The following is a 71744-nucleotide window of genomic DNA, read 5'->3' as shown; positions in this document are numbered from 1 at the left end:
AAGAAAGGAGTCACTGGATATGTAGGTTCCACAAAGCTAGTGTAGTCAACAGCCTAGATTTAATTAATTTATGAGTAGAGTGATGACGAGAATGAAAGGTGAAGGTTTGGGAATATGCCGTTTGTTTTGCTCTGGCCAAAGAATATAGTCCTCCTGTGCGAGGATAAATGAGTTGTTCGGCACCCAACCCAACTCCCCATTACTTAAATATTATCCGAGAGAGGGAGCTAAATCCCAAAAAGAGATTTGAGACTGCATGAGTGTGCACGAGTGAGTGGCGAAGATTAAGTTCGCAAGTTGCAACCCAATCAGCTATTTGACAAAGCTATATCGTGAGTAATCGAGAATCATATCTTCACAGTCGAAGGGAGAATATTATCTGCAAGATTATGCTTTTGTAATTGGGGGATTAATGCACTTCGATGAGTGAGTGGCGTTTCCAAGTTGGTAACGGAGAGAGAAGCACAAACGCAGGCTCTAGGCTCTAGGCTCTAGCTGTCTGTACATCTGTCTTGTTTCTCTTTTTTTTTTTTTTTTTTTTTTTTTTTTTTTTTTTTTTTTTTTTCTTGGAAATATGGATACGTTCGGGGAGATATATATATATATATATCATGTTCACGTACAAACTGTGCTTGATATCCCGACCAAACTTGAAGTGCAGCTGCAAAGCCACGAGCCAACCGACCCGTCATACCAGTGGACGCGCGCTCAAGGAGACAGGTTGCATATTGAAGAACCACTTGGGATTTGACCTAGCGATCCGGATTTGGCAGACCTCTCCACTAGAAACGGTTGCTTTCCATATTAGCTGTTAAAACAACGAGATATTCCCACGTAATCTGTGGGCAAAGCTAAAAGATGGCGGATAGACACTCCACTAGCTATAATCAATCAAATGTATACAATGAGATCGATCGCCGAATCGAAAGATATGCTCGTGTACCCTCTGCGCTATTACATTAATACAGCTACTTACTTTGTTAAATGCTATAATGTGACAAAACAAAAGGGCCATTTATTCAGTCAAAAGCAGCGAAGAGAGAGAGAAGTGGCACAGGGAGGGAGCTACAAGAAGTGTCCGAAGAAAAGGAGCTTTTGTGAGAGGACCACGGAATGGAAGGAGAGAGGAGGACATATTCTTGCTTCCTCCAATTCAAAGATTCAAACTTTGAAAAAGTTGAAGAATCGAGCACTCTCTGCCCCCACACACCACCAAACCAAAATGTACACCAGTTAGAATTGGGATCTTTCAGCTGCGAATCCAATCATCGCTCGGGTTGTTTAAGCAAGTGGTAGGTTAGCAGCCCCCACCATTACCATATGGATTGGGGCCTCGACCGTATGCACCAACGTGTCTACGTCCGTCTCTTCTACCTTCTTCCTTGAGATCCTCATTATTATATTCACAGGGTTGATCTGTTTCATAGCATCCTCATCAGCTGGTTATATACACCAGATCAGACAAAAGGCCCCCACATAGTTTGCGTAAAGGTGGCATTCGACGCAGATGTTGCCAGCAGATTTAGGGGGCATTGTTTTTTAGATCGATATTTTCAAGGCGACAAACACGTGTCTTGTGACTGACGGTCTTCAATTGGAGGAAGCAACATGATTGATGATGGTGATGATGGTGATGATGGTGAATGAGTTGCCTATTAAGATTTCCCATTGCAACGACCGACCAACTCCTGGGTTGAGGTCGCTCCATATTCGAGGGGCATTTTGTATATAGTTAATCATCACTTGGTCATTATGTGTATATAGCTTTCGTCAGACATTTAAAATTGCAAGTCTTGGTCTATTAATATATTAATAGGATTGTTGTCTCGCACCCAGCTGGCTTGAGGCAGGTTTTATTTTTCCCCGAAAATCCAGCTTCCAAACTCGCTGGGCGGAAAAGGAAATGAGCTTTTAGTGTCTAACTAGCCCCGGTTGAGCATTTTGAAAGCTCGTTTCTTGTGCATGACGTCCACTTTTCGCAGAGTTCTTTCAAAGTAGATTACAGATCCAGAGAAGCTTTAGTACCTTGAGTCAAGAAGGCTGGCGTACGAGAATGGGGTACTAGAAGTGATGGCGTGCCCTTCTCAATGGGGGTTTGCAGAAAACACTTGTTTTAAGTTCTATTTGAAGTGCGATACACGTTCTTCATATATCGATCTGGTTGGGTAATTTAGTATATGGCATTGTTAATGAATGCCGACTTTTCATTCTCACACAGGAATCTTCCCCGAGGTTATCTACGCCTACTCCGAAACTGAAAGGGAGAAGGAACAGCTAAACAACAAAGGCAGAGTAAATATTCCAAAGCATCTGCTGCTCCCTTCAACTGTACTCATATAAAAAAAATGGGGCCAGTTGCAGACATCCTATTGCCTCCTTGATTTTACTAATGTACGTGCTGGAGATATGCCTCTTCAAACCACCAAATGGTTATAATGTGCATCGCGGTTTGGGTGCTTTTGTGTTTTTCTGGTAGAGAGGACGTGCGAAACCTGTGACTTGACTCGCAAGAAACTTCCCCTCTGCAGAAACAACCTAAAGAAACGCCAACCAGTAGAATAATAAACTAGCGGGCATCCGTAGCTCACACGGTATGGGCATCAAACGTGAACTCGTGAAACGGGCCATTAAAAGTGAGTGTTGGAAGAAGTCATTGGGCAGCTCTCCATCCGGGAAAATGTGGCGGACTTTCCCAGGGCTTGGAGAGGCATTTGGGAGTGAAATTGCAGAGGCAATCCCAACCCCAAACTTAAAGGTCTCTCTATAGGGGGGAATAGAATCAAACATAGAATCCATCAAGTTGCGTTGAATAAACAAGTGCGACTCTCCTCCAAATTCATTAAAGAAAGGGCAACTTGTTTTGCGGAGGACTTATTTAAATGAGTCTCCCGCTCCCAGTTAAAACGCAAGGGTTTTAAAATAAGGAAGAAACGTGGAAAGGAAATATGACCCCATCTTGACCGCATATGATATGATTCCAAGTCATGGATGGCCCATCAGAAATGGCAAGGTCTCTTGACCGTAAGTCATCTTGCCATCTGCATCCCTCCAAGGCAACGGCCATCAGTGCCTAGATCTGATTACCCACGCTTTGGAATATATGGAGTGAGCCCGAACAGTCGAATATATGCTCCTGGTGCGGGTATCACGCACATAACCCGAAGAAAGACAATAATAGAGATACTCAAAACCGAGTTGCTGCTTGGAAACATATGGCGAGCTCCCGCTTAGGATTTGGTCATAGCTTAAACGATGATCAACAGACTGTCGAGTTGAATTAGAAAGAATTCAAGTTGGGCTTCTCCTCCCTCGACTTTTCCTGGAAAAAGAAGACTCTTGTAGGACTTTGCTTCCTCTGTTTCCACCAAGCTAAAAGCAAAACAGGGTCTGTATTATAAGGGTCATTAACCTTCCCCGACCATTCCTAGAAAATGGGGAAACTCTGGCTGCTTTTGTTGTGAAGCAATGAGTCAATAGACACAAGTGCAGGATCATTACCGAGAAATGTCCTGTACCCTTGGCGCTTAAAAAAAATCTCCCCTCTCTCGTGTTCGAAGGAGCTGGTGAAAAAACAATTTCGGGCGTCACTTTCGTCTCCCGTGGAAAGTTCTCGCGAATAATTAAAAGGAGTCATTGCTGATGTTTGAATGATTCATTGACTTTCTCTAACACGTCACTCTACTTTATTTTTCGTTTTTTTTTTTGTTTTTGTTTTTTTTGGGGCGGGGGAGAGGGGTTGGCGGCTGGGGGGCCGAGCTGCCAATGAATCGAAAGGACGAGTAGTTCCGCTGCACTAAATTAGAGCATACGTCTTTCATAACACCACTAAACCAGTAGCATTTTCTCTCCTCTCAACCAATAACGTTCTTAACCAGAAAATAGATAGGAACCAATTCCAGCACAAAAGATATCTCTGACTCTGAGATCCTGCTTAGCTGTTTTGAGGTTCTCATCGGTTCTCATCGGACTCGTCGTTTTTTCGTATACGCGTACACATATGACTCCCGGATTTAGTATCTAATTCTCACTGGTTTGGAAAATGTATAGATACGACCTATTATATCCAGCGGGTTTCCCTAGTGGCTAGATTTGAGGGAGACAAATGCCCCGACAATCAGCAGTGAAAATTTTTTGAGATAATAGTAGGATATAGAAATCCCCCCAGGTGATAGGAAGAAGATTTTTTCACACTAAACTCATGTCATGCCCTCGTGACGGCGCTGCTATCTCTATGTGGGCTTCTCCTTCTTCTTCTCTCTCTCTCTCTCTCTCCAGTGAATAAAAACGCGCAATGATTAGTCTTATACGAATGAGTGCTTACATACGTACACTCGCTCTTCTTTTTAACCTTCCTTTTCTTCCAACTTAAATTCCATTAATTTACGCAGGGGTCGTCCCGTGCTCTGCCCTATAAGTACCAGCCCCCAACCAACACATTCAATTACCTCAAAACCTCACTCCAAACCAAGCATGACCACGAGTTCAGAGTTCGAAAGCCTCTGGCTCTTCGCCATCGCCTCCAAATGCAGAGCCTTCACCCATGATAACATTGCCTGGTCCCTCCTCTTGCTGGGTTTAACTTGGCTTGCCATCACCCTCCTCCACTGGTCTTCCCCCGGTGGCCCTGCCTGGGGCAAATATTTCTGGCGCAAGGCACTCTTCCGCTCTCCGTCCTCCTCTTCTCTTTCTCCATCCCACACGATCCCCGGCCCCAGGGGATTGCCTCTTTTCGGAAGCATGAGCATCATGCTCCACTTGGCTCATCACCGGGTTGCCGCTGCTGCTGAAGCCTTCGGGGCTAAGCGCCTGATGGCCTTCAGCCTGGGCGATAGTCGGGTCATCGTGACATGTAACCCTGAAGTCGCCAGAGAAATCCTCAACAGCTCCGTGTTCGCTGATCGCCCTGTGAAAGAATCTGCTTACAGGCTCATGTTCAACAGGGCAATTGGCTTCTCTCGCCACGACGTCTACTGGCGAACCCTCCGGAGAATTGCCACTACTCACCTTTTTTGCCCCAACAAAATCAAGGCTTTCGAATCTCAGCGGCGCACTGTCGCTTCTCAGATGTCCGCGGCTCTGCTCGCTTCCCACGAGCAACCCTTCACGGTTCGCCAAGTGCTGAAGCGAGCCTCACTGAACCACATGATGAGCTGTGTGTTCGGACAATCCTACGACTTGAGCTGCACGAGCCCTGAAGTGGAAGAGCTGACGGGGCTGGTGGACGAAGGGTACGAGTTATTAGGCACGCTGAATTGGTCCGATCATCTCCCTGGATGGCAGAGCTGGACCCTCAGAAGATCAAATTCAGGTGCTCTAGGCTGGTGCCCAAAGTCAACCGCTTTGTTAGCCGAATCATCGCAGAGCATCGAGCTCAACCGGCCGCCGACCACCAGGACTTTGTGGACGTTCTGCTCTCGCTTCAGGGTTCTGATAAACTGCCCGACTCCGATATCATCGCCGTTCTGTGGGTAAGCACCGAGTTTTTAACAACTTCCTTTGTAGAGTATACTTTTAAAACTTGCAGAGTTTTCAATCATGGGCACTTGTCTACAATTGACGTTTTTCATGAGGAGGTTGGTACCAAAATTTGGGAGTAACATATGAATGGAAAAAAAATCGCAGGAGATGATATTTCGAGGGACGGACACGGTGGCGGTGCTGATGGAGTGGATCCTAGCGAGGATGGTGGTCCATCCGGAAGTTCAAGGGAGGGTCCAGGAGGAGATGGACCGGGTGGTGGGAAGGTCAAGGGAGGTCAACGAATCGGACATAGGGGACCTGCCTTATCTCCAGGCCGTAGTGAAGGAAGTGCTGAGGCTCCACCCGCCGGGCCCACTGCTGTCCTGGGCAAGATTGGCCATCACTGACACGACCGTGGACGGCCATCACGTGCCAGCAGGAACCACGGCTATGGTCAACATGTGGGCCATCTGCAGGGACCCCAGTGTCTGGCCCGACCCACTCCGGTTCAGGCCCGACAGGTTCCTGGGCGAAGAAGGGGCGGAGTTCTCGGTGCTCGGCTCGGACCTCCGCCTGGCGCCGTTCGGGTCGGGGAGGAGGGCCTGCCCCGGGAAGATGCTGGGGCTGACGACTGTCACGTATTGGGTGGCAGCGATGCTGGAGGAGTATGATTGGAGGGCGGCGGTGAGTGAGGACAAAGTTGACTTGTCGGAGTATCTCAGGCTTTCTTGCGAGATGGCCAACCCTCTCGCCGTCAGACTCCGGCCCAGGCGCGTGCCTTCGCAGACGTCAGCTGAGATGGAAACCCAATCATCTTAAAAAAGCATTATTAACTAAAAGAAAACACAAGTATCTGTCGAATAAAGCTTTTCTTTTCAAAGGGAAAAGATAAAGTCAACGGCCAGGACAAGAGTAGGGCTTAGATTATGGACCGTGGGTCTGGCTTTAAAGCCCCTCTCGTTTTCAGCTTTTCTTGGGGGTCTTTGTCTTGGAGTTGCAAGGGGTTTTCTTCTTTTCTATTTGATAGCTCGACCTTGTCGGAGATGTATATTATCGTGTTGTTTTCCAACGTTTTAGCCGGTGTACATACTGCTCAAACTAATACAAGCTTCTTCGCGTATGATCGCTTACCTAGTTTGAACGACCCAATTCAATTAACTAAGCCATATATACTTTAATAAGATAGATTGGCACCCCATATCATTGATTCGAGACATAATGAATGTGTGATTGAATTTGAGTTCTTGAGCGAGTGCAACCCACCATGTCTTCGACCCAACCTAAGCGCATGGAAGAGAATTAAGCACTCTTTGATCATGAGCAGGACATTTCACCACAATTCTAGTCACTAACGAGGCCCAAAAACCTACTACGAGGAATTTATTCATAAGCACCGTAAATGCTAGATCCATCGCCACTGTACCCTAGTTTTTTTGATGTAATTTCCCTGCCAAAGTCTGATGTCCAGCCAAAGATAAATATATAATAAAGTCAAGTTGATTCACTATGACGTTTCAATCCAATCGTCCGTGTGTAAATAGGAAATCCTTCATAGGCACCTTAAATGCTACAATCCATCGCCGCTATACCCTAGTTTTTTGACGTAATTTCCCTACCAAAGTCTAATGTTTAGCCAAGGATAAAATTAAAATAAAGTCAAGTTGATTCATTATGACGTTCCAATCCAATCGTCTGTGTGTAAATAAAAAATCCTTCATAGGCACCTTAAATGCTACAATCCATCGCCGCTATACCCTAGTTTTTTGACGTAATTTCCCTGCCAAAGTCTAATGTTTAGCCAAGGATAAAAATATAATAAAGTCAAGTTGATTCACTATGACATTCCAATCCAATCGTCTGTGTGTAAATAGGAAATCCTTCATAGGCACCTTAAATGCTACAATCCATCGCCGCTATACTCTAGTTTTTTGATGTAATTTCCCTACCAAAGTCTAATGTTTAGCCAAGGATAAAAATGTAATAAAATCAAGTGGATTCACTATGACGTTCCAATCGTTTGTGTGTGAATAGGAAATCTTTCATAGGCACCTTAAATGCTACAATCCATTGCCGCTATACCCAAGTTTTTTGACGTAGTTTCCCTACCAAAGTCTAATGCTCAGCCAAAGATAAATATATAATAAAATCAAGTGGATTCACTATGACGGTCCAATCGTTTGTGTGTGAATAGGAAATCCTTCATAGGTACCTTAAATGCTACAATCCATCACCACTATACCCTAATTTTTTGACGTAATTTCCTTGCCAAAGTCTATTGTTGAGCCAAAGATAAATATACTATAAATTCAAGTTGATTCACTATGACATTCCAATCGTTTGTGTGTGAATAGGAAATCCTTAATAGGCACTTTAAATGCTACAATCCATCACCGCTATACTCTAATTTTTTGATGTAATTTCCTCGCCAGAGTCTAATGTTCAGCCAAAGATAAACATATAATAAACTCAAGTAGATTCACTATGACATTCCAATTGTTTGTGTGTGAATAGGAAATCCTCGTGCTAGACATGAGAGAATATTTTTATCCAAAAAGTGTTGCTTTAAACACTTACCCTATCTTTAGACAAATCATTCATCACGATTACGTCGTACCTTCTTAATAATTATAAAAGCCATACGTCTATACGCATTAAGGGGAGAGGCGGTTAAGGTTTTAACCGAATTTCTTATAACGATGAAATTGTGGGCGAGGCTTGCTAAACTTTGACTTCTCCAAAGGATGATGGAGATGCAAAGTAAATACATGCAGGATCCAGTGCCTAGTAGGGAAACTCTAGGATATGATTATTGGTGGAACTAATGCGCAAGCAAAATCAAATTCAATCTATGAAGATTAGCAGACAGCTTGGATTTGTCGGGGTCATTTTCGTCCCCTCCAATGAAGGTTGGACATGTTGCGACGAGCCCGTGGTTTTGAAGGAACTGTCCAATTGACATATTGACAGATCAACTTGGGGTTAACAAGTCTGATTATAGTATTAATATTCGCATCACTGGTCAGAAACTCCTGGGCCCGGCCTAGTGGCCATGCGTCATTGATGACCGGTGGCTTGATTTGTACTGTGGTCCCTTCTTCCTAATTCATATTATTCCCAGTTTCATCTCTCCCTCTTTAATAACACACAAATACCGAAGGGCGTTGGGGCTAATACCTCTGCCCAGATCACCCCATGCCACTTGTGTCCTATGTACACATATAAACATACACGTGAGTCAGGCAGGTTGTAACGTCCGGTAAATGTCAGCAAATCTATTGACTTATAAAAAGGAAGCACGCCGATACAATAACGGCACGCGGTGAGTATCTACCTAGTTAAGTTGCGTCGTGTTTTCTTTGATTCACTAAGAATCTTTTCATGACCAAACATCGAGTTAACCTGAAATCATTCTGTACGACTTACCAATCAAAATCTCTGGTACCGCAAGAATCGCATGGTTCGTTACTGCAGCTTCTTGAGGCGTGATTGGGAGAATGTCATCGTCACCTAAAAAACCCATGGCAGATTATTTACGGCGAGTCAGTGCTCGTATACTTTCGCCCACCATATCAACTATATATATATATATATATATATGAATTAATTAGCTAAGCGGACGTTTTACCTTCCCATATTTTCCACGCAGGATCCTACATATCAAGCTTAGCCTCGTGGAAAAATAATAAAGAAGCAATCAACCCATTGGCCGACACACGAGGAACAGGACAATACCTATGTGCGCTCGCGCGGGCGGGTGGAGTGCAGACAATTAGACGAGGGGGTTCTAGAGGCGTACTGCTTTGTAATGATAGGAATGGAGTAGTATTCTTTGTAAGTTTTGGAAGCTGCACGGGTTAGACAAGAGGGAGAAAGCCAATCACAAAACGAAGAGCTCTACGTGTACCCAAAACTGTCCAGGAGTTATTGTCGCGCATTTGGCTCATGTAATGATCAAGACGGTTGACAGTAACATTATGTTGTTAAGGAGTCCACACTGATAATGATCTAAACTGAACAACATCGCTAAATTAATGTAAAATGTTGGGGAATGATGATAAGGACGCCCCAACGAATCAAGCTCGAAAAGATGAGGATTAAGCCCACACAGCAGGCTCCCCTTTTGATTCCTAGACGCGGACGACGGGAAAAGGGGCTCCACACAACACGACAATTCATATGCAAATAGAAAGATCAAGTCCCTTGGTCCACGTTGGGACAAATCATGGAGTTTTGTTTACTAATTTCAGTTTGATGATTGATCTGATCCCGGTAAGATCTGGAGGGTCGGATTGCATTAGCCTTTTGTCTTATCGCAAACAAGCATAAGCTTCTCAAGGGCAAATATCACATGCCCACTTGCTTACAACTCTCCGTATTCTTTTTAACTCCATATGTCATGGGACCACATTTCTTGACTAGTTATTAATATGGTCATCCGAATAAAGAAAAACTTACACCCTTTTATGTGGATGAGCTTCGGACATGCCCGTTCACCCTTTTATGTGCTGCTAAGGAAATGTAATCAACTTTGATAATATATATATATAGAATCCATGAACATTCTCAAGACGATTATTCACGGAAAAAAAAAAGGAACTTCTCTTATTAATATTAGTTTCTGGAATTGTCATATAGATTCTCCGTTTTGTAGTTTTGTACCGTTAAGATGTATTTTGGTATCATTTGAATATAGAGTCGGATGAACTTTATATCTATGTACCTGCTCTCCTTTCAATAGCTTGACTTTTGTATTGGATTTTCGAACACATGTATTCCACCCTCGACTGAATATCTCCGCAAGCCAAATCGATTCCCTAAAACCTAATCATAGGGCATCGTAGACGTCGATGTGCATCGCTTAATACATCTCGAGTTAATTGTATTAACACGGGAAAGAACTGCATATGATTGAACGTAAATCGTACGATAATGATGTGAGTTTGCAGAATAAGGCCAGGCAAGAGAAAAGATTTTAGAGTGGGTGGGGCAGCGCGATGACTAAGGAGGTGAGCAACGGAAGATTGTTGCAATTTTTGCACGGAAGGGGTCCAATGAATGCGCCGCATGAAGTGGTGCCCTTTTTAATCTGACTCCTTAGTTAATGACTCATCAGTCATCACCGTCAGATAAGGTTTAACCAAGGCGATCAATAATTGATGGAGCTCACGGGGGCTGATCCATTCAACACACTGTTATCGGCAGCCTACATATCCCGAGTATCTCTCCCACTTTATGTCCAGTAGCTGGCGTAGAAGCCAATCGTTTAACCCCTCTCTCGCAACGCTTGACGTTGCATAGCTCCTGCCCCTTAATTCTCTCCGGAGGGCAGGGATTAGACGGTTCGTCCCTTTTTGGCACTTTCAGGGTTGCGGACAAATTCAATTTGCGACAAAACGCCTCTTTGGAGGGTCGTGCAAGAAATCGTCTCGTGCCTCCAAAATATAAGGTAATTAGATAGAAGATGCGTTTGATGATTCCATAGAATATTCCTTCGGAGTCTTGAAAGTAATTCGACAGTTCAGATTTAATTGGGGTGAACGTTTGCTTAATCTCAAGTCTTTTTATGTATACAAACAAGAATCTACGTATATTTTCACGTCATCGGCTAACCTCCCAGGTGTCTTCGTCGCTGACTTTTTAGAATTTTGAATCGTCTACAGTCTGTCTATACTTATTAAGAACATACTACTTGTTGGGAGACTCGGTATACTTTAACGGCTATATTGTAAGTAGAGGCAGCAAATGGGTCAAGAGCCCATTATTTTAAGTTATATTTAATGGCATGATTCATGGATGTGTTTGCTTTAAATTTTAAAAATAAGTTTAGTGGGCCATAAATGGGTTACATCAAAACTTAATGGGTCTTAAACAGGTTTTAAATGGATTATAAATAGGTTATCTAATTAAGTCAATTACAAGCATGTCATTTTTATATTTATATTTATATTTTTTTAATTTTTTTCTTTAGTTCTCATTTTCTTTTTTTCTTTTTCTTCTTGCCAATGGCCAATCACGATGAGGAACGACCTCACCAGAGGCCAGTGAAGCTTGAGCTTGCCGATCTAGTTTTTGGCGACCCTCAAGCTCGCCAATCTCGAGCAAGCTCCAACTCACCAACCTCTAACACTAGCGAGACTCGAGCTCATTGATTTGGCGAGTTGTAGCCTCATGGATCTTTGTTGAGGCTCTAGCCTTGCCAATCTGGCGAGACTCGAGCTCCTCAACCTCAAGCAAGGTTGAGCTTGCCATGTTGATTTGGTGAGGTTAAAGCCTCGTGGGCCTCAGTGATGTTGGCGAGCTCACTTGTAGTTGATTGCTTATGCAGTTACGGCCAGCGACTAGGCAAAGAAGAAGGAAAAATAAAAATAAAAATAAAAATAAAAATATTTTAGAAATAGATTTTTTAAATAAAATAAAATATAATAAAAGATAGTAGTCACCTATGATCTCTTTGATTTTTTTTTCCTTTTTTTTGCATTTTTCGCTTTATTTACTTATATCATCATATTTGTTATTTTACTTTTAATATTCTAAAACTTTAACATGAAGAGCTTATGGGTTGGATGAGTTGCTATTTATTTTCATAGTTAGGGTTATAAATGGATGTGTTTTACTAAATGAGTCAAGTCGAGTATGGATTGGGTCGAGGTCAAGGTCAAGTCGGGTATGAGTAATCGAAATTGTATTGCATGAAAATAGGTCAATAAGGATTGGACAATTTTGGATGTAACCCACCCATTTGACACCCTTAATTGTAAGTGCAATGATAATTCATGATTTATTTACTTGTAATTGTTCGTGTAAGCATCCTAAAAGCAGTTCAGCTTCATTGATTCAACTTTTACACCAATTAGTCCCTAACATGTACATCTTAATCTAATAGTTGTTAGGGAAATCCCTTACGATGTTTTGAAGATGACAAAATAAATAAAAGACTACTAACGTGTTTAATGGTTGAGTAACAGACTATGCAGACGATAGAACGAATAAAGGATATTGTCAAAGTCTATACTTGACAGAACCAAAAGATAGATTCTATGCTGAAACTGAACTTATTAAGACTGTATCCAAATCTTAAGGCTAAATTTGTTCAAAAGCAGAATATGTTCAGACTTATGTCCAGATTGTAAAGTCTATTTCAGTCTGAAGACACTCGGACTCTACTTCAATCTAAAGATTCTCAGACTTTACATTCAGAACGAAACACAAGTCCAGAACGTAACAAGGTCCAGAACAAGATACAAGTTCAGAACGTAGCAAATTCAAAACGAAGCATATTCGGAAAGAAATAACTTAACAGAACGTAACACAAGTCCAAAACATATAACGACTAGTGATCTGGTTTGGATTCTACATCAAAATAAATTTGATTGACTCAATCTAATTGATTGAAAATTGGATATTGAAGACAAGAACTTTTTATATGAAGAAGCTCTACTTATAGAAACCAAAATTCTGTTTGTATGGGCGATTAGAATCAATTTGGGATTCTACTTCTATCACTCAATGGTTAAAAAATCTTTTAGATACAGATTTTTCCAATGGGTAGATTGGAAGACGATCCTTTAAATACCGTCCAACGGCTAGTTTGGAAGCGAATGAGTATTTAAGGAGATCAATGGTCGATGAGCAAGTAAGAGATGGAGCGTAGAATTTATAATTCCAAAGTCTGAGCGACCTTTGTTCATACACTTGTCTTTGGTGAGCTTAAACGTTTGTGATCGTGAGAAAAATAACAAAAGAGTGACTTAGTGAGATAGTGTGATCTACCACCGAGTGTTTGCACTCAAAGTTGTAATCTCTTGTTGATCGCATAGTGGAATTCAGTCAAAAGGCTATTAGCGTGGGAGAGTGGATGTAGGCTTGATCTAAGCCGAACCACTATAAATTATCTGTTCTTATTCTTTTTCTTGAACTCTTTTATTTTGTTCGTAGTTCTATTTAATTACTAAAGTCTGAACTCACTTAAAATCTGTTGTTCTTAGACTCAGTTTCAAAAGTATAATATTTCTACTCTTCTTTGCGGAAAATTTTCTTCCCCCTATTCACCCCCTCTCTAGATGCTCATACTAGCACTTTCAATAATGACCGCAACACATGCTTTCTCTTCCACCCTTTCATATCGAGTAACTCGCTTTAATAATTACTAGATAAAGAAAAATCTCAGCTCTTGTCTCATTGGAATTTGACTTTGTGCTGAAATTCCTTTGATTGAAAGTCGTTTTTCTATTTTATTAGAGGAGACAAGTCTTATGGCAATTCTGAACAAGAAATATCATAGGTACACAAGGAAATCGATAACTTCACTTTGAACGGAATCGAATGTACACAACATGAACCAAAATTTAATTGACAACAAAACTTGGGAATGTAAAGATATAACGCTAGAATTTAATCAATGACAAGGCACCTAAGAACCACAACGAAGATACACAATTCAATCGACAACGTGGATCTAGAAACTACAGCTAATAAACACGATGGAATTTAAGTAATGATGTGAATTGAGAAACTATAACCACAGTGTAGGAATTGAAAGATAACTAATTTGTTACTTTGTGCACAAGGTCTCTACAGTAGTTGAGTATTAGTATTTATAGTGATATTGCTAGTATGAGTACCTAGAGGGGGGTGAATAGGTATATAAAAGATTTTTCTTCAACAATCGCACAATACTAGACAGTTGATGGATTTTAGACAAACGATAATCAAAGTAAGGCGAGAGAGAGAAAATTGAACACGCGGTTTATAGTGGTTCGGCTTATATCAAGCCTACGTCTACTCTTCTTCACCGACAGCCTATTGGCTGGATTCCACTATGAACAAAGAGAAGTTACAGCACAGCTTTGCCTTGATTCCACAGTGTAGATGTTCTACCACACCTCCTCAAGATTTCTCACAAATATAGACTCTCTTTTGTATACAAGTATTCACTCAAAAGAATTGTCTAAACAAAAAGGAGCTTCAGACTTTGGAATTTTTCTATCGCGCACACCTTGAACAACTAAGACCGTCTTCCTTATATACTCCTTTATGCCATCATACCCGTTGGCACTTACCAAAGGAATTCCTCCAATCTACCCGTTGGACGGAATCAATTAGGAAGATTGTTCAAGTTATTAAAGGAACGTGTTGATAGCCCATCAATCCTGTTCGCCCATACAATCAGGATCTCGGTTTCCATAAGTAGAACCTTCCAATAATATTTAGACAATCACCGGATCTTCAATTTATCGAGTCAATCTTCGATCAATCAAAGGACTCCGTTATGTCTTCTCCAGCCATGAGATCTTCTCTAGTTGATAAGGTTAAATCCTTAACGAAACATCCAGTTACGGATAACCTTTCTTCAACGGATTAGAGGCTACATCAATGAGGATAGACTTTGAGTCTTGAGTCTCGGCTGTCCTGGAGGTCTTCGACTTTACATATCGAGTCGCAAGCCTTCAAACTAGACTGATAGAAACGATTTGTCAACTTCAAAACACTTCAAGAGGATTTCTCCAACATATAGTACCTAAGACATAACCACTAGAGAGCAGTTCTTTTGCAATTTTAGCCATGTTTTCATCTCTGAAAATCTTGAACCCAAATTTCCATTATGCCGTGATCTGATCTTCATATGGTTACTCCTTTAAAATTGAGCCTTGATCTTTTGTCCTTGCTGAGTAAACTTTATCTCTTCTCCACAATGTACTGGATTCCATTGCTCTTTCCACGAGTGATTACAAATTAGAGTATTATAAACGTTTCCTAGTGCCTCCTAGACATACATTCTTTGTTTGTCCCAATCAGTAACTTATTTTTTCATTGGTATTTTGCTGACTATCTTTGTTACGACAATTTTCAACCATATGCCATCGTATATCAATAACTAATTCATATTTTGATGTATATTAATATTGACAACTCTTTTGGTTGTTAACAATGGCTCACGTATCTAGTGTCAATATCTAGTCATGTTTCTACTCATGTTGACGACTTGGTTAAATTTTGGTGCAAATAGCTCTATATCATTCAAGTAACATCTTCATCTTATATTTTAACAGATCACATGTGGATGACAACAATATTTTTATTTGAAATACTAACTTTCTTAGACTGATTCATAATATTTCACATTAACACTTTCATTTTAGTTGAACAAAGTAAAGTGGCTATCGGACTAAAACTAGTTTTTTACCCTGTGCATTGCCCACATTAATTTAAAATTATTTCTTGAAAGCTATGTCGAATAAAATTAGTAATGCCAAATTATTTACAATATACTTTAAATTTTAACCAGAAAATCTACTAAGTTTTGTTTTGTATCAAGAACATCTACGTTGATGAAAAAAGATAGATGTAATGCAAAAGAACTGTTTGTGTTTGTGTACATATACATATATGTATATGTCTTCCGCAAATTCCATAAGTCTAATAGCAAACATTTTTGAGTGTACAAAAGAAAGAGTTTAAACTTTTGTAGTCCATGATTAAATATTATGGATTTTACATGTGAAATTAATATGTAACACTAATTTATTGCCCTTACATTTTCACTTATTCTATTTCCACATGTCTTAAAGGTGTAATTATAATTATAATCATTAATGTGAGTGATCTTGGGCATCTCTCACCCCAAAAGTTAGCTTAAAGGGTGAGGCATTCCCTCACACTCATAAATTGACTACTTACCCTTTCCACAACTAATATGATACACCTTCAATAATCTCCCCCTCACACATTGGGCTTGGGTCGAAGCAAGAACAACACATAACTCTCTCATGTGTCTATTGGGTCCAAACTTATTGACAATTCCAACGTTAGGTGGTCTTGGGCCTCTCTCACACCAAAAACTAGCTCAAAAGGTTAGTTATTCCCTCATACTCATAAACTGACCACCAGCCCCTTCCACAACTGATGTGGGACAACCTCAATAATCTCCCTCTCACACATCGGGCTTGGGTTGAAGCAAGAACAACTGTAATTCTCTCATATGGCTGTTGAGTCCAAACTTACTAGCAACCAGGCTCTAATACCAGCATTGAGTGATTTTGAGCCTCTCTAACCCCAAAAGCTAACTCAAAAGGGTGAGGCATTCTTTCTCTTATAAACTGCCCGAGAAAACCCTTGCACAACCGATGTAAGATAACCTCAACACCATCAATTATTGTGTGATATTGTAAATTTCTGGTAAACCTCAATTGTCGAATCTTTATTGAGATGTCAACATATATTTCACCAGGAAATAAGACATACCTCAACTATTCATAGCGTAAAAGGAAATCGTTACCCAAGGAAAGTATATGAAGCATCAAATAAAGTACTTGGATACATCATTGGCTACTACCCCACTCGAGTTGGTGCATGAAGGTTTATGATGCCTTACTTGCTTCCATAGAGTAGAATTTGTCACGATATTGATACTTCGTAAGCATATAAATTTTCACCAGTTTTTTGGACTGTATTCGTTCTCGAGCAAAATGACATTCTACTTTAATGGGTTCTTTCGTTCAGGGAATACCGGTATAGGTGCAATGTGCATCGCGGCTTCATTAATAAAAAAACGGGTGCATAGGTTGTGGATGCGAAACTTGCAGATCCAAGAAAAAAAAAAAGAGAGACTTAAGAGGCCATAACAATTCACTAGAAGTAGCAGACATTGCTCGATACTCAGCTTCTGCGGATGATCTATAGATAGTGGGCTGGTTCTTTGTTTTCCAAGATAAAGGAATGTTTGTGGAATGATGATTTGAGATAATGCAGAATTCGCATCGCTGCACCGCAGTGCCCTTCTCAAGGATCTTGCATAAATTTACCCAAAAAATGCACTGAGTAGCAAATATCTGGTCACGTAATGGTTAAGTAGATCAATCGTCCAACTAGCCGTCGATATTGTGAAGTGGCAGCTTTAAAAAGACCTGAATCATTGGAAAACTTGTGTATTTCTTAAGATATTGGGTGGAGATTTCCGCTGGCTAAAGACGTTTTCCTTTCGAGAACGAACTACGTCAATTCGCAGGAAATATTTGAGAACATCTAATTCTTTGATGTTGAAACACTTGCTCAAATGTTGCTTGATTGACATTAGGTGAGCAGGATCTGTCCAGCTAAATTAATGTCATCAATGAGAATGAATACAATAACACATCCCTTGAGGAGATGTAATCAAAGATAGTCTGCAGCAGAATGTTTGAATCCTATTGCTTGCAAGAAGCATGGTGAACTTCTCGAACCAATTATCTCAATGCTTGTGTATGTCCTTATAAACTTTCGTATGCGACAAACCCTTGTTTCTCCCTCGCGCGAGAAATCTTTTGGAATAGATATGCTTTCTCATCAAGATCTCCATGAAGGAAGCGGTTGTTCGCATCCAACGCGTGCAGTTCCCATCTCCAAATTGATGCCATGGCAAGAAGGCACCTCAGAGTAGTAAGCTTTGCCACCGGAGCGAATGTTTCACGGTAGCCAATTCCTTCTGTTTGCTTGTGACCCTCGGCAACTAGAACGTGTTTCTTTATCGCTTAATGCTACCATTAGGTTTATACTAAACCTTATAAACCCACTTCATTCCAATAGGGCATCTTCCAGGTGGCAATCTTCCAAAGTCTCAGTGTTGTTTTGCTCAATTCCAGCTATTTCTTTGGCCATTGCTTCGCATCACTTTGCATCTTTAACGGCTTGAGGGGAACTTTTTGGCTCATTAGTGAGCAAATTTATCAGATAAAACTTAACTAGAGACGGGATATCTAGTACCTGAGTTTGCTAAATGGAGAGGTGCACAATAGTGATCTAAAGATGGTTCAAATGCTCTGGAGCTTCTATCTCGAGAAGTTTGTGCTACTTGTTGCTGCATTTAGATTGTATCATATGGTTGATTTGAATCTTCAGAATCTCTTCCTTGGTTCCCAAAAACTTGAGGAAGGATTGTGAGATTGTGATAGAGCAGAGAGATCAGCAGCAGGAACCCCATTATTGTCATGCTTGTCTTTAGCAATTTCCATGACCCCGCCATCCTTTACAAGTACTGGTACATCCATTTTCGGTTGGTTCATTTCATCAGACAACTGGAAGGGAAGCTCATTTATATAGAACACACGATAACCTCGCTGCCCATATGGGTACCCAATAAACATTAGTTATCTACCAATAAACTACGCAATGACAAAATTAAATTGTGAATCGACCTATCGTCTTAACCCCTAGGAGAAACCGATGTGAATGCTGTCGTCAAAAGGAAGAGGATCTGCCCTCTCAGCACGCATGGTTCATTTCCTCCAACTAATGGATAGCACACTTGCCCTCTCTGCATGAAGTCGTATCTATGTCAATTACGAGTTGTGCTCGATTTAAGAGTTGTTAAGATGTAAAACTATGGGGAAAAACAAATTTAGGATGTTGTGGAGCTGTGGGATTTGATGAAAATTATTTTGGAGTTACAACTTGATTGTAGAGAATTTTTGAAGTTATGCGCGAGTTGCTAGACCCAATTATGAAATTTTATTTTTCAGCAATGGTTTTCACCCATCTTCAGCCGTCTTTTGAGTCGGAGAAGTTAGGACTTTTTGTACTTCAAAAGGGCTTTTTTCACAAATTGAAATTTCATAGAGATAGTTATGGTGCGAACAAATTCAAAGTGCAAACTGCACGTAGTGAACATCAATAAGTTTCCTCTATGGTCAAGATTTTTATTGGCATGTAGGATTGATCGACAAATAAGTGTAGTTGTTTCACCAGAAATGGTTGCCGACAAAAGTCCTTTCACCAATGGCTAGATCTTTGGTCTTTTAAAGCAACTCATGGGAAGGAGAGGTGGGGAGCTTGAATCTCACCTTCTTGCAAGGTTGGGGTGGGGATGATTTAGCTTCAAGTATGGATTTCAACTCTTATGCTCTGTAAGGAGGCATGGTAAAAATCTGAGAGTGAGGATGAGAATTAGAGTAAAAATAGAATAAGACCGACCAAAAAAGAAAAAGCACCACATTGAGAGGGGGAGAGAGAGAGAGAGATGACGCACCCAAAATTGTTTTTAGAACAAGGTATAGCCATTAGGAATTTTTGTGATGCCTCTTGGATTAATGTTTGCACCTCTTGCTTTCATGGATATGATGAAACAAAGTATTTGAAGAGTATATAGATAGATTTATTAAAGTATTTATTGATAACATTTTGGTGTACTAGAAGAGTTTGGAGGAACACAAGCAACACTTGGAGATTGCCTTTCCAATTTTACATGAAGAGAATTTGTTTGCTAAATTAGTAGATGTTACTTATCACTTGATCGTATAATGTTCTTAGGCCATGTATTTAGGTTGACTCAAAGAAAGTTGAAACAAGTTGTTATGTGGAATCACTCCACTAATGCTATAGAAGTGAGAGTTTTACTGGGTTAGTTGGATATTATATGAGATTTGTGGAGAAATTTTTCCAAAATCACTAGTCCACTTACTTGCCTAACTCATAAGAGAGTTGAATTGTGTAGTCATATCAGTGTGAGCGAGGTTAACAAAGTGAGAAAGTGGACCAGTGACTGGCCCATTTGGTTCGGCTTTGGGGAAATGTCTTTGGCCAAATGCAAATATCTTTAGAATAAAGGGGTTTTCGGGAATGCTCGGCCGTTTGGCAAATTACTCATTGGAAAGTTACTTGTGCAAAAATACCGTTTGGCAAAACTTATTCCAAATGGGCATTTTGCTTTTAATTTTTTTTTTTAAATCTGAAAATCGAATCCGGCGGCCAGCGATGCCGGACGGCCGAGATCTACGGCCGTCGGCCGCCCGAGGTCGCGACCTGTGCAACGCCGTCGCCGCGACCTCAGTGCTCGGAGGCGCAGAGGCGGATCGGCCTCCGGACCACAGATCTGGCGGCTCGAGGTCGCGCGAACCCGGCGGCGTAACCTCGGGCGACATCGTCGCTGCCTAGGCGCGACCTCGGGCGCCCGAGGTCGTAGAGGCGGATCTGGCCGTCCGGCGGCCGATCTAACCTCCCGGACCGCCAGATCTAGTGGCTCGAGGTCGCACGGACCTCCCGGGCGACCTCAGCGACGCGCGGACCTCAAGCGACGTTGCTTGAGGTCACGTGGGACGGAACCGATCGACGCCGCCGAGGTCCGCGCGACCTCAAGCGACGCCGCCCGAGGTCCGTGCCACCGGGTCGCGTGTCGCGCCACCCCTGACGGTGGTCACCGACGATGCGCGACCCTCGGGTGGTAGCGACGGTGGCTGCCGAAGAAGCCGGTGACCGGAAGAAGAAGAAGAAGAAGACAACGGGGAAGAAAAATGATGAACAGTAACCATGTCATTTCCCAAATGCCGAATGCCCAATGCTGCCCCTTCCCAGCTTTGAGCATTGAGCATTCCAAATGCTCATATTTGGGCAAAGGAGCTTCTAAAAAATTTGCCAAACTCTAAAAATTTTCCCCAAGGGGCTTTGGGGCACAAAGCCCCTTGGGAATACCCAACAAACAGCCCCTAACTAAAGTTAAAAGAGAAATATATGAACTGTGCACATACACTTTAAATTCAAAAGTAATTTTGTGGAATAGGAACATGAAAATAGTAAGTTTTGATCTAGCAAGTAATAGATTATTTGATAAGTAAAGTTGTTTTGAAAATCTAAGTTATAATTCTTGAAGCCATAAGAATTCTAGTTAAGGAATCTTAGGAACAACACTCCAAAAGCTATTACAAACTTACAAAAGAGATGAACTCAATAACTTTTGAAAAATGCTCTAAATTCTCTTGTTGTTGTCATTCTCGACTGTATGATTTCTAGCCATTTCTTTTCCCAATTTATAGAGCTCCAAATTTGTAAATTGCCCATGGATCACGTTGGTGTTGTGCCCATCTATTTCTTTGTACAAAATCTCAACAAAATTCCTTAAAAACACGTGTAGAACCTTGCCTCAATCTAGGCCGTCAATCTTTGAACAAAAACAAAATCTAGGATCAGATTTTCTATTGATGGCAGGTTCTCTTCTAGTAATGACACGTTTCAATCATGTCATTTCACCAATCTGCTAAGCTAATTTGTCCTCGACTTTTAATATAAATAAGTTTGGAACATTGTACTTTAATACTCTGAGATGGGCCTTAAATTTAGAAGCTCCAACGATCTTTTAGTCTATATATGGTATGTACCCAATGCTTAGGTCTAACGGTTTTGCTATTCAAGATATTAGTATTTTTTTTTTTTTTTTTTGGTCGGAATTCAAGATATCGGTTCTACACCTTTCCTTTTGCAGATTTTTAAACTTAGTGGAATTTGGCTTAAATGCTCATGGAATCAAAACTTCACCTATGTATGGTTTGAATATGAACTTTTGCACATTAAGGCTGCGTTTGGCGGTTGGGATAAAATTCGGGATAGGATATAATTTATCATATCCTACGTTTGGTGCTCGCTCAGGATAGGATAAAGGCGGATATAAGAGAGATATAGACAGGATAAAATTATCCCATGGGGAGGTGGGATAAAGGTGGATAGGATTTCTTATGTCCAAAATATGAAAGTTATTTTTCTTGAATAACAAACTTATTTTAAACTAACAAAATTGAAATTATATTTCAATATAAATAATATTTGAATTATAATTTAAGAAATTAAAAATAAAATAAAAATAAAAAATTATTTTTAATTAATCTTATTTTAATTTATATATTCTACTTTAATTCTATCTTATAATAAACATTCAATCTATAAATTAAATATTTATATTTATTATATATTTTAGGTATTTTTGTATTTTAGGTATGTTAGTACAGTTTACTATTTGATAAAATTTTATTAAAATAAGATAAAAATAAATTAAGGAATAGTGTTACGAGAGATTTTCATCATCTCCGTTTATGATCATTTAGCTTCATTTATAATGATATGCCGTTTATATAAATATATATATACATGATATGATGTGAACATATCCGACTTTAATAATGCGATTCACCAAACAATGGACGGGATATAAAAAAATCCAAGGATTTCATATCCTATCCTATCCAGTCCTATCCCGATTAGAAATCTGGACGACCAAACGTAGCCTAAGGCTACATTGTGTTCGGTGCCTACTCAAAGCAAGATTAAATAAGATATAAGAGAAATATGGGCCGAATAAATTATTTCATGGAATAAATGGGATAAAGGTGAATAGGATTTACAATATCCATATTAAAATTTTTATTTTTCTCGAATAACAAACTTCTTAAATTAATAAAATTAAAATATATTTCAATATAAATAATATTTTAATTATAATATAAGAAATTCAAAATAACAAAAAATAAAAATTTAGTTTGTCTTATCATATTTAATAATACATATAAATGTTATATATTTTAGGTATTTTAGTATTTTAGGTCTATCACTATAGTTTACTATTTAATAAAAATTTATAAGAGAATGATGAAAGGGAAAAATTGAAAGAGAGGGGGGAAGCAAATAAAAATAAAGTAAGCAAGAGTATCGCGAGATATTTTTACTATCTCTATTTGTGAATTTTTGGGTTTATTTACACTTATATGATGTACTTATATGATGTACATATATTCAATTTTATTATTACGATTTACTACACAAAGGATATAATATAATAAAGTTTCTAGATTTCACATCCTATCGTAATCCATCCTATTTTAGTTAGATATCCAGACAATCAAACACAGTCTTAGGGATATAGTTCCACGAGATAACTCTAAAATATTTTGGGCTGATTTTTGTTTGCATTAATAATAAAATCACTTTAAAAGTCCAAAACCCAGGTTTAGATAATAGAATAATATAGATAATAGGTACAGATCATAGACTATAAAAATCTTGGATTAAATCAGTTTTTTTAATTTTAAAATTTATTCTCACAATTAAGATAAATTTTCACAAAACATAGTATTCATTAAGGTAAATATATATTAAAATAGTGAGAGTGTTCAAACGAGAATATATATTCTAAAAGAAGTTAATGTGCCGTATCCACTGGAGGAGGCTACAGGCTGAGACGTGGGTAAAGCCCAATGATAGAAACACGACCTACAAAAACAGAGTAAGTAGAGGCCCATGATTCGTCACTTTTTCTTGCTTCGAAGTGGGAACGCAAAACCGTTCGCTGCGAATTGCTGCAAATTATTCTCGTTTCACCGTCAACTCAGTCGAAGACGACATGTATTAACGACGATATAGCTCAACTTTAGGATCAAGCTTGGCCTACATGAGAGGACCAGGAATCTCAGTGTGGAGCCGTCACCAAATGATGGTTGTTTGACTAGAACACGGAAACAAAGTTGCCCGCATCTTTAGCTTGTCTTTTCTTTTTCACGTTCTTGGAGTGTGACACGGACTCATTGCGACCCTTCGCATAAAGCAAGGCTTGCGGCGCAATGGAATCTCTCTCTTTTCTGCTCTAGGGAGAAATCTGGGACAAAGCTCTTTTAGTTCTGCGTTACTTAAGCTCCAAGACATGCAATGACCCCAGAAAGAAAAACCAGAATGCTGCAAACAGGTGAATGCAAAAAATATGTGTCGTATATGGACGAGCAATCTAGTTCGATAGGGAAACTAGCGTGGCCTTCAGCTCACAGGAGCTTATCAATCCGTGACCAATCAAATAAGTTGGACTCAGCCATACATATCATACAACATAGTACTCCGGAAGTTTATTGCAATAGCATGACATGATAACTGATCCACCTATACACAGGTGAATCCAAATAAAACATAGGAGGTTGGGCAATCTCTAGTAACATGACATCCACTAGAAGTGGCATGGCATGTCCTACTAAGAAAAAGAACAAGAATCCACTCCACTCTTCTTCTTTTCTTTTTCTTTTTTTATCGAACCTCCTCAGTTATTCGCAGCAGCAACATAATTTCTGACTTTTTAAATAGAGGGAACATAAACAATGCAAATGAGGTATTCTCATGTTAAGGTATTTGTCGTGCGAATCATCAAGGCTGGTGTCCCTTGACAAGGTCCTTGATGTGCAACGCGCCGTTGGATGGCTTTCGGGAGAGAGCCAGGTGGACCCCAGGGTCGTGGTGATTGCAAGAGCTGTTGTAGAGGATGGAGTTGTTGACGCCTTGCACATTGCTATTCATGAATGCGCTCATCGGAGGAGACGTGAAGAATTTCCATTGGTGACTCTTGTCTTTCTTCTTCATCTTCCCGTCTCCTTCGTCACTACTGCTGCTGCTGCTGCTGCCGGGCAATGTTGAGTTCCTGGACTCTTGGCCATTGCTCTTAGATGTAGGACTTGCCTTGAGATGATGGGGAGGAGGATGTTTCGGGGAACGTGTGAGCTCCATCGTCGCACCTTTGTTCTCGCCAGCAATGGTAATGACCTTCATGCCAGGCACCTCGCCGGAGTCCAGGTGCTTCTTGGGGTGGGGACCTCTGTGCCTTTCTGCATCTCCATTTTTGGTATCACGAGCAATGCCAGCCTTCGGAATCTCATCAGAAGGAAAGCGACCGTTGAGGGATGGGAGTCTGCTGCTAGGGGGAGGGACTGGCACGGTTTCTTGAACTAGGACAGTCTTTTGCTCTGCCTCCGGGGGGAACCTGGGCTGATCATCAGCTCTCAGTTGGGGTGGAGGCAGAACCAGAGGCGATGGCATTGCGATAGGAGGCTCGCTGGTGGCAGGTTTGGGGGGTGATGGAACGGGCGATCTGGCTGCCGGAGGTGGAACCTGGGCCTTTGCAGGAGGTGAGGTCACCGTAGGAGGAGCGGACGGAAGCTTAGCCGGAGAAGCAGGTAAAGGGGAGGTTGGTGCCACAATGGTTTTCACATCCGGCGGTGGTTGCACCGGTTGCCGAGGTGGCGTGCGGGGCTCCGAGGGAAGTGAAGGTGGACGTGGACGTGGAGGGGCTGAGATGGGGGGAGGCGGTGGCGGAGGTTCTTGAGGTGGAGGTGGAGGTGGACGTGGAGGTGGAGCGCTGGGTCTGAATGTGGGAAGGGAAATGGTTGGTCGTGGCTGCGGTGCGGGAGCAGGAGGAGGAGGAGCTTGAGGCGGCGGCTGAGGAGCAGGAGGTGGAGGAGGAGCGACAGGGCGAGCAATGGAGGTCATGCGGAGCCATGGCCTAGAAGGGGGTGGTTGGCTGGCCATGAATGCCCACCACAAGCACTAATATTATCGATGCCTGGAACCAAAGAGAATGGGAAAGAGCGGCTCAAGGAATGAAGGGAAAGGGAGGGACTTCCCTCCTTTATATAATGCCAACAATGTCGGATCGGACGGAGGCTCATTAAAATTTTTGGTGTACAAGACAAGACTCTGAGATGAGGTAATTTGGCAAAAAAATTTTGAAGCAATTGAAAGTGCAGTGTGGGGGATAGGGAGAGAGAGGAGACAAGGCATCAGATTCTGCTTCCCACCCAAAGCAAACCCGATCCTCCTCTGGTTATGGCATCTTCTCCTGTACCCGTGATTATTACCTCTCTTCTCTCCACGCTCTGCCCGCCGACTTCAACTATCTTTTTTCACATGACAAGACCATAATCTCGCCAGAAATTTTTCCGTGCTCTGTCTTGACGTTTTCGTCACATGGTACTACCAGCTCGAGAATCTATTCATTTGTCCTTGGGCGTTTCCCTCACCAGTTAGCAATGTCCATTGACATGTATCCAGAGCATCTGTTGTATGAAAATTTGATGGGCACTGTCCTAGATACACATCTTGTACACAGCTGGATGGCATTAAATATATATATATATATATATATATATATATTTAAAAAAAAAAAAAAGAAAAAAGAAAAAGAGGAACGTCGCTTGCAACGGCTCTCGCCTGTCCCTCTCTCTAACAAGTCAGAGAGCAAACTGATTTCGGGTTGATATTCTCGAGCATCCTCACTTTGAATAAATCCACAGTTAGCAATGGTTTTACGAATGATAGAGTGAAGGTCCTGGCGTCCGTTGCTCTGTGTCGTGTTTCTGACTTTGCTTGATGTCAGGGTGAGAGATCGAATTGTGCTGTATGCCTTTCATTCACTGCATTTCTCCCTTTTTCTTTTGTCTTTTTCTGACCTTTACGATTCTCTTGTGTCTTTCTAACTCACGTCATTTGATTTGGGGAATCTATATGTGTTGCAAGCTAAGTCTCATGCCTCTTTCACTCACAAGGAACTCGTTGGCTTTGGTTCATTTAACATTACTGCAATGGACGTAAAGGATACACAAATAGTCAATCCACCCACAATCAGATCTCTCTCCTTTGCAGAAGAGCGTATTTCTTTCCTTTTGACATCTACTTAGTTGAATTTATACTCTTACAAGAACTCTCCCGTCAAGTACAGAAGCACTCTGATTTAGGTACCCAAAGCAGGATCAAATCAAGTAGAAATGTGTAATTAGTAAGAACTGCCCTCTTCTGTGTCTGAAAATCTCTAGACCGTCCTCTGAGAAGAGAAGGACGAATTTTTGTGCCCACCCTAAAGTGGGTCCACAGAACATCTTCCTTTCTAATTCCATTTTCTCTCGGGTGTTAATGTTGCTCTCTGGATCTCAAGTTTTACTTCTCTTCAACACATATGGGCGGCGCAGCCAACCTATTCTATACGTTCTTTACGCTACACCTCCTCACTGTCAACAGCGCCGAAGCATTGCACCGGGCTTGCATGGTGTCAATTGCATATGTTCGTGGACGGAAGGGGAAATTTCCATTTACAATTTTGTCAAAAGGGCGAAGGGACTCGGATGCTCTTTGCATCACCCACGCGCCGTCGCCAATAAACCACCTAGAACCGGACTGCGGACCGTGAATGTTTTCTCTAGACTCGAGTCCATGGATCCAAACAAATCAAAGTCGTCGATAATGAGTGGCCCCTACGATGTATAGTCATAATGAACCAGGTAAATGTGAATTAGGGTCGAGTTAAGAATTTGCCGTGAGAAGGACATGTTCGACGATCCATAGTCTTAGTCTATATGATCCAAAAACATTGCGATGTGTAGTATAGTTCTGTTAAAATAAATAAGGTTAATACCCTGAAAAACCCCAAACTAATACACTTGTGACAAATTTACCCAAAACTATTTTTTTGACCACCAAAAACCTCGAGTTGGTATACCTTTGACAAATTTACTCCGAACTGGTACACTTATGATAAATTTACCCAATGTTAGTTTTTATTAAATTTTATTATCAAATTATTAAGTTAAATAACACGTGACAAGCATTCCCCACCACCACAAACATCCATTTTTGCCACTATCCCAACAGATCCTTACGTAAGAGAGGGATATGGCGAGTATTAGAATTTAGGATTTTACGCTCCGTTTGTCATAGTTTACAATTTTTGTGATTTTTTTTTGTGGTATTAATCCAATTTAGCAGATGGTATAATTGTCATAAATTTACCATTTTGAGGTTTTTTGTAGTCGAATAAATTAGTTTGGCAGTTCGGGGTTTTTTATAGTCGGTTGGGATAAATTTGTCACAGGTATACTGGTTTGGGGTTTTTTATGATTAAGAAAATTGTTTTGGGTAAATTTGTCACAAGTGTACCGGTTTGGGGTTTTTCAGGGTATTAATCTAAATAAATAAGTTCTCTTGATTTTAAAAGCTACATGGTTTTCATATAGAAATAAGGGATAGGTGCACAAAAATACTAAAACTTATCATGAAAATGTAATTGAGTCTCAAAACTTGAAAAAAAAATGTAATCAGATACTAAAACTTATCAAATTAGTACAATCGAGTTATTTTATTAACTTTGTCCAACTTGGCTAACTGAAAAAAAAAATGATGTGGCCTTTTCTAATATTTTCTCTTCTATACGTGACGATAACATAGTTAAAACGAAATTGTATCCAGACTTCTAATACATATTCAAGTTTTTTTTTTTTTTTCAAAAGCTAAATTTATAAATAAAAAATATTTAAAAAGAAAAAAGAAAAATAAGCGATTGAGAAACTAGATAGTACCCCACCATGGCCGAAAAGAGTTGACAAGAGTGGTCATCAACCACTAGCTGGGGCTGGGCGACTCCCAGCCAACCCTTTTTGGCGATGGTGGGCACCAATGGCAAGGGCTTGCGACTCCGATGGCAAGGGTTTCTCACCCTTTTTCCGTTTTTAAAAAATAAATTAGCTCACTTTATAATTTAATTTAAATCAAATTTGTATTAAAATCAGATTTGGATCCAAACGATGTCGTTTTAATTATGTTATTACCACATAGAAAAGAAAAATTATTAAAAAGACTCATATCGACATTTTCTATTAGCTAAGTTATATGAAGTTAATGGATGGATTCAATTATGGCAAGAGCTTTCGATACTTTGTGCACTACTCAGCATTCCAACCCCAACCCTGCCCAAGGTTTGACTCCATCCATGAATGTGAATAGTGCCTTGGACTCGATCATATCCGAAACCTCCAACAATAGCTCGGGAAATTCTGCACAAACTTGTGAATATCTCCCCTGTTAGAGAGATGGCGAAACTTGCTCCAGGCTTCATTCTTGGCACACTCCAAAGAGAATTGCTTGTAGAAAGTGGCGACGAAGTCAGACCATCGATTAATCGATTTGGCTCCCCACCTTTGATCAGTACACCGACCCCACCACCAAAACAAAACAGCAGTATTCAAATACATCATATTTTGCACCTTGGTCCTATCGTCCTTGATGCCCATGTTATCGAAGTATTGCTCCATGCCTCATATGAAGTCATCCACCTCTTTAGTGAATCGATCTCCCTTGAACTCCTTTGGCTTTGGAATGTCCACTTTTGGACTTGGCATCATGGTGACCACTCCTTGCGCCATGGCCAATTTGCAAGCCTTGAGTTCATATTGGACTGTCTCTAGCTCACTTGCCATGAATGACTTGTAAGCTTAAAATTCATCTTTGACAATCTGGAGCTCCTCTTGAAGATCACTGGTCAAGGTCTCGAGGGCATCACCTCTTTGGTGTATCATCCCGGCGACTGCATTCAAGGCACCCAAGAATTATCCACAGAGCAACTTTTTACCTTATCAAATTGCTTCTACACCTCCTTGCAGAAATCTTTCATCATTGATTTCATCTTGGCAAGTTTCTCTCTGAAGGAGGACGTGAGATCCTTCAAGGAAGCTATCCTAGGCCTCGCATGGGCGTTCTTCTCTTGGACAACCTTCTCTTGCAGCGCCTCACCAACAACGGCACTAGCGGCAACTCCTTGATCCGATATTCTCTCAACCACTTGATATGCTCCTCAATCTCTTTGAACAAACTCTCTTCAACTTGGGCTCTAATATCACTTGTCACGAGCCAATACTTGAGATCGAGACCATTCAACAGCTTAGGCTTCCTTTGAATCGTTGGGTCATCTAAGCTAAGCCTTTTCCCAATGATCAAACACTCGTTCACTAAGTCACCCAGATCATAGATAAAGGGTTTAGAGAGAGAAACTCTCTAAAGGAGAATGGATATCTATTGCTCGAGTATTGGATGTTCCTGCCCCAACTAGTATCTTTATATTAAATATAAGATTATCATCTATCTCATTAAATACAAGAAATATCTTGAATGCAAATATACATTTTCACGAAACTCTAGACCTTTATTGATTCGAGGATTATTATAATCTCTCGGATCAGTTTTGGGTACATCCAGCCTTGAAAACCTCGAGACCATAACATATACATCTCTCTTATGTTTATACGCAGCATTCCTCATGGTTGTGTTCAATCAATATTAATGGTGTCGGTCTAGAACTAAAAGCGTGATAAAAACTTTGAATTAGTTAATGCGCTAAGTAATCTCCTCGTCTGCCCACCTGAGGAGAAGGTGAATAGGCTCAAAAGCAATTGTCGCCGACTCACAAGCTACTTTGAATCCTTACAAGATGAGAGCAAAAATCAAATTTATAGCATCAAGCGACTAAGCAAAAGAGCTGGCTCTTGATCAAGACAAAAAATTGATCGATAGAGACTTTTTTACTCGTGTGATAAAGAGAACTTATTGATAGGGGTGATCAATTCTAAGGTGGGCCAATTCCTATCGTGAAACTAGGAATGGGACCAAAAGGGTCGATTCTTCATTTGTGGAACTAGGAATCTGCATACCTAAACCTATAACTAGACCGATTTCCGGGTGGGTTCAGGAACCGGCGTGACAGTAAGAGATGAGTAAGAGCAAGATCAAGATTTTTGGTATAACCAATGCCAGCAAGGGGCTTGACCGGCTTCTTTAGCCAAAATGCTTGGCTTGAACCAATTGTAAGATTCGATGAAAAAAAATATTGCGCCTTATAATAAATAGATTGCACAACAGGGAAGAACAAGAACGATCTGTGAACTATTGCCAATTGTTGAAAGAAAAAAAAAAAACAGGTAAAGACTGTACATTAGACGCGTAGGGTACGTGATATAGGTAGAAATACGGTGAGCACGTCATAAAAGTAATATTCCTCCTTTGATTTTTCTTAGATGTAAGAGTATGATACTAGAAAAACAATGAGTGGGCTAGGAGTCCCTAAAGGATATCAGATGCAGATGCTTTGTATAACAAAAGGTTCTTAACAAGGTTCAAAGGGAGGAGCAGAGTCAAGGCCATTTAGTGAATTCGAAGACTTTGAACACAATATCGATACCGGTGGGGATCTGCCAAATGAAGAGGACGACATTCAAGAAGTTCAACGCAATGTGGAGATTGCGGGCCGTTTCGCTGCCTTTCTGCATCGCCGGGACTAGAGCTGCAGCCACTGCCCAAAGCACGGTGATTGCTGCACGAAGAGAAGAGGAAGGTTGCGGAACACGAGATTGCAAAATTCCAATTGCACAGGCAATGGCAATAAATGGGGAAGGAATACAGACCGGCACCGGCGAAGAGATGGGGGCCGGGGAAGAGCTTGCCGGTACGGAACCAGGTGTTGACGCCGCCTCCTACGGACTCGAACACCCCGAAGGCCAAGAGTATGCTCCCGGCATTGAAATGCCGGTCCCTGTACCCTCCCTTTATCAACTCCTTCCGCTCCTGTTCCACCCATATACTCAATTTGCGGAGAAAACGAGGGAGTAACGTATCCGGCAGACATGATCGGAAGAAAGAAGGAAGCAGGGTAGCGGGGGAACCTCAGTGAGCTGTCGAATTTTGAGTTCGACAGGGGAGGGAGGCGGGGCTTGCTGGGGAGGAGAAGAAGAGCCGTCGGAGGCGACGCTGACAGGGGCGGGCTTGACTTGCTTCTTCAGCTCGTTGAGCTCGTCCTGGAGGGTGCGCACCCGTCGCCATTGCCACCCCAAGTAGCCGGCCCACAGGGTGTACACGAACAGCCCGCCCATCACGATGGGGTGGACGAGGGCCAACGTCCTCCCCTCCAGTATCCCGAACTCTCCTCCCGCCGCAACCGCATCCTGCACCACCAGCACTGGTCAGCAAGGGAGCCAGGGATATGAACCAAGAGGGCACTCGGGGGGGACTTTGCCTTGGCATCTAGAAAGAAGGGCAATGCAACGGTGGTCAGAGGCAGAGAAGCCGAGCGGAGGTGGCCCAACCCGGAGGAGAGCAGGTCGTCGGAGTCTCTGGAGAAGCCGAGGTTGAGTTTGATGGAGGGGTTGGGGAGAGGCGGGACGCTGCTGCTGCTGCTGCTGCTGCTGCTCCGAGGCTTCTGGGCAAGACTTGGGAGTCTCAGGAAGCTCACCGTGCTGGCCATACTCCCCCCCTGTCTCTGTCTCAGTCACAGAGGGAGAGAGAGAGAGAGAGAGAGGAGGAGACTGAAGTGTAAAGGATAGGAAAGAGATAAGGAATTGGAGATTTCGATCGTTTTTTGCCCAATCCCGTCGTCCAACTTAGAACGCACGTTGGGCTGGGCCTCTCCCTGATCCCTGATCCCTGATCCCTCCTTCGTAACGTTCCCCACAAAGGAGCCTAGTGCAAGACTTGCATTAGGTGACATATTTGTTGCAGACAACAATTTTTTTCTTAAAAATTAATTCTTTTTTTTTTTAATTTTTTCAAATAATTTCTGAGTAAAATAATACATTTAGTAACTACACAAAATTTATATTCCGGAATTAAAAAAAAGAACACGAATGAGTTTGGTATAATCCACATTTTTTTGGGTAAAATTTCTTTTAATTTTTAATTTTTTCTTTTTTTCTTTTCTCTTTTCCCTCTCTTCTTTTTCCTACTCTAGCCGATGGCCGGTGACTAGCGGGCAGCCGTGGCCGATGACTAGCGGCAAGTCTCCACTAGCCAATTAAAGAAGGAAGAAGCAGAAAAGAAAAAAAGAAAAGAAAGAAAAGACTTATTTATAGGAATTGTTCTTAAAAATAAGAAGCTATTTTATTCTATTTCTCATTTCCATTCCATATCTATTCCCTCGCTATTTTTCTATTTCGGGAAATAGAAAAAAAAAATTAATTGAACTTATCAAATAAATTTATGTTTTTTTTTTTTCTATTCTTGATAACAAAACAACAGAGAAATAAGAACTTTACCAAAAAAAAAAACAACAGAGAAATAAGAATGTTACCTTGCAATCCCTAAGACACCATAATGCATGATAATTAAAATCCCGGGTTTTGAAATTTAAATGAAAATTTGATTATCGGTTATGTCATGTCACTAGAGATATATTCTCATTTATAAGAGTACGGAAACTATAGTAGGACCATTTTCGCCAAGCACCTCCCCAAACTCGAGTTTGTGTTGAATGACGGCTCTCCCTATTTGACAAGTGCGCATGAATGAGCATTCTCCAAGAGTCACTTGTGAGAATGGGTCGGTCGTCAAACGCACAGATCACACATGTACAATTCACTCCAAAATTTGGGAATATTTCGATTTATTGCCCATGAAATCGTGAAAATTTAGGTTTTTTCTTTTTCTTTTTCTTCAAATTTACCTTGGAGCAGTTTCGAAAATCATTCCATGAACTCAGCTTAGTTGGATAGGGATTCTCCCAAGTTTGGCAATTATGGAATTCTCTATGCCGCAATTCTTTCAGTTTCTCTCCTTTGATTCATTTCTTTTTAAGGGTTCTCTTGCAGTTCTTGGAGAAGGCTATCTATTGATTGAGGAGGAATTGGATGGCTATGTGGACATGTACTTCAAAATGATTATGGCCTTGAAGGTAAAAATCGTTCTTTTACCTTTGTTTCAGTTATGAAACCAGAGTTTCCGGAGGAATTCACTCGTGAGTCGTAAATCTTTCTCAGGTTCTTAATCACAATAATCTATTATGGCATAATTTTTAGTACTGGAAATAGAATCAAAGCGTACAATCAATGCGCACCAACATGTTTTCAGCTTAGTATCGTCCCTTAGGAATCGTTCTGATACCCGTTTGTACGAATGGACGCAAAGCGTTGGGCATTCGATCATATTGACAAAAAAAAAAAAACTGTCGTACGTCTTGCATGAAAGATTTGTCTTCGACAGAAAATAGTCCCGTGGGGGCAAGTGGGGCACGGTGGAGAAAGGAGATATTCGAAGAGAAAAGGAATAAAGGATTTTGTGGGTGAGTTGATTCGGGAATAAGATGAGCTGCTCTCCGCGCAAGGAAACGAATGTCTACAGATCAAAAGAAGTAAAAATACAAGACAATATTGGGATGGGAGGGGCCGAGAATGAGAAGGAAAGAAGTCGGTAGCGATTGGCGGAGAGATTAAATTAAGGCCAGAATTTATGTCCACCGTAGCTTTTGGTCGCAAAAATCTCTTGCGATGTCGAAGTGACGGTGACGGTGACGGTTTTGATTATAATATATGAAACCGAATTGCGATTACAATTGGTGACGGCATGGCGGATTGAAACGGGAGGGGGAGGGGGAGACGTACCGAGACGTAGGAGGAGGCGCGTGCGTCACGGGGTGGGGGTTGCGCCCACGCTACGTCCAAAGCAGAATTGGAAAAGGAGGGACGAGAGTGAGGTTGACATGCCGTCTCGTGTTTACCAAGCGTTCTTGGCTTTTTCGTCTTCCAGTCGAGTGACGGGGCACTTTCCTGTACACCCCCTTTGCCCCCCCCACGGAACAAAAATTTAATCGAGTGGGAGAGATGTGGCGTTGCCACTTCCTACCGATTCGAGCTCGTGCTTTTATAGCCTTACGTCGCATCTCTCCTGTAGCTCGGGCGAGCATGTGGCTGAGCGTCGCTCCGTGGGAAGCAACGTGGATGGAAACTCCTGCGGATCGCAGCAAGGGAATTGAAGGCGGCCGAGACGCCACGATGGATGGATGGGATGCATGAGTCGAGGGTGGTGGGTGGTGGGGAATCGTAAAGAGGAGAGAATGAATGAGCTGGTGATGATTGCTGTCCGGCCAAGTTGCGAGGGAGACTTATGGGCTTAAGCTTCGCATGGACAGTTGGACTTATATCCCAGTAACCCGGATCCACAAAAGTTCGTGCTCCTGCCTAAGAGACAACTTTAGTTGAACTAAAATGTCCCTCGTTTCTAAAATGCGGTAAAGAAATGGGAATGCAATTAGTTTGTAAAATCTGTTAACGTGATATGTCTTTTTCCCAGGAAAAATAATAATTCCAATTAGCCCTCCCAGAAAAAAGATACTATAATTGTCATAACTTTTGCATGCCATTACTTCAATGACAAGATTATTCGAGCGATCTAAATTGTTACATTGGTGTAAAAACGGTCACTTTAGTGCCTCTGACAAAGAGTCGTATGTGGCTTTTTTAATGAATTTTTAAATCCAACATGACCCTTTTATAAAAAAAAATGGGACAAGTATGCTAGAAGTCTCAAAACTTATCATAAAAGTGCAATTGAGTTTCAAAACTTTGAAAAGTGCATTCAAGTCGTAAAACTTATGAAATTGGTATAATCAAGTCTTAACAAATTATTAGATTGGTACAATCAAATTATTCTATTAACTTCATCCAACTTGACAAACAAAAAATGTTTACAAGTTTCAAAATTTGATTACACGAATTTAATAAGTTTTAGAACCTAATTATACTTTCATGAAAGGTTTTAAACTTAATAATACTTTTTGAAAATTTTAGAATTCAATTGCATTTTATTGATAAATTTTAGGAGTTCTAGTATCAACGTCGGCTTGGGTGAGGAATTGGGGCTAAATTTATCCGAAAATGAAGATTTACTTCCAGTTTTAATTCAGTTGACTCCCAATTCGTAGCTCAATTCCAAAGTCATGGTAAAATTCGTGATGTGAGCTGGAGCATGGGGCCTTACAATCATCTCAAGCAATAAAGGTTTATATGGGATCTATTTGAAGGACGCCAACTCCAAGAAATTTGATAGAGGAAAAGTTAAATTATGCTAACGCAAGTGCATCTAGTTTGACTTTTCCAAAACCCTAAAATTTAAGATGCATTTGGTAACACTCTTGAGAATATATATTTCTTTTTTTCTTTTTTTTGATGACTAGAACTGTCGTACTGCCGGTGAACCGGCGATGTAAACCCGGGGCGACACTAGCGTGGGGACCCACCCTATTTTTTTATTTTCCATAATAGAAATAGAATAAAAACGCATTTGGTAATTTTTTTGTTCCTGTAAACAAATTTATTCTCGAAAACAGATTTTGAATAGAAATAAGAAACAAAAAAAAAAATTGCTTATTTGCTCCCACAAATAACTCAAGAAACAAGTCTCTTCTCCATTTTTTTTTCTTCTTTTTCTCTTCCTCTCTTCTTCCCCTTAGTCGATCTTTGGCCTCGGCGATGGCCGGCAACTGACCAAACAAGACCTGGCAACCTCATTGGAGCCTTGCCTAGCCATGGCTGGTGACTGACCAAATGTGGCTCAACGACCTCATTGGAGCCTCATCATGGCTAGGCAAGGCTAGCAAAAGAAGAAAAAAGAAAACAAAAATGTAATGAAATTTTTAATAAATTAAAAGAAATTCTAAGTCACAAAGATATTTTGGGTTATACCAAATACAATTCTATTTCGGGAATAGAAATTTTGTACAGTTACTAGACATATACACATATAGGCTATGAAAAAGAAGTACATTTATATAATAGAGAAAGAGAGTGATTCGTCTACTTTGTTAACAAGGCAACAAAACGAATTTCAAGTACTTCATAATACACCTTAAAATACTCAGAAACCGTTGTCGGAAATAGGAATAGAAAAAAATGTTTATGAATAGAAACTGTTCTCGGAAACAGAGATATTATCATATGCACTCTTACAGTTGTTAGGGAAATCCCTAATGATGTTTTGAAGATGACAAAATAAATCAAAGGCTACTAACATGTTTGATGGTTGAGTAATAGACCATGAAGATGTTAGAACATGTAGAGGATATTATCAAAGTCAAAGACAACCGTAAGACCAACGTAACACATGTCCAAAATATATTCGAAGATTTTGCACGTGTCAAAGTCAAGACGCTGACTCAAGACTCAAAGTCTCAAGACGCCGGACTCGGATTTCAGATTGTAAAGTCTATGGCTATCGACTTTACATCCAGATTCGACAGAACGTAATTCAAGCCCAATCATATAACGGCTAGTGATCTGGTTTGGATTCCACATCAAGATTGATTTGATTAATTCAATCTAATTGATTGACAATTGGATCTTGAAGACAAGAACTTTCTATACGAAGAAGCTTTACTTATGGAAACCAAGATTTCGTTTGTATGGGCGATCGGAATCAATTTGGGATTTTACCTTTGTCACTCAACGGCTACCAAATCTTCTAGATACGGAGCTATCCAATGGGTATATTGGAAGACGATTCTCCGGGATGCTGTCCAACGGGTAGTTTGGAAGTGGAGGAGTATTTAAGGAGATCATGGACCGATGAGCAAGTAAGAGACGGAGCGTAGAATTTATAATTCCAAAGTCTGAGCGACCTTCGATCATATACTTGTCTCTTGAAAGCTTAAACGTTTGTAATCGTGAGAGAAATACCAAAAGAGTGACTTAGTGAGATAGTGTGATCTACTACTAAGTGTTTGCACTCGAAGTTGTAATCTCTTGTTGATTGCATAGTGGAATCCACCAAGAAGGCATTTATCGTGGGAGAGTGGACGTAGGCTTGGATTAAGCCGAACCACTATAAACTGGGTGTTCTTATTCACTTCCCTAACTCCTTTATTTTGTTCATACTAGCACTCTCAACAGTCCCTTCAGCAAATGCAAATAGCATTTGGCAAATTTTTTAGAGAGAAATGTGATTTAGAATACCGCATTTTTCAGAATGCAAGTGTTGAATTTAATATTTTTTTTGGGGAAAAAGTCACAAAAACTCTAAACTATGCCACTATAACATATTTATCTTGTACTTTTTTTTGTGACATCAAAATCCTCAAACTATATACAATGTGACACATTTATCTTAAATTTTTTCTTATAACGTAAAAACCTCATACTAGTAAGTATATGACATACTTACCCTCCATAAAGTTTCATCATATGATTTTTAAGTCCAAATAACCATGTGAAGGCCATGTCAATAACGTTTGCTTTACAATGTCCATGTAAGAAGATTTTTAACAATTCTTTTTCACGGAACTTTGATAAAGGGTAAATATGTCACACATGTCTAAATTTGAGATTTTTGGTGTCATAGAAAAAAATAGTGATCCAATTTATGAAGAGAAATTCAATAAGAAAGGGATTAGGCCACATGAGTACATTTCCATGGTGACTAGGATGATTACCAATTCCATAGAAGCCATGGTGACCATAACAATTACAATGTTCGAGATTGCTAAGGAGGTCACGATAATTATGAAACGGGATGTTTGGTGTGGTAAATTCCATCGTGACAAATCGAAATTACATGAGGTAGAAAATGTAGATGAATCCGAGAGGTGAATATTAATTATTTTGATGGTCATTTTTATGTGGAGTTTTTGGATTAGCTTGAACAGATAGATTATGTTTTCTTCTTTCTTCCTTTTTTTTTAAAAAAAAAAAAATTTATGGACATCCTAGAGCATACAAAAGTCTAGTAAAGAGCATTATAGCAGTGGGTTAGGTATAAGTAAATTGTAAACCCATTTAACACTTATATTATGTTAAAACCTATGTATGACTCACTTATTGAAAATAATTAGCCCGTATAACAACTCAACTCATCGTATATGGATTAAGAAATGATTTTATGGTTGCATCGTCGTTGCCCACGATAATTGCTAAATCTAAAGGGAAAGGAGTCCATTTAGAAGGATAGTTGCATCGCCATTGTATCCCGAACTCTCGATGGGTGCCGAGGATTCGTCAAATGACAAAAGGAACATCCAATAGGCGAATGAGCTACCACAGTTTTATATCGAAGGTACCATGAACGGCAATATAACTGTCCCCATTACATTGTGAAAATCCTCGCATTCAGTGTTGTTGTTAAGATGCAAGGCCGGAAGCATACATATATTTGTCCCTAAATGAAATTCGCCTTTTAGAGTTCCAGCTGCAGGCGCTTCAAGTCCTTAACCGTCATAACTACCAGGAAACGTGGACACACATCGTGCGTATCACAAAAGTGGGACATTTTCGAAAGTTTACGCAAGACGACTTTAGCACGACATGTCTGGATGATCAAATAATTGAAAAGTTATTGACAAAAATACACAAATGACAAAGGAAGAGCGTTTGTGTGTGGAGAAAGCCAATATTTCAATATACTCAAATTTTATCTACTAGGATATGTGAGATTATATGGAAACTTTTTTTTTATCTAAGCATTCGCATATGAATTCATATATATATAACAAATAATCAAGGGCATTTCCGAAAGGAAAAAAAAAAAAAAACATTTGAAAAACACCCTTAAAATGGAAGTCCCTTTTACTTTAGATGACGGTGTAGATAAGTGATTACACTTTTAAGTAAGACCCTTATCTAGAGCACTCCTAAACATGTTTCAGCAATAATAAAAGGTAAAGAATATTCATTCCCATTCGGAATCTATTTGTAAGATCCCTACTTTTGTAGATTGACATGCTACCCATTACTTGTCCTTCTAAACCTTTATCCACGTCACCTTAACAATCACGGAGTTGTTTAATATTGTTATCCTTCAATCTTAGTCTTGAATTGTAAGCTATCTTCTCCCGATGATATCGTCATGTCGAGTTTTTTTTTCCATCATCCAGTTAAAAAAGATAGCGTACCCCCGGCAATTAAATTACCAATTACAAAACAAACGAAATCGATTCAGGTGCTCAAATACATATCCAGACCCATGTACGTTCAAGTTCGAACGATCCCATATGTGGGTCTTCAACACGGCTTCTTCCTCCGCGTCTTATGCGACGAATAAGATCGGCAGTACGTCATATAAGATCGAGATAAACGTACAATTTTTTAAAGCCAACTTTATGGTCACATACGCCTACAAAATCGAACCCGAAAAGATAAAAAGAGAATATCCGTGGGCAGGCAGGCAGGCAGGCCGGGTCTAACGTTGGAAGCGGCCTTCCTAGGGTTTGAGAAGTCAACTCCAACCCCCGGCGCTGTTGTATGGTAGACGGCGCTTTGACAACTTCCACTTCCAGTTGGCAAATTATCTGACCCCAACTTGAGCCCGAGAAGGGAAAACGACTCCCAACTTCGCCTTCGAGAAAAAGCTAAACCGAAATTCGAAACGAATAATTGGTGGCCCAAAAATCAGATCGCCGACTCGTGAATCATGAATTCATGATCTAGCCTCGCCCTGCCAATCACGCTCGAATATTACATCAAAAATGCTCCGCCAAAAAAGAGATGTCCAGCTGTCCTTCCATTTATGGCCTCGCGACACGTGTGGATGCTGGAGTTGTCTCGTGCTTTTTAGACTTCGGCCCATCGACGTATGATTCCGAGAGAGGTGACGCTTAATTCCTTAAAATCAGCAGCAGCCTTACGATGGTGGGATGGGAAGAAGTACTAATGTCCCGCTTTTGCATCATGGCTTTCGATCCAAGGATCCTATTTTAGTTTCCCTTCGTTTCGTTTCGTTTTGTGTCTATCGACGGTCGGTTGGTGCGGTAGAAATCAAATCGAATGACACCAACCAAAAGCTCTGCCGGATATCAACAGATGTGGATGGCCTAGCTTAACTCTCAGCCGCTTGGAGACAATTTCACCTTAAAGATAGAAAAAAGCAAACCATGAAACCTTAGAAATCACCCTCTTGGGTCTCTGCCTGGTGTCCACAGGGAAAAAATGGAAAATGCCCGGCCTATCAAGAAATTAGCTTTATAAATCGCTACGCTAAGTGACGCGGCACGGATGCATTACGCACTCGACATAATCGATCCTTATAAAAACCGCCGGGGCGTTTTATTACTTTTACTTAACTTGTAAGTTTTTGCTCAAAACATCCGTCGGTGGTTAGGACTCCTGGCAATAGCGGGTTAGGAATTTCTGCCAATTGTCCAATCTAAATCTTACACGGCCGTCCTCTTCCATCGATTAATTAAATTATATGATGATTCGATTGAATTAAATTGAAACCCAATCTTAAGTAATTTGTTAATGTAAGGACCCTTTTTTTTTCTTTTCTTTATAATCTCCTGGGTTCCCATCCGCCAGCCCCACCAGACCAGGTGCGGCGGCGGCCTTATTCCTACGCGTTTTGGAAGCGCTTTGGCACCTCCATTTATCTACCGATTCCTCCACGCTCTCCTCCTCCTTTTTCCTCGAGAGCATCATCGACCAAGAACCCCTTCCGCATCACCTCACCCCGCCCCCATCGGCCATCGCCATGCCAACGAGGAGCGCCCCCTCCTGAAAATCCAATCTTTTCCGCCTCCTTTCTCATGGGTTCGTAATCGAAAAGCTCCAGGTTTTTCGCCCCTCCTTCGATTGCCACCGCCGCCGCCGTGATGATGACGACGGGCAATCTCCTCTTGGCCTTGATCGGCACAGCGGTGTCGCTGTGCCTGCTCCGCCTGCTCTTCCGCAAGACCGGACCTTTCCACCTCCTGAAGGGGTGGTGGCGGTCGACCCAGGATTGGTTCTACGTCTACCAGGTCCTCAAGGTCCCCGAATTCAACGACGCCGTGCAGGAGAACCCCCTCTACCGCCGCGTCTCCGTTTACCTCAACTCCCTCCCGTCCCTGGAGGAGTCCGATTTCACCAACCTCTTCGCCGGCAAGAAGCCCAACGACATCCTCCTCCACCTCGACCCCAACCAGACCATCGACGACGTCTTCCTGGGCGCCAGGCTCTCCTGGACCAACGACCAGCGACGCGATCGGAGGGCCTTCGTGCTGAGGATCAGGAGGGCCGACAAGATGAGCATCCTCCGCCCCTATCTCCAGCACATCCACGCCGTGTCCGACGAGATCGACCGGAAGAAGCGGGACCTGAAGCTCCACATAAACGTCGACGACGGAGGCTCGGGGCGGTGGAGATCCGTCCCGTTCACGCACCCTTCCACTCTGGACACCATCGCCATGGAGCCCGACCTCAAGGACAAGGTGAAGTCCGATCTCGAATCCTTCCTCAAAGCCAAGCAATATTATCACCGTCTAGGCCGCGTCTGGAAACGGAGCTTCCTCTTGTACGGCCCCTCCGGTACCGGAAAGTCGAGCTTCGTGGCCGCCATGGCTAATTTCCTAGGCTACGATGTCTACGACATCGATCTGTCCAAGGTGAAGGACGACGCGGATCTGAAGCTGCTCTTGATGGACACCACCGCTAAGTCCGTGGTCGTCATGGAAGACCTGGACCGGTTCTTGGCGTCCAAGTCGACGGCGCTAAGCTTGTCTGGCATATTGAATTTCATGGATGGTATATTGAGTTCGTGCTGCGCTGAGGAGAGAATCATGGTGTTCACGATGAACAGTAAGGAACACGTCGATGCTGCTATAATGAGGCCGGGTCGGGTCGATGTGCACATACACTTCCCGCTGTGCGATTTTTCGGCATTCAAGAACCTAGCTAACAGTTACTTAGGGGTCAAGGATCACAAGCTTTTCCCTCAGGTGGAGGAGATTTTCCAGGGTGGAGCGAGTTTGAGCCCTGCCGAGATTGGCGAGCTGATGATCGCCAACAGGAATTCCCCGAGCCGCGCTCTGAAGTCGGTCATCACCGCGTTACAGACGGATGGCTCGGCTGCGAAAATCGGACGGCGGCTGTCCCACGATGGGTTGAGGAAGCCGGGGGACGAATCGGCCGATTCGAGCGGGGTGTTCCTCAAGGATAGCAACGCGATGAAGGATCTGAGGAAACTGTATGGTCTGCTGCGGATGAAAAGCACCAGAAAGACACCATCTTTCGACGAGGATTCAGGGCAATAGGATGGATGACACAATTCTTTTCAGGACTGAAATGGTTTCATTCTTTATTTCTCATCGGGGGTAATACGATGAATCTCCTAGTCCATGTCCGTGCAAGGGGACTCAAGAAAATCGCTGGCCAGAGTTTTGGCAAACCCAGAGCTCGAAGGAAGCCGAGAATACAGGGCAGAAGCTGCTTCTTCCATTCTCCAAATGCGTGCAGTTGCTAATCCAGAACACAAAGTTCAGTTAGGAGATTTGATTTAATCGAAATCCTTCTACTTCCTATGTTAGAAAAAAAAAATCAAACTTTCATATAGCTTTTTCTTTTGGTTTTTGCCCCACCTCTCCTTTGCCCCTTTTGCATTGTTTCGAGGATTTCAGTTCAGTTTGTGGCTTGTCCTTACGGGGCATGTAAATACAGGAAGCATACAATTGCACAGTTGTTTCATTCTTAGATACGCTTTGGCTTTGGTGTTGCAGTTTGGAAAAAAGAAAAATAGAATATGACGACAGAATTAAAAGCATTTGGTTCGGCACTTATGTAAAACTGGCAACGAGTGGGGATGGTGTTATCCTTGACCCTTTTTATTTAGAGGAAAAGACGACCACCAAGAATCAAAGTAGAGCTAGTTTCGTTAACCGCTTCATAAATAATTTGTTTCGGGAAGGAGCAGCAGCAGATCTGGTAAACAGTGGTAAAATTAGTAAATTAAGACTCACGTGGTGTGGGGAGGTGTGGAGCGAAGAGTCTGTTCAAATGGAAAAAAGAAGGGATCAGTACCATCATTTTAAATTCGAAGCAGCAGTTGTTTAGGGAATCGAGGGTGGCGTTGTTTTGCAGGAGATGGGATCGTTGAGTGGCCATGTTGTGCATTATAAAGTCTTCGCTCCTCCCCCGTCCCCGTCCCCGTCCTTGGCTTTTGACTGGAACTTTGAAAGTCAGCTGTCAGTCCTTGCTGGTGGAGGAGTTTGGTTTTACGGAGCACCACGCAGGCTGGCTCTCTCTCCGCAGAGGGATTGAATACGGGCCCATTCAACTCTGTACAGAGTACAGACCCTACGGAAGAGCTAACTATTATTACCATGTCGTCTTTTTGCATCGGTGCGTGTGGGGGTAATGATTAGATGGTGGGAGCCCAATTATTTGGTTAGAAATAATAGTATGGTGGGAAGTCGAATGGCGTTTGTTCCGGAAAGGAGATGGAGAAACGATTTGTTTTTTCTAGGCCTTATGCCACATCGACAAGAAACTTCACTGTCGTCATTATTGCAAGTTCCTTTTCTTCTGTCTTCTGGTTTTTGTTTTCGTTTTGCTGTGCTGAGCGTGAAAAAGAAAGAACGAGTTGGGCTCCAACCATGGGATGCGTATCGATGCGGAACTCATTAGTTGGCAGCAGACGATACCTAATGCGCATCCCCATCATCGTGATACTAACCTGCTTTTTAAATTGATTTCGACAGATGGAACTACTTAATGCCTGGAGATCATTTCTTGGCTACCTACCAATGACATCCTCCTCACACGGCCGAAGAAATCATGCTTCTCCCTAATCATTCTAGCCTTATTCCTGCCTCGTTTACATATCGGGGGAGACAAGCCCAGCTAAGCCTTTCAAACTGGACGAGTACGTTAATCTATTGTAGAAACTATTGGGTTTGTAAATGAGCGCTTGTTTGGGGGAATTATAGTATCGATATTGTCAATCGACATTGAGGTTTTGGAGAGTCTTCATCTGAATTAGAGAACGAACAGAACGTGTGATTCCATACAATTGTTCAACTGTGGAATTCTATGATCTTTTCCCCTCTAGTGCCTTCCATCCTTTCACTAGAATGTTCAGGTTTTCCACGCTTCGATCTCGAACTCGGAATCTCTTGCCAAATTCGGCAGAACTGCTTTGCAAAATCAGAGATTTCTGATAGGGTATTGTTAGTCCTATAAAGGAAAGTAGGAACAGAAGGAGCAACATGGATATGGATGGGGCTTTGGTGCTGTCATTCCTGATTTCTTTCCAACTTCACAACTGCACAGGACAACAAATGTCCCAGCAATGACTGTGGTGCCTAAGTCATCATTTCGCTCCTTTTTCCTTTCATTTCTTTTCCTTTTACTTGTAATAATTTGGTGCACTCAACTATTCAAAAAGTTCTCGTCGGAATCACTTAATCGTTCCAATGTTCAGCTCAAACCGGTGATCATGTTAAAATTATATTTGAATCAGCAATTTCATCATTTTATAGTTCCCCACTAAAAATGTATTTATCTAGCACAAAACATGTTATATATTTATGCTTTACTCCATTTTCTTTATGTGTGGGTTGCTAATTGTGTAGGTTAGGTCTAAATTTTATCATAACATGTTGGTTGAGCCGTATAAGCATGGAAGTAATGATGAATGACTTTATCAATAAACTCGCTGTCTAAAGTAGGTTGTAAAATCAATGTTGTTGATGTTAAGTTATTATCATAAGGAGAGACACGTCATCGCAATAGATTGATGGTTGCGGCTTGAATAACAAGAAGCTCACCGTTTTCTTCACAATAGCCTTTCAATAAGCACAAAAATTGTGAGGTGACGAATCAAATTGAATAATATCTCGAGGCACCATAACAACACAAAGCTAGACATATTCAGTTATTTATCAATTTAAAGGAATGTGAATGTGAAGAAAAAATGATTAAGATAAAGCAAAGAATGTAAACTGAATAGTTGAACATCCAATAGATTTCAACGTTCAAAGGAGAGCATATGAAATTCATCAAATGATTCGATGGATCCATGACATGTAAATTAGACGACAATTGGATAAGTGAGCAAGTTCAATGAAGAGTTTCATCTCGATTGATTCTTTTATGTTTTTTTTTTACTTTTTATTTAATCTAAATTTTGCGGTTCATGCATCTTCACTTTTTTCTCAAAATCCGGAAACTCCAAAACTTTTTTGCAGCACTCACGTGCCAACACTTACATTCACAACTATTTTTCAAAATCTTCTACTTTTAAATAATATTTTATATTTTGAAGGAAAAGCAAAAGGGTTATTTTTTAATGCAAAAGCGAGAAAGCTACTTTTTGCTTTTCTCGACAAACATTCAACGTGATAAGAGAGTAAGGCCAATATGCAAACCAAAGGAGAGAAAAAGTAAGTGACATAAGAAGAACAAAGGCAAAAGACAACATTTTAATGCAAGGAATTTTTTAGACACTAGTTAAAATTTAAATACCTAAATTATGAAAATACTTACATTCTTCCATGCATTCACGATTCTTATTAAGATGTGTAATGAATGTTTTGAAATATGAAATCTTCCTTAAACAAAATATGTTCAATAAGTTGCCTAAACTTGCTAAATAAAGAAGGGAGTGTTTGTATAATGGGAAGCGACGCAATGTCAAGAGCAAATATGGAATGAATCAGATTAAAGAAAAATTAAAGAAAGACATATTTTTTAAAATAGACCAATCATTTTTTATTTGCACAAACGCGAGGGGAGATAGGTAGATAGTCATATATAACTTGAACATGGTTGGTATATTGATATTCCATTTATTTTGTAGAAAATAAAAAAAAATTGTGCAAATATTTTTTTTAAAAAAAGATCGCTCGTATTACTTACAAAACTGAAGAATGGAAAACGTTTTTATCGTCCACGAAGATATTTAGATATAAATTATCGATTAACTATTTTAAGCGATAAATATAATTATTTTTAGAAAAATATATTTTTAAATCTTTTTATTTTTCAAGAAACAGTTAAAGCTTTAATCATGAAAGCTCTGGTCGTGCCAAAAGTTTAAAAAAAAAAAAAAAGGAAAGAAGAGATGCAGGGTCAAAATAACAACAATACAAAACAAAACATAGAGGAAGTTTCGACCTTTGGGCTTTCCCAGCTCTCTCAACTTTAAACCCTTTTGGATCTTCTGTTTCACGAAACCCGCGAGACCCGCCTTGGAATTTGAACTAGGGAAACATCCTGCTGGGAAGCTTAATCCCAGAGAGAGAATAAACGAATCGCAAGACAGGGAAAACCGACACGAAAGTGGAGCGGACATGAAAAGATGGGAACTTCGATTATTGCCTGTCAGTGGATTCAGGGATCGGAATCGCATTCAACGGGGATAGTCGGGTGAAAAAGAGGTAAGATATTGTCCCTCGTATCTGCTTTGGCAAATGTATTGTTATGTCATGGCTTACTGAAGTTAAAAAAGAAAAGCTATGGACTCTAAAAGGTAGTTAAACCTACAGTTGATAGATAAAAAAAAGTCAAAGATGAGTACGGGAAATTATTGACACCTGCCAAACTCAACCAAAATGTAAAATGGAAGTTACGATGAGCGAGATGTTTCACTAACAATAGCACAAAAGAATTTACTGTTAAGTTTGGTAGGTCATTATTTCCATCAAGCATTACTAACCATGAAGCCCGGAGAACATATCGCTACCGAAGAGAGAAATTACACTTTCTAAAGAAAAAGTTACAAAATAATATAATACGGATACATTACTATCAGCAAGGACAATGACATACTTTCAAGGAAAGTTATGATGGATGCTCTGGAGCGAAACTCTAGAGGCGTCGCTTGGAAATTTTTCTCGAGAAACGGATAAGAAAAAGGGCTTTAAAACAACGGACCGAAGAATTGGGGGAGACCATTCTAGTCGTCCCTAGTCCTTCTCCCATGAGCAGAGAAAGATAACATAATTGAGAACAAATACTAGAATCTGCTGCAAAATCACAACTTTTCTCTATAAAATTTCAGAATTTCTCGTTGGAAGATGGAAGACAGACCAGTGACCACAAGCGCGGCATCGCCCCTTCAAGAACCCCTAAATATCTTTTCATGCACGAGAAATGAAAGTGCATTGTCAAAGATGGCTAATCCAGCAGTATTATTTTCTATACGGGGAAAAGGAGGTCAAATTAGTCGTAGAATGTCCACCCGCTTTTGCGAACACAATAACTAATCTAATCTAATACGTTATTGACTAACAAACTAGAGGTACACATAAGTTACAAACCGCAGACTATTTATTAGATCCAGTAATGTGATAAACTACTGCAAAAGGCTGGTTGGGAGAGGACAAGAGTTGCTCTACTAGTACAAAGAGTTGTACGTGAAAAAAGTAGCTGCAATGGAGGAGATACAGATGAAGAGCGAAGGAACAAGGGTGACATTTAGCAGCCTATTCTCGCCCAAGTATCCGGACAAAGTGATCGTTCCATCAGCAATTACCCGGGCAAGAGTCCCGGCTTCTGTTGAAAGTAATCCGCCATTGTAGGTCCCGCGGGAAAGCCTTGATGACATGACCCTCGATAGTAGAGACAAGTTCACACCTGAATTGGTAGAGCAAACAGCATATGGTTATCAACTTCAGGTTCATGGAGAACTAACTTCCAAGCTAGCTGAAGATTCTCAAACTGAAAGAAGGGGAAAAAGACTGATTATTTTGTGACTTCATGTAAGCTGCACTAATTAAGCTCTCATCTGGAATCAAGTTGATAGGAATTTTCATATGGCCAAGTGAACCTGTATCTCAGGTCCGAAGAAAAATGATCTGCATGTAAACTAGTAGTTTCTAGAACTTCGTACATGCAATATACCACATCTTGAAGCGATAAGAAATGTGCATCACAAAAATATCTGGGGAGAATCTGGAGGTCTAGTATACAACTTAGTGGAGTGACAAGAACTTACCCTCAAGGACTTCAGCAGAAACGAACGTTACAAGTGCAGAGCAGACGTACTGAGGCACAGAGTACGGAATGAATATGTGGAAGCTCAAAAGTATACCGATGCAGACCATAATTTCTGATGCCAACAAAATTTGCCTACAAAACAAAATTCATGACAATATGCACTAAAGTCATTGACAGAAATCCACCGACGTGATTTATGATGGATTGAAACAGTTGAAGGAAATCTCCACTATGGTCTTAGAGAGAATTCAAAGTTGCTGGAATGAGAATATACTCTTCGAACTAAGAATTCACATGACCTGCTCAGCAGAAAAAAAAAAAAAAATACCTTATGGTGGAGAGCGTCATTCAATAGCCTCACCTGAAAATATCTCAGTATTGTCGCTTAGCCGGGATGTTATGATTACACAGAATGCTACTTGTGAAATAACCATGCATCATTTTTTCCTGTTTCAAATAAAAGAAATTGCAGGACAGGGAAATCCTGTTCACTCACAGCCACCTTCAGAATGTCAAGTCTACACTTCAAATCTCCCTTGGTATCGTATCACAAGTTCGAACTAATTGGGATTTGATCTAAGCTTTTATTGGTTTGTCCTAATAAGAGGCTCATCCATTTTACATATCTAGACATGACTAGAAATTGATTCGGTGGCTGAAACTGGCGCTAAAACCTTGCATTACTATATGTTGATTTTAGATCAACTTCACCATTCTTCCCTGTCCCGAGTTTCATATATGGTTCTAACAGAAAATTATCATAGTTCCCATACCTTAGATATTCCTCAGACAAAGCTTAGTGCTTCCTATGTCACTAAGTCAATGTCATATTCCATTTTGCTAACTTATTCGTAGACAGGATTATCAGTAAACAATTGGCAAATTACTCCAACATTGAAAATTGCAATTCCTGTGTTTTCGAAAATGCTTCGGACATCACCTATCAGAATCTACTGAATCCACCAAATTATGCAGATGAATGTCTTCTCAGCTAGCTTTTCAATCAACTTGGATTTATAAATGGGCACCAATGCCACAACGCATCATCTTAATTCCATGTGTCCAACATATTCCAACATGGGTATCACGGTACTTTTCAGAACACGTGAGAAGTCCCTACGATTTTGCAAAAACAGAGAGATCTGAAAGTAGTTACCCTTATAAAATTTATGCTGATCCTTCCATGTCATAATTCATGTGTTTTGGGGAACAGAGAAAGTGGAATATCATGCTGTACGCTTGAAATCATTCAGGAAAGACGACCAGCATGATGGTTTTCAAGACATGCAAGTTCTTACTGATTTCTTGTAATCTTCATTCGTGAATATTCTCATTCGGAAGGAGAAAAAGAAAAAGAGGATCAGCAACTGCAAGCAAAATAAAGCTACCTCTACCTCTCCAATTTTCGGATGCTATTGCTCGGTCAAAGATTACCTTTCTTCAAAAATGTTGCTGATGTAGTTTCCAACAACAATGTTTACAGGAAGCACCGTCAATCCAAGACATGCAAGAAATATCGCCACACTATTTGTTGACCAGATGAAGTAATGAGCCGTGACAACACTTGACTCAGCAAGCAAAATCTCCATTGCATATTTCAGCATGAAGTAAATCAATAACTGAACCTGACAATTAAAACCATACTTCAGGTAAGACATCCAGCAAACTAGTAATAGAGAAATATACCAGAGAACATAATATTTGTTTTCTGTTACGGAGATTAAATGGAAGACAGGAAGCACAGCATTGCAGCGAGAAGAGAGTTCTTCTGTATTTGTGCAAATGAAATTCCATGACTATTTGGCAAGTTACCAAATGGAATTCACTTAAAAGTGATCTAAGCAGGACGCTCATTGTCAAACTTTCAAGGGTAATATGCAGATGCATGTCTAAGTGACACAAGTGTATCAACCCACTACAGTATAATTCTCAGTGTCCAACTACATTAGGTCGTACCTTACTAGTTCAATCCATCCTCATGAGGAGAGGTTTGTTAAGTAAACTGATGCTCCCATGCAGGCTAATATCAGATACAAGATGACACCCTCAGACTACAGATGTTTGCAAATTGAAATTAAGTTCACGAATAGGACATCGACTTTAGAAGGAATCAAGCAGTTGTTTTTTTTTTTTTTTTTTTTTGGTAGAAAGGAATCAAGCAGTTGTTTGCCTCCTCAAAATCCTAAAAATGCAAAATTATACCAATGCGTGGACAAAAAATCGACTAACCTTGACAGATGGTGTTAGTAACCTATATGCTGATAAAATTGAATTAACGGGTTTGTGCTTCTCATGTGAGTGCTCTTCGTCATCATCACATTCTTGCACTTCATCCTCACATCCTTCTTGTGAATTTACCCTTGAGTTCAGAAGCAATTGTTGAGTGCTACCACACTCAACAGCATCATTCACCAGGACTGCTACAACAGTATAGATCAAACTTAACACTTCAAAAACCAGCAGAACGCATTCAATGTCAATCTGTGTGCATGTAAATTTGTGCATGTTGAGTAGAATTTTTCTCTATAGCAACATTAACTACTGCTCTAATCATGTCCTATTTGAGAAAACTATATCCTCGAAGGACATATTGAAATGAGGAAACTAGTTGGTACAATATGCTTCTTCCTGTAGTTACAAAAAGCAAACCATCATTCTTGCTGTGCCTGAATTGACCAACATCCTAAAACTTCAATTGTGGAACCAATATATAGGAAATAGCAAACATGTTAGCAGCTAAGTAGTTTCCAGCACCTATTATCCACATAAGATGTCATACTCATATAAAACACTTCTCTAAAAATTCTAATCTAGCGCGAAACTTTTGTGTCCTGATGAAGCAGTCAGAAGCTACTTCTGTTGGAAAGGGCCCACAGAGAACGAAAGCAATCAGATGCCTCAAACACATAAGAGTCCACAGGAAGAAGCTACCAGGCACATCAATGGGGTTCCTCTAGGAGTAAGCCGAAAGGACCTCAGAGTTTCAATGCCCTTTCCTGTATGCTGTCTTGATTTTTAATTGAGTAGGGAATGATGGGTAAAGTTGTCATCCAGGATGGTCGATCTTAACAATGAGTGCAGATTTTGCAAAGAAAAAAAAAGGAAAATGGAAAAGCAAAAAGTTTTGAATAGTATAAAATAAGTCACAGTTGTAAATTGTGAGACTTGGGTACAGAGGACAAGATGCCTGCAACAAATTTGTAAATGTCATGCTGATCACAAGACGAGGATAGCAACTATCTTAACAGCAATGACATAGAAATCAAAGACATTAAAAGCACAACTACTTGAATAAGTGCATTAGCCTCAGCAATAAAAAAATTAATGGATGTCATCCTGACTGCTCCATTACAATACGTTTCAAAGCAGTCACAACTTAAGTACTCAACCTTAGAATGTGGCAAAAAAGAAAAAAAAAATTGCCTGGAAAACATTTTAATTTGAAGCACAATTGATCAATGTTGATGGTCTTTACAGTTAATATATGTAGTGAGATACATTTACTAGCAACAGTGTGCAGACATGGTTTTGGAATAATACATCTGCAGAATGTCATGGCCAATATATAAATTGGTAGATCTTACAAAATAAAATCCATCAAACGTAAAATGATATTATCTTCTAGAGGAATTTAGAACAAAGGGAACATGCAAAATGAAGCAGATGCCTCGTGCTCCAAGAAAACGAATATTATTTTGTAGGACTGATTGTGAAAGACTCAAATACATAATAGTTATATGAGTTAATCGACACTACAAAGATAGCTATGTTATTTGCGTACCTGCATTAGGCTCGTGGAAAACAGTCTTATTTTTAGGCTCATGTGGAGGTTCTCTAAAACTTAACCACAACCACAGTAGATAGATAAGCCATGCCAGAGCCATAACCCAACCAGGCAAAGTCTCCTCATTGAAAGTGATCATGTAAACCTTAAAATGAGTCTGAAATAAGCAAGCAAGTGCTGGACCACACGCCATTCCTAGGGCACTGGCAGTCACAAAGCCTGCAGAAGCCTGCATTCGCAATTTAAGGGGCACACAATCACTGATGTAACGCCTGTTGACAGCTCTTGCAGAACCCAACCTGACAATTATTTCCACAAAAACGAAAATGACAAAGTATATAGAAAGTAGCAAATTGTCAAAATCGATATTACGGGAAGAACATTCTCTGTCATTAAAAGTTGCAAGCATATTGTCCATGTGGTGCAACTTAAGGCAGATGCTCCATGAATTGATACATACAGGTAGAGAACAATCGAATAGGATAAACACAGGTAAAACGAAAGAATAAAGACTACAAGATGTGGTCGTCACAGATAACTTTCCCATCCATCTATGTAGTTTTTTCTGCCAATTCTGCTTTATTCCCATGGCAGTATGGATAAACCCCTGTATTTATCACAAGACAACTCGAAAAGGAACTGCTGGTGACGAAGCTTGGAAAATCTATGTCAGGCAAAAAAATCCTTTTGCTTGTGATGGGAATTCAACGAAAAGAACCACTATTCAAAGCCTTAATTAGTTTCATTATGAGGAAACTCAAATTGCCTCTTTACACACCATTCAGCTTAGGACAGCAACATTCGCACGTTAATGTACAGTGGTCTCCTCATCTATTCAATCTTTCATTCCATTTGCTTTTGTTTTCGCTTAATTTTCTAATAAGAACAGTTACATAACAATAAATAATTTAAGAACTCACACATAGAAGATGAATACCAAAGCCTAATGTCAATCAAGTAGAATTTTATCCAAAATACTATTTAGATTTTTCCCAGCAGAGCACAATCAAAGCAGGATAATTAAAAGAAACAACATGCAGAATATCAATAAACAAGTACAACTGAGCTCTCTTCTGTATGCATACCAAAGCCATCATCATATAAAGTCCCCATATCTAGGGGAAAAAAAATTTGCCAACTCCCTTACACAGGTTCTGCAGCAATATATATTTTTTAAAATGGACAAAGCAAAACTGAGCTTCTTTAGTCACATACCAAGCATATTTTTTTTTTTTTGGTAAGATAAGAAGTATTTTGACTTTTACCAATGGAACTTTACAAAAAGTAAGTCTCAGCACCAGAAACTTACACTCACGAAGACAAACAAGTCTCCAAGAGTGGAAGGGCGCCGAGAAGTACCCAGCATATTGTTGAGAACCACTTACCCACAGAACAGACGACCGATCAGAAGAACTGATAAAGAATTGAGATCGTATGCCAGAGCATACAAAATGTTTCCCACAAGAAGAACAAAGCTACTGAACAAAAGAGGCCGGAGATATGATCTGTTTGACCAAGCACTGAAGTAAACTGAGGAAAACATTTGAGCAACTGCCATTGAACCGATCACTACACCACAAACAGTGGCTGCAGCACCAAGGCTCAAGGAATAATCATCTGCTGTTGGAACAACTATATATGTATTGACCATATACAGAAACGTGTTTGCCAAGTTCAGAAGAAGAGACATAGAATGGTATCTCTGTTCAACATCGTCATCCTCAGATGGATCCGGTAATTCCTCTCGCATGATAAGGGCATGTTTGCTCAAATAATGGAGAAAATCCGTAGAGTTTGATAACCTGTTCACAGCTGCTTTGATAGAGTCAATGACTGGATCCTGCAAACAGTATACCACCAAATGACCCTCAGGACAGTATATTGTACATTAAGCAAGACAGTTTAACATGCTTGTAAGATGCAAATGAACTTACTGTACTTGTTAGAGCCGAAATGTCATTGTCCCTTGGATTTGTAAAGAGACAATAGTCACAGACAGGCTATGTGAAATAACCAAATAAACAAAGCATTGAAAGGCTATACCAGAATACACCACTCCCTATTAACTTATAGGGAGGGTTGATTCAGTAGAAAATCCAACAATTAAAAAGAAACAAAAAAGTAACCTACTTGACATCAAATACTTCTTACGAAGCATCTTCAATCACATCCAATAGAAACCTTAAAAACCTCCTAAGATATTAAAAAAATCCTTTAATATGATGACTTTGATCACGATGTCAAAACTTCAAAATTAAGTAGTAAATCATAAACAAAGAATACATCTAGATTGAATCATAAGGACAGCTTTCTATTCATATTTTATCTATCTTATGTGACTTAGTCTCTTAAATTAAAGCTTCAGTACATATCAAGGCCTTGATCAAGTGAAGCAAGTTTTGTCAAAGTGAACTTCGAGTCAATGACTCCAAGACAGGAGTCTATCTCCTGTGGCCTAGCCATGGTCTCAGAGAAACAAGTTTAGTTATTGACAAAGCCCAAGTAATGGAGTCATGACATCATTCTGTTTCAGCAAGACAGGAGAGCTCTCGTTGAGTTTGCAATTACAAGAAATTCATGAAAGTCTCTGATACCCAGGGATTCCAGTCAACTGTGGTTTGTAATCCATGATCATCGATAAAACTTTAAGTTTAGTTATCCAGACAAGCAAAAAGCAGTGCATGGATGTACAAAATGCTCATTAGCTTTACAGAGTTGCAAATAAATACAAAACATTCAAAGGAGACAGGTGTTGTCCAGTGTATCTTCTTCTATTACAATCAATAAAGATGCTCATATTCATCACAGAAAATGTGTTGACATTTACGTATTCACGAAATTTTTAATAATCTGGCAAAAGAAATGCAAAAACAGAGTTTGCTAGCTGAAGCTACAATTTCAGCATTTGATGATATGATAGGCACATTAGGAATTTTAATTTGACGCTGAAAATATAAAATAGAGCATGTGTAGTGTGGCAAAACCTGATCAGAAAAGGCAGGCTGGTCATATATAGACACAAAATCCCCATGATGCTCTTTAAGATCAGCCAAGTTGCGAGAAACCGCACCTACTACAGCACCTATACCCTGAAAGATCAGAAAGTAATTAATAATGGAAGCCTTGGAAATAGATTAGGCTAACGATGAAAAGAGAACATTGTATAACGAGTAGGCAATAATACCACATGCTTAAACACTTGCCGCAGCTCAGAATAGGGATGATTTGCACGAGTTTTGACGTAATAATCTGTGAACTTGTAGCCAAAGCGCTTGTCAATTTTTTTCAGTATCTTACGCAAGCCAACAGCATTCATCTCAACAAAATATAGAAGTCTCAAGAGATCCCGTCCCACTTCCCTATATGCTTCTTGCAATTCAGATATTGATAATCCTTCTGTCTGCTGCAAGAGGACATCATGCCACTCTCCCAGTGTAAACAACCTTCTTGCGAGGAGTCCTTGTTGTTCAAGCAGAAACAGTACAATCTTCTCAATCTGACCATGTGAGAGAAAAGAATGCACTTAAATATTTGGAATTCAAACTATAAGGTGGGAAAACACGTGCAGATAAAATTAATAATCTGGCTACTAAAACTGCTGTCAACATATATGGACGTAAGCAAGACACAAGATTTTGTTTTCACCAGTTTTGGCTGGTTACATCAGTCCGAAAAAGTAGGATCAACTGTTACAACATATACCGGCAAATATGCATGGTGAGCAGCTCCGTATTGTGATAGACAGGTAAAGAAGTCAAAGCTTTTTTGTCCAGACGTATTAGTTAAAGGATCTGACAAGAAGAATTTTTCTTTTTAGACATTCTGAATGATAAAAGTTTTCACCATCAAGAGGTCATGTTCTAGGCTAGATGCCATCACCAGGACCATCTGGGCCTCATTTCAACATGCTTACACGGTTAGCAGTTTTACCTGTTTATCCAGCAACCTTGAGAAGTCCTTGAGAATATGGTGGTGGTCTTGCCTCTCAACTTCAATTTGACGTGCATGTCTTTTGACCATTTTCTTCAAAAGTTTGTAGTTTATGTAGTACCTGAGAGAATCAGACCGTGATAGGATTGCATTAACCATATCAGGTGGACACCAGACATTTGGCATAGAAGTTCAACATTTTGCAGATTGCTTCAGAATTTGTTCGTGAGCTCCCATACGTCCGTGTTTGATGGATGAGTTTGTCAATAAGAGTCGAGATGCATAAACCAGAGGAGATGCTCATAAATAAGCTTGGCAGGAAGAATGCATGTGCCTTTGGCCTCTGCAGATTTTTGTTGACTCGGTGCCTAAAACAAGCCATTTCGCAAGCACACACATCCATCTCCTTATGCCCACACTTATGAGGATTTGATGGGTTCTCTCAGAGCACTCTTTAAGCTGCGATTGATGTGCTTTGCAAACGTCGAAAGAAATCATGTCTAGTTTTCTCACACTACAAAAGTACTTGAAGCACTTCACTTATTGTCAATGCCTCGAAAATATGAACTTCATAGTTAGGCTACAATACCATACTTTAAAAAGGAAGCGTCTTCCGCCTGAGACATATTACTCGTCCGATTCTCCATCGATGACAAGCAAGTAAAGGAAGGGTAGGGGAAAGAAGTCTCGGACTCACCCTTGCCATTCTTGAATTTGATTTTCTCTCAGCTTCTTCCCAAAGGCAACCATGTTCTATGGACAAACAAAAGAGAGAGGGCAGTAAGGATTAAAGGGAAAAAAAAAAAGCCACCGTAGAACTTCACATGCATTATGGAACATTTTGCTCATGTGATAATTGCCTCTCGCTATAGAATCAATGGCAACAGAAGGAAACTCCAGTTGCTTCAAATCAGCTTCACATCATCAGTAAGAAGAGATATTACTGATTCAACCCTTTCCAGGATTTATCACATACTGCAAACAAATCTTAGCTGAGAAAGTGGAGCGCACACAGCCATAGAGGAAACCCTTACCTGAGACCCGATATTCACATCAGGTATTCATTTTTTGTACAAATCTAAAGATGAAAGAGGCGAGTCTACGTGCAGCTACAAGGTTCGGTTTAGTCGCTCTGGACGACATCGACGAGAAACAATAAATCGATCTTCTTTTGTTTTCCGAGCGACGAACTGAAGAGGGACGACACGTTAGCTGGGAGAGAGAGCGAAACGGTGGAGTGAAGAGGGTGACGCGCGAGCTCGTGTCGTGCTGGTCGCGGGAAATTTTGTATTGTCTCGGGAAAGAGACAGACACAGAGAGAGCGCGCAAATTGTACACGTGGAGGATGTTGTCGGCCGTAGATGTCCGATTTGTACGGGGAAAGAAAGATCTTTTGACGTTGGAAAATCTCAGTTTCCGGCTTCCCCGGAAAGAATATCTCTCTCGTTTGTTAGAATAGTGTTACTCTCAATGGCAGTTAAGCATTCCAATTGAGAATATTCTCATTTCATTAATTTTCCATACTATGTGTCATAAACATAAGTGAACAGGTTATTGTTAGGACAGGAAACACCCGATATGATACATTTTATGAAAAAACGGGATATCTTAATTGTTCATTACTCTCAATTAGCATAATGCATAACTATACTACGACAACTTTCTTTACAATTGATGACATATTTTCGTCGAGTATGTATCATTCATAGTTTAGATATAAGAGACAATGACGACATTTTGAACAGTTTTACTCTTATAATTTTTCCATTATCATGCCAACTGAATAAAGCAACCACAAACATCCCACTAAATCAAACAATGTAAAGCAACATGGAGATTACAGCGTTGTGTAATTCTATGAATATGCTATATTGAATTGCAGGAGATTTCAGGTAAAGAAATCATCCACGCAAATTTCCAATTTGCAGAAGAAAAGAAAATAAAAGGAAAATGTGAAAAATGGAACTGGATGGCAACGCATGAAAACTGAAAAATGGGATTACAGGGTTAAGACGATCTTTTTAAAAAAAATTCCTTGCCAATTAATTTATGCTTGAGAAGACAAGAAAATCTCTAAAGATGAGAGAGAATAGATTTGGATGGGAGTGTAGTATAGGTTAGGGTTTACCCTCTATCGTAACTGGATCTTCTCTGGCTGATGCCGACACTCCTCACTTACAGGCCAAGAACACAGAGGAAGGGCTTTTCAGAAGTTGAAGAAAGAGTCAGAAGCGAAAGTGAAGTTGGGGAACAGAGAGGAGAAATGGCACATTCTTATACACGAAAAATCTTGGATAGGGCCCGATAATGGAAGGAGACGAGACGATAACGGAAAACGATCGAATAATGAGAATCGTTATCTGTATCTAACCTCAAATCTGTCTTTGAGATGCCAAAATTTATACTCCTAAGGGAAAAAAGAAAGAAAGTAGAGCTTAGTCGAGATCAGACATGGCCAATGTTTCATTTGGAAATAAGAGGAGGGAATGAGAGGCCAAGATAGAATGTTCAGACCAACTTCCCAACCCTCATATTCTCCTTCCCTCTTCTTCCCAAACAGAGGCCAAGGATGAAATCAATTTTACTGTTAATATGGGAAAAGGGAACTTTGGTTGAGCACACTTTCCTCCTCAAAAACTTATATGGAGATTTTCCATGATACCGTATTATTAGTATTATCAGATACAATATCCCAGCTATTCTTGATAACCAAGAGATACACATAGCCATATGCAATATTCTCTTGTGTCACCGTGTTATATGATATAATATATCATCACAACTGAGGGCTAAATATCGTAAATTCCAAAAGCTGTAAAGTAGAATTGCTTCTAGTCCTGAATGGAGGGATTGACTTTGACTAGATCGAAGACATTAGTCCATCGCTAAAATTCTAGCTCAAGATATCGCTTAATTGCATGTGGGCGTTTCCTCTTCTCATCAAATTGTACCAAACTAATGAATTGACATGATCCCATCGCATGGAAGCCATGATCGGGCTAGTTTTAATAAGACACATCAGATGAACAAAAGATCTCTCATTATATTTCATTAGTGAATGTTAAGCAATACCAACATTTTTCCCAAAAAGTTTCAAAATAGAGTTATGGAATCCTTTTATGTGCATACGCTAAATATGCTAGGAAACAACATAAGGCTCCAAAATAACAATGGATTGATCTTAACCAATGCCGGCAAGAAGAGAAAACTATAAAGAGTATTAACGAGCGAATCACCAAATTTCCTTACATAACTTCAATGCTCATGTTTTCCATAAGATTTCTTTCGTCTCATTAATGAGGATGTTGAATAAATTGTACCCGCTGATGTCCTAATGATTTATTGCTTCCATAATTTCGATAAAGACATATGGCCATTACTTATTAATGCATCGGCCCTACACGAGTTGCTTGTTGATTTCTCTCATGGGTGGGTCCCTAGGAATATTTTTCTTGAGATTTCCACAAGAGAATATACACAGCGGTCCCCGCAAAAATTATCATCGATCTCCAATCTACTAAATTAAGCCCGTCACACATTAAAATTAAAATCACATAAGATTCGCATTGTCTTTTTGGCTCCTCATTTCGTAATACATCGAAAGGAGACACGTCATTCCCTCGAACCATCTTGATCCGCTGAAATCGACTCGAGGGCGAACTTGGGCCTAATGATTCAAGATAGGATTAAGGGAGGAGATGCATGTGCTTCCACGCATGGCTCATATGTGGCAAAGAGAATAAATAGCTTTGCGAAAAGCGGGTGACATAAGACGAAGATTGCGAAACTGCTTCTGAAGGGTGGGGACAAAGTTTTCTAGCCTCTAATGGAAGTGGCCGAATGAAGTGCGCGTTTTGTGATTCTTTGAGAAGCTCCACTCCACTCATCATGGTGTGGACACCGATTCCCTCGCAGTCCAATCCATCGTCGACCAAAAAGAGAAGTGGGATTCTAGCATGATGATTCCTGTGGCTCTGCCTTCGATTAATGTCCTCCATTGCTTTTCATATTGCACGTTAAGATGGCGGAATGGTCCATCGATTCCACTTTTTTTTTCCAAACTCAGATTTAAGATGTTGGATTATATATGAGTTACTTCAGGTTTTGTTATCATGTCATGATAGGTTTACAAAATTGAAGTCCAACCGTGCGTGGGTCTTTGTGAGCTTCAAACATATCCTTTTTCCACCGACATTACCTGTTAGCGGAATTGAGCCCAAAAAGAGCTTCTGTTTGGAAAAAAAAAAAAAAGACGGAAAAAGGATGACAACGGTGTTATCACTTTCATACAGAACTCGCTTCAATACCAATTTTTTTTTTAACAATCACTTAAATGCCATATCAGTAGTAAAACCATAAAGCAAGTGCCATCAGCAACACACTTCAGTGGTTCGTGCTTTCGAAAAAAATTTGGGCACCAGGTGACTTTTTTAAAAGTATTTCAAGTCCAAAGTGGAAAATGAAGGAGACGACGTGACAAATCGAACTAAAAATGACGGTGCTTCACCTTTGTCATTTCTTCTTTCCCTCTCTGTGTGATCGTGAAGATCAAGGAAAAGACGAAGTCCAAACTGCCAAATGGCGCAATCAAGAATACAAAAACAAATTAACGATCCGTTTATTTCGCGAAAAACATTTTCCTCATTTTCCAGAATTTGGTACATTTGAGAAATAAGTCAATGAAAAAGATGTTCCTACTAAAACTTAAATTTAGGAAAATGATTTCCTGTTCTAAAGAACTGAAAAATATTTTCCAATGTATAATTAGATATTGATGATTGGAACCAAAACTCTACACTTGAGCACATAAATCTTAACATTGGTTCTCAGGTCTCGGTGTTCAAGACCAGCTCTCCGATGACCAAGCCCAGGTCTATTGAGGCTAGGCTCAAGACCCTAGTGTTCGGGCCTAGGTCCTCGACTAGTCCATCTAGGCCAAGCCCAAACCTCTGGTGCTCATACTCAATGCTATGGCGAGCTTGCCATAAAGGCTTTGCTTAGGTCCTCAACGCTTGACCTCTTCTCTCAACACACAAGCCTGGGTCCACAGAGGCCATGCACAACTCGACGATTGTGCTCTAAGTCTTTGGTTAATGTAACGCTTGTTCTTACAAAACTATTTTAAAATAATCGAATTTTTAATTATGTTTTATTTTTTAAAGCAATTTTTTAATTATTTTTTTTCTTTTTTTCTTTTTACTTTTTCCTTGGTCAACGACCGATCACAAGCGAACTTGAACCTTGCCAAAGGCTGGTGAGTCCATAAAAAACAATTGAAGGCAAAAGACAATCGAACGTGAAGATCAAATAGAGAGAGAAGACGATCAACTCGCAACACCTCAGGCCTCGAGCCTTGCCGGCTTGTAGTGAGCTTGAACCTCGCCGATTTGGCAAGGGTCGAGCTCACCCAAGGCCTGCAAAAAAAAAAAAAAAAACAAAAAGAAAAGGAAAAGAAAAGAATATATAAAAATTAAAATAATTAAAAAAAATGAATTGTTGATCATTTTCTCAGATTTTTCCTATCAAAAGATGAAAAATATTTTCCGGATCTTGAGCAATCCGTCGATTTTAAAGATGAAATCACTTCCATCATCATTTTCTTATAAAAGACCTTGGGCGTTTCTCCGTCGATTCTCCCTCAATATATCTCGCAGTCACTATTCCCTTTTTATTTTTATTTTTTAATCTTCTTTCTTCCTCTCGCCGGTACTTAGCAACAAAGGATTTTTCAAGTTTGTGTCTTGGGAAAAACACAATTTGGAGAGTCAAAGACAGCCGTTGACCTACATTTTGATTGGGCCCTTTTTCATCACATAGATAAGTACTTTCACTTCTCTCATTGGTCCAATTTACTTTCTCAAGGACTAAATAATTTTGTCTTTCTGCTAGCTTCAATCGACCATGAGATGCATTTTAAAAGATCTTGTATAAATTTGCATCTATTGACAGAACTAGATGAACTTAAGTGATTACGATGTGAAAAATTATATGTTTACATCAGTCATATCCAAATCCATTTTTTTTATCCCCAAATCACAAAAAGCAGCATTCTCTAATTATGTTAGGTATTATTATTATTTTTGGTGAAATATGTTAGATATTATTTATATCAACTATGACTTATAAATGAGGTGTCATAAATGGTCATTACTTTGTAGGGTTAATACCCTAAAAAACCCCAAACTGGTACACTTGTGACAAATTTATCCTAAACTATTTTTTTGACCACCAAAAACTCCAAACTGGTATACCTTTGACAAATTTACCCCAAATTGGTACACTTGTGACAAATTTACCCTATCCGGTTTTCGTTAAATTTTATTCTCAAATTATTAAGTTAAATGACACGCGACAGTTAACCGGTATACCAATTTAGGATTTTACACTAGTTTATCACAGTTTACAATTTTTATGATTTTTGTGATATTAATCCAATTTAGCATAGGGTATATTTAACAAAAAAATTACCAATTTAGTGTTTTACAAATCAGATAAATTAGTTTGGGGTAAATTTGTCATAAATGTACCGGTTTAGGGTTTTTTATAGTCAATCCAAGGTAAATTTGTCATAAATTTACCGGTTTGAGATTTTTATCAAAAAAAAAAATAATTTGGGGTAAATTTGTCACAAAGTGTACCTGGGGTTTAGGGTTTTAACCCTACTTTGTATGATACTTAGAATATTTCTTTTTGTGACTTAATCCGTACAAAATATGTTAAATCGTTACAGATAATATCAGAGTAGGACCTCTTTCTGTAGGTATGTAGTTTGTGGACAGACAAGATCCATACCCAATCCAACGAGAGTAGGGTGTTATCACCGAGATGAGAGTGTTTTGGACAAGATGTGACCCCTAACAGGCTTTTAGGATGACAAAATAGGAAGAATAAACCAGGCCATACATTGAATAGAGGGAGCATCATTTAATAATGGGGCCAACCGATGAGGTGGTCAATTTTTTAAGCGAAGAAGTTTGTGACAATTCAGGTTTCATATCAAATGGGAGAGATCGTCTTGAGTAATTTATAAGTCTAACGCCCACCCATAAGTTGTTGCCCTCTTATGTGGTCACTCACAAGGAGACTGACCCATGCGAAATAAGTCATGTCATTACAATCTCGGGCCAAGGACCAGTGGCTGGCAAGGCATGTTGGGGTGGTGTTGGCTGGGGAAGATGGAGAAATAGGATTGGCTTTAAGGATTTGCTTGGGATGTGCATTAGGCCAAGGATAGTGATGCGGGCAATTTCGAGAAAGAATGGCGATCTCATGATAATAAGCATGAGCTCGAGGATGCAATTGAGAAATAAGTGTTAAAACTCAAGATGCAAATCGGACGTCACGAAAAGTGGGGATGCAAATTGCTTTGGTCGTAAAACAACATTTTTCCATTTTCCTTTTTCTAACATAACTTGAGTTTGAAAAACCTGAAAGGCCGACAACTTTGACGAATGCCAAGTAGATATTCAAACGTTGTTTCTAGCGCGAGTTGAACTTTTGAAAAGCCAAAGACTTGACCCGGCGGCTTCGATTCTTCAATCTTTGACTTTTCTTTAGAATCTGATCATCGCATTATTCATGAGTAGTGATGGTTGTAATGACCATGGCTTTGTTCAACGTTAACCCCCTGACCAAAACCATGTTTTATGACTTGACTCGATCGAAATAATTCATGTCCATAAAAAAGAAAAAAGAAAAACAGGGTTTACAATTCTTTTCCATTATTGAAATTACGTATAAGCTATGTTATGATTTCATTCTTTTTAGGTCATTCTTCCTTTTTTCTTTTTTCTTTTCTTTTTTGTAATTGACGATAAAATGTTTTTAATAATTTCCTCCTTGAAGTTATTCATTTAAAAGATCACGATATCATGATGATTAACTGTGCGTGAGTAAAACATTTCTAGTCATAAAAACCTCTTGAAACATTATCATTATTCTTCTAAAAGAGTAATTTTACGTGCACAAAATTGTTTAATCCATTTTTTATGCAATCCCAACATTCATTTGTGACGAAAAAAAAAAAGCCCTTCTAAAGTACAGTTAAATGCTCAAATTTGGCCCATGATATGTACATGTTTTTACTTCTGCGCAAAACAACGATGACCCTATGCAATTAATCCCAAGAGCCGAAGCTTTGAGATATTCGTTCTATTTGCTTGTCCCTCTCGTTTGATATCAGATAAAGCAAATCTTGGTGAGTTAGAAGCATTTTCAAGCATGTTAATCAACGTCTTTTCACTTCCCCATATGGATACCAGAATAAAATATAAAAGAAATTTTCCCAAATTAGCTTCCTTCGATCTTCAAGAAACAGAGCTAGGTGTGGATGTCAGAATCAGGGCAGCTTCAGAAGAATCTCAAATATATTCACATAACTTTGTAAAACTGGTCTGACTGTGAAGAATATCAGAACAGCAGCTTGACAATTTTCTGTGATGTATATATCTACAAAAGCACATGATGTATCATGCAAACCAGGAAGAAAAACCAAGCAAAAGTTGTATATCAATGGCCTAACCAACTATGGCTAACAAACTCAATTCCCAGACCTCAGATAAGGAGCGATCATTAGGACAAGCCCCGGGAAAACGTCGTCGGGGTCGTGCACATGAGGGTTGCGCTCGATGATGAAAGGGTCGCCGCACTTGGCGCTGATGGAGTGCAGCGTCTCACCCTCGCCCACCACGTATATCTCGTCGCAAGGCCGCTCTAGGATCTGAGCGCCTTTGACAGCGCCATTCGCAAGGGCCTCAGCCTTTCGCGAGCTGCTCAACAGCACGAGGAATGCGAAGACAAGGGTGCAGAACAGCGAAGCCGCACGAGAAGAGGATGCCATCGATGCTGTCGCCGGAGGTTCGGAAGAGAGCTTTGAAGACAAGAGAAGAGGACAGAGAGAGGGAGAGAGATGATGATGATGATGAAGATGGTGGTGGTGGTGGTGGTGATGATGGGAGAGAATTCAGGTAAAGAAAGGAAGAAAGATGGTGATGATCGTGGGCGCGGACAAGGTGTGAAGGGTCAGTTCTGGCGGTTTTTTTTGGGGAGCGAAATGGAGCACGACTTGGTGTTGCGTGAGTCACCTTCTCTTCGAGTCACGATCTCTCTCTTTGATCCACGCTTGAAAACGACTCTTCTTTTTCTCTATGATTATGCGTCGATAGTTATGATAAGGTGCTGGTCGGCTGCCATATAATCTATGCCAATTTTCTTTATTAACATTGTGATACCTGGCATCTTTTCTTTTGCCAGAAAACTAGTTTAAATTATGAATGACGTGCTCATTAGAATCGATTATATATAGAGCGTGCATGAACTACATATAGAAAGGTTGGGTCGGACCTTTCAATGGACTTTGTGCTAAAAGACCGACACATGTCACTTACAAGCCATGGGAAAAAAGAATTCTAAACAGGAAATTATTGCTGTAGACTAATCAGATATTAACAGATAGGGCTCGAACTTGCTGACCATTGGCGAGGCAGTGGCCGGCCAATCGTTGAGCCAGTAACCAATAGAGGAAGGGAAAAATTTGCGATAGAATTATTTTAATAATTTTTTCACTTTTGCTAGGGATTTTTTGGTCAGAGTTCACAAAGAGAGAGAATAAATGATTTTTAAAATGTGATGTTTATCTACTATGACGTAAAGATCTCCGAGTTTGTTTGGTTTTCTTTTACTTCCTCGTGCAATGATTTTCTTCTGCTTTTTTTATCGTGTCTAACTTCGAAAGTTGCGGGAGGAGTTAATCTTTTCATATCCACAAGCAAAATGCGAATCGTTAATGCTTGTGCCGATTGCAGCGAAGACACCCCTCGCGCGGAGGGTCAGGAAGCACTCTCGAACGAACGCCTGGTAAGTCCGAACTGAATGTACGGAGGATTCGAGTTTGGACATGTCCGGGCTGCTTCTTGGAGTCTTGGACGACGATCACAAGATGTAAAGCAAGCATCTTTACCCATCAACACACTTTTGGGGATGAACAGAAGGAGAGATTAAGCTCCAGCGATGGCCATGGTGATGGCGATGTGTGCTCCAGAGCTACCCCAAGTTTCATCCTAAGACTCCCCCCACAGAAGAGGCGAAACGCAAATCCCGGAAACAAATAAATGGCACAAGAAAGCAGGCAACCTTTGCAAACCGTAAACATAGCCCACGAACTCAAAAGCAAAGCAGTACATTAAAACCTATCGGCTATCACCACCAGCATCTCCTCCTTCTACCTCTTCTTCTGCTTCTCCTTCTCAACTTCATCTACTTACACAACAAATGCACGCAGACCACACCTACACACGCTGCTCGCTGATCCTAAGCCGCGCATCTTCACAGGCAAAACCCCTAGCCTAATCTTCCAGCCGCCGAGCTGATTTGGTCCAGGTGTCGATGACGTCCTCGTCGTCCATGCTAAGATCCTCCGCCCACTTGGCCTTCGGGAGCCGCACGGCGTCGTACGGGAAGCCCATGCGAGCGCAGTAGTCGGCCATGAGGGCCCCGAGCGGCACTCTCCGGTCCAGCAGGTAGCACCCGTCGCCCTCCTTTCTGGGTCTGCACGCGGAGGAGGATGGGGGTCGGGCCGGCTGTTCTCGCGGCCCACGGACGACAGGAACACCAGCCTCGCCTCCGTTCCTGCAATGTCCATCTCTGAACAGAGAGAGAGAGAGAGAGAGAGAGAGAGAGAGTTTTGAGAGATTATGGAGGTGGTCTCGTTTCTTGCTTCTGCGCTTGGATCCGCCGTTCGTTAAGGACGTGGGATTGGGTTTGCCTGAAGAGGAAATGCAGCTTTACTGCACCAACTGCTGCCAAGAGGCCGCTCAGATGCTCAATTCTGGACGATTGATTCGGAGAGGGGACAGTCGTCTCTCCTCTTTGACCCTCCCCCTCTCTTCCTTCCATATTTCTTGTTCAAAAATTTAAACAGTTGCAATGGTTTGGTTTGTGGGTCAGCAGATTAAAAAGTAAACTATGATTTCGTGTGTTCTTATCAAATATTGTCGGTTTTGGTCGTGGATCGCCCGTGTGGATACGATCTTATAAAATGATTCCGGATGGCACACGAACAATGTTCCGTCGTCTACATGTTTGTCGTTTGACATTTGTCCATGGAGAAAAATAACCAATAAATGACGTGATTTCGTCATTGAGGCACACCGCGAACTTTGTACATGAAAGTGACGTGGCGATTTGTGGTTGAGCGTGAGTGGACGATGCGGTCTAGTGTGTTTTGAAGGCTTAATCATTGCTAAAAACTCAAATCAAATCAATTTTGCTCATTTTATATAGGAGGTACAGAGAAATCGAATCCGCCCGGACCATCCGAAATCAAACTGAACCTACTCAAAACCGGTGATTCTTAAAAGAACCGGTGAGTACCAATCGGATTCTCAATTTCATAGATAGATCCGCTCACCTATCCATCTGATCGATTTTATAATAATAATATATTGATTTTTAATATTAAAAATTCGAAATAAGTAAATCTAGAATCAACTTAATGGTTGTTGTGGCTTTTGACTTTTGATTTGTTTTACTTTTTTTCACCTTCAACATTATGTTCTAATTTCTGGCGGTTGCTCTGCTGCATAATGCATCATTCCTATTGTCATCTTGGTGCGCTTTAGTTTGCTGATCATCGTCTCAAAACAATTCAGGAAGTTGCTTTAAGAGGATGACTAGCAAGAAGCACATGAAAATAGTGCTGAGACGGATGATAGGGAGAAAAAGGTGCGGCTCGTATGCAACCATGCTGGTCCGAATAAGCAATTTCTCTACACAACTTGGTTCACAGAAGTGTGACAAGAAATGGACAGAACAATGAATGCTGCTTCAAAACCTGAACATCCATGACTTGTTGCTGGTAGGCCTATTGTTATTGTAAATGTAGAAAGCACGCACGACGATGTGTCGCTTTGCCTTTTGAGTCTTCATTGTATCTTAACCCTTCTTCCTCGTTCAGTTTTTGCTTGTTAGAAGAGCTGTACTTGCACTTGCGAGGTTGTGTAAATAAGGTTGGATGTTATGGTATTACCTATATTTGCATAATCATTGGATGCTTCTCAACTGAAAGGGTAGCAACATTCTTAGGGTGGATAGAGAATCTCTTTACTTTGTGGTTGAATTATGAAAAGTTACATTACCAGTTTGAGTAGTTGAAGTTGGTCTGAGAATTCAAAACACTGCACTTTTTTAGTTGCTTTGACTTGAATAAAAGAGATGAGCTTGATTGGATTGTTATCTAGCTCAATCAAGTCAAACAACCAATTGTCTAAATTTATTTGCCATGTTTTCGCTCTAGAGGGTTCCAAAGTTTCTTATCTTTAAATCGAAAACCTTCATATTAGTCGAGAAAATGTTATTATGGTCAGATTGTGAATAAGATATGAGGATGACCTTTTTCTTGTGCATTCTCATTCCAATGCTAAAGTGCCAAATTTGCCCACTATGTTCCGTGCAACATTATTAAGCACACTGAAATTTTTTCTCATCATCTTGTCAATTTTGGTTTTCCTCATTTTGGTTGCGCAATTTTGGGTTCATTAATGAAAGCGCACTTGAAGATGAACGAAAAACCTATAGAGCCTAACTTGCTTGTTTCAAAAGGGTCAATTTCAGAAAACCGCAAAACCATGTTATGAGCTCATTGCTAGAGTACAAAACTCTCAAGAGATGTACACAAATATTTGATGGGTCGAGGTAAGTCCAATTGGTACATTAAATACACATAATCTAATTAGAAACTCGCTCACGACATGATTTTTAAGTTGCAATCTCACTAGAAAGAAGACTACGACGGTGTTCTCTCCGGTTGCTTTTACCGCCAGATGGTCAACACTTCTTGGAATAAAAGTTATTTATGTGAAGTGCAAAATATTAAGATGCTAAAATACGTAAGTCAGATCTGTTTGATATTTACATGATTCGAACATATATTGTACGAACATCAAATTACCCCAAATTACTGGGAAAACGATTCTCAGCTTGTGGAAGAAACTCCTGACCGCCGCCTACCGGTTGTGTTTGTCTCTCTCTTTCTCTCCCGGCCATTGTCGCAGGCGGCGCAAGTTCTTGTTTGAAGCGACGCTGAATATAAAGGTCCAGACTTTTCGACAAGAAGCCCCAGGGTAAGCGGTACCCATTTCTTATCATCGCCTCTGAATTCGTCGATTTCGTTGAACGAGCGGCGGGTCTTGAATCTTTGGATTTCTTGAGCGCTCAAGTGTTTGTTCTATCCCTCGTAATGTCTCCATGCCCCATCTGGGCTCCAATTTCTCATTGTTTCGGTCCCTCTTAGTTTCCGCTTGTGATTGGCCGCGTGATGCTTGAATCTTGTTTAAGACGAAATTGGTTGATTTGTGTTGGTACAATTTGTGCAGCGAAGATGGTGTCCGAGCTAATCAATGCCAATCCCGTCGTGTATGAGAAGAAAGAACGCCGGGTTCGGAGCACGCCGTCGTGTGTCGATGAATACGCTGTCGAACCCATCGATCAGCTAGAGATTTTCGATATCCTTTTCTTCGTTATTGCTTCTTGTTTGATTCGATTCGATCCAATTTGATTTGGTTATAATTCCTTTCTTTTAAGGTCGGTTGTTTTTTAGCTGTTTCATGCTTATGCATAGTCTTAGTATCAAGTATGGGAATGATTGGTGAGTTCTTTATGCTTTGTAGACAGTTAATTTAATTCAAACATTTTTCAAATGAGATGTGGGAAGTTTATCTAGTGCGAGTAAAGTAAAAGTTTACAATTTTATGTCTTATGTGGAAAGTGAGCATGCATTGTCAGCTTTTGTTTCCACCGGCTTTAGATTCTAATTTTCAAGAGATGTTGGCGTAGACACCTAGTACTCGATGTAAGTTTATGCAGAGTGTGGATCAATATTTGGCCATATTGCTCTGTGGTGCTTAAACTGGTGGGTGTTCCTCTCATAAGGTCATCCACTGGTTGTCATATTTGGACAAGGTCAATAGCTATGGAATCGATTTCGATTTACAAGGGAGATAATGGTGTTTATTTTTTCGACTTGCTAATGAGTTGTGCTTTTGATGATCGGCTGATTTTATTGAGGTAACTTCTTTATGAAATTCTAGAAAGTTGGAGATATCTGTTATTAGTATCGTACTTTATTTCAAGTTTCGTGATCTTTGTATGTCAGAGAAGAAAATGCTTAGCCAGACTAGGTGGTGCTTTTGGAGAGTCTCATGAGTTAGTGCGTGAAAGCCCATAAGTTGATAGTAAGATTGATCTTTTCTGCATAAACTCATGATTTTACTGTTTGATGCTGAGAACTCTTGAATGTATGTTTGGAGAGTTCACACTGTGCACAGGAAAAAGAATAAGATGTTCTTTATTCATGTGGAGAGCTTTTGGAAGTTGAATTTGAGGTTTTTCATGCCCGATCAGTCAAGAATATGTTGAAATTCTTAATGGTCATACATCATCTTAGAGATATAAAGGACCCAGAACACCCATACTCTTTGGAAGAACTCAAGGTAATCACTGAAGATGCAATTGAGGTAGATGATTCGAATAGTTATGTCAGGTAAGTTGTCTCTTCCTATCCCCGTTGCATATTCTCCATTGGAATTGCAGTCTTAACCAGATTTTCTTATTTAGGGTCACATTTACTCCAACAGTTGAACATTGCAGTATGGCAACAATAATTGGTTTATGCCTAAGAGTGAAACTTATGAGGAGCTTGCCATCTCGATACAAGGTATGACAAACATTCCTTGGTTGCATTGTGCTTTTATCTGATTTTAGATGATTACTTGGGTGGATGCCCAATTGCATATGTAAAGCCTCCGACGATCATGGGTCAATGGTTTGATTCGGTTGTAGTGATATATTTATTATTAAGCGCGATGAGGAATTGTTCATAGCTTGCTTAAAGTGTTTTGGGTTGATATTTTGGTACTATCAAGTTGGCTTTTGTTTAGTCTGGTTCCTTCTATCCCTTTCCTTAGGTAGTGAAAGAAGTTGCATGCATCTGTCACAATTATTTCCAAAATAGTTCGAGGTCTGGAAATTTCAGATTGCAATTAATCTTGTCAAATTTAATAAATCTAAGTTGTGAGCATAGATCGATAATAAGAAGAGGCAGATACGACTGTAGGGCAAAACACATGCTTTCGTGGCTTTTCAGGACTGCTATGTATATGGCTTTGATAGTTGTTGATCGGTTACTGTGTATGAGCTCACTCACAAGGTCATCCGTAAATTATGCCTCCTTTTTGCTTTGTCAGCAGAACGCAGAATTTGGTTTGCGGTTTTTCCAATAATTTTCTAATGGCCCAAGTATCCTCAGGAAGTTTTGTGGATCTTAAACTGGCTGGCAGACCTCAATTATGGTGGAAGTTAGTTACATTGGCTGCTATGAATTATAAATGAAGAGGTCCATGCAGCAATAAATATTGTTATTGTTGCTGTTATGTTAAATTACTGCTAGCTGTTGCTTGACAAGACATCTGGTCAGTCCCCACATTCCTGTTAATGAGCTATGTTGGCATTTATATGTTGCCCCTCCTTACTCAAATTGCAGACACATATTCTCTTTGAGTGAATTAATCATTGATTATATATGGGATGGAATGCGATGCACTATTTTACCAAGTTTGTTGTTAGCATATCCTCCATGTGTTCTTGCTACGTTTCTGTATTTTAGAGATCAGCAGCGATTCTATTTTCTCAGGTGGATATTAGGATTGCACCTGGTAGTCATGCAACTGAAGCTGCAGGTCTCCCTCTCTCTCTCTCTCTCTCTCTCTCTCTGT

At 40.3% G+C, this 71744-nt stretch overlaps 5 protein-coding genes and 1 non-coding gene across 12 annotated transcripts in view; 3 read left to right on the top strand and 3 right to left on the bottom strand.

Annotated features, from left to right (window-relative positions):
• Window positions 1-4429: 4429 nt before the first annotated feature.
• LOC104442395 lies at window positions 4430-6594 on the top strand. Its single transcript, XR_005550313.1, has 2 exons — window positions 4430-5468; window positions 5623-6594. It is a non-coding gene; the product is annotated as a cytochrome P450 78A6 (transcript).
• Window positions 6595-24059: 17465 nt separating this feature from the next.
• On the bottom strand, window positions 24060-25623 carry LOC104442394 (extensin). Its single transcript, XM_010055827.3, has one exon. The coding sequence runs from the start codon at window positions 25531-25533 to the stop codon at window positions 24379-24381; it is 1155 nt and encodes a 384-aa protein (XP_010054129.2). The 5' UTR covers window positions 25534-25623; the 3' UTR covers window positions 24060-24378.
• A 5180-nt stretch (window positions 25624-30803) lies between these two features.
• Window positions 30804-32154, bottom strand: LOC104442393. The gene is made up of 4 exons (XM_010055825.3): window positions 31835-32154; window positions 31485-31763; window positions 31227-31386; window positions 30804-31135 (listed from the first exon to the last, which is right to left on the bottom strand). Exons 1-4 carry the CDS (start codon window positions 32060-32062, stop codon window positions 30957-30959), a joined length of 846 nt encoding a protein of 281 aa, XP_010054127.2. The 5' UTR covers window positions 32063-32154; the 3' UTR covers window positions 30804-30956.
• An 8705-nt stretch (window positions 32155-40859) lies between these two features.
• Window positions 40860-43083, top strand: LOC104442392 (AAA-ATPase At2g46620). Its single transcript, XM_010055824.3, has one exon. The coding sequence runs from the start codon at window positions 41162-41164 to the stop codon at window positions 42578-42580; it is 1419 nt and encodes a 472-aa protein (XP_010054126.2). The 5' UTR covers window positions 40860-41161; the 3' UTR covers window positions 42581-43083.
• Window positions 43084-47438: 4355 nt separating this feature from the next.
• On the bottom strand, window positions 47439-58369 carry LOC104442391 (SPX domain-containing membrane protein At4g22990). 6 transcript variants are annotated; one of them, XM_018872480.2, is made up of 11 exons: window positions 58106-58362; window positions 56675-56730; window positions 55978-56098; window positions 55232-55543; window positions 55032-55136; window positions 53433-53887; window positions 52045-52346; window positions 50493-50683; window positions 49698-49888; window positions 48262-48395; window positions 47439-47900 (listed from the first exon to the last, which is right to left on the bottom strand). In XM_018872480.2, the coding sequence occupies exons 2-11, from the start codon at window positions 56725-56727 to the stop codon at window positions 47662-47664; spliced, it is 2103 nt and encodes a 700-aa protein (XP_018728025.2). In that variant the 5' UTR covers window positions 56728-56730; window positions 58106-58362; the 3' UTR covers window positions 47439-47661. The 6 variants fall into 6 exon arrangements, 5 of the variants coding, with proteins under 5 accessions (XP_018728025.2, XP_018728027.2, XP_039167021.1 ...); XM_018872482.2 differs by having other exon boundaries at window positions 50493-50680; window positions 58106-58360; XM_039311087.1 differs by lacking the exon at window positions 58106-58362 and adding an exon at window positions 57012-57223.
• Window positions 58370-68880: 10511 nt separating this feature from the next.
• Window positions 68881-71744, top strand: part of LOC104442389 (protein AE7) — a 3569-nt gene continuing 705 nt past the window's right edge. Inside the window, exons 1-5 of one of the 2 annotated variants that reach the window (XM_039310586.1) lie at window positions 68881-69095; window positions 69348-69476; window positions 70408-70513; window positions 70588-70687; window positions 71663-71708. In XM_039310586.1, coding sequence (XP_039166520.1) covers window positions 69353-69476; window positions 70408-70513; window positions 70588-70687; window positions 71663-71708 — 376 coding nt within the window. In that variant the 5' untranslated portion in view covers window positions 68881-69095; window positions 69348-69352. Of the gene's footprint in view, window positions 69209-69347; window positions 69477-70407; window positions 70514-70587; window positions 70688-71662; window positions 71709-71744 lie in introns of both variants that reach the window. The other variant, XM_010055821.2, reaches the window with a different exon arrangement.

This window comes from Eucalyptus grandis, chromosome 4 (assembly GCF_016545825.1).
Source record: "Eucalyptus grandis isolate ANBG69807.140 chromosome 4, ASM1654582v1, whole genome shotgun sequence".
Lineage (NCBI taxonomy): Eukaryota > Viridiplantae > Streptophyta > Magnoliopsida > Myrtales > Myrtaceae > Eucalyptus > Eucalyptus grandis.
This window is presented reverse-complemented; position numbering and strand designations above follow the sequence as displayed.

Bases quoted from the DNA above. Each gene is read 5' to 3' on its own strand.
- LOC104442391 (XM_018872480.2), bottom strand. From the start codon at position 56,727: ATGGTTGCCTTTGGGAAGAAGCTGAGAGAAAATCAAATTCAAGAATGG. The intron at 50,684-52,044 runs GTACGCAAATAA...ATACTGTTGTAG, and splicing joins TTTCCACGAGCCTAATGCAG to CAGTCCTGGTGAATGATGCT. The intron at 49,889-50,492 runs GTTAGTCGATTT...TTTAATTGTCAG, and splicing joins TACTAACACCATCTGTCAAG to GTTCAGTTATTGATTTACTT.
- LOC104442393 (XM_010055825.3), bottom strand. From the start codon at position 32,062: ATGGCCAGCACGGTGAGCTTCCTGAGACTCCCAAGTCTTGCCCAGAAG. The intron at 31,387-31,484 runs GTTCCCCCGCTA...TGGGTGGAACAG, and splicing joins AAATTCGACAGCTCACTGAG to GAGCGGAAGGAGTTGATAAA. The intron at 31,136-31,226 runs GTCTGTATTCCT...CTCTTCGTGCAG, and splicing joins CCATCTCTTCGCCGGTGCCG to CAATCACCGTGCTTTGGGCA.
- LOC104442394 (XM_010055827.3), bottom strand. From the start codon at position 25,533: ATGGCCAGCCAACCACCCCCTTCTAGGCCATGGCTCCGCATGACCTCC.
- LOC104442392 (XM_010055824.3), top strand. From the start codon at position 41,162: ATGATGACGACGGGCAATCTCCTCTTGGCCTTGATCGGCACAGCGGTG.